Source organism: Armigeres subalbatus, chromosome 1 (assembly GCF_024139115.2).
Source record: "Armigeres subalbatus isolate Guangzhou_Male chromosome 1, GZ_Asu_2, whole genome shotgun sequence".
NCBI lineage: Eukaryota > Metazoa > Arthropoda > Insecta > Diptera > Culicidae > Armigeres > Armigeres subalbatus.
In genome coordinates, this window is record NC_085139.1 from 4,474,684 (window position 1) to 4,546,772 (window position 72,089).

A 72,089-nucleotide genomic window follows, 5' to 3' on the forward strand; every position below is an offset into this window, starting at 1 on the left:
AGGTGCTAGGTGATGAGTGATAAGAGATAAGAGATAAGTGATGAGTGATGAGAGATAAGTGATAAATGATGAGTAAGTGTTGATGAGTGATGAATGATGTGTGATAAGTGATAAGTGATGGAATGAGTGATGATTATGTTGATGATGAGTAATCAGTAATGATTGAGTGATGAGTGATGAGTGATGAGTGATGAGTGATGAGTGATGAGTGATGAGTGATGAGTGATGAGTGATGAGTGATGAGTGATGATAAGTGATGAGTGATGATCAGCGATAAGCGATAAGTGATGAGCGATAAGTGATAAGTGATGAGTGATAAGATATAAGTGATAAGTGATACGAAATAAATGATGAGTGATGAGTGATGAGTGATGAGTGATGAGTGATGTGAGATGAGTAATGTGATGAGTGATGATAAGCGATAAGCGATAAGTGATGAGCGATAAGTGATAAGTTGGGATAAGTTGAGTGATGGGTATCGAGTGATGAGTGATGAGTGATAAATGATAAGTGATGAAATGAGTGATGATTAGTGATGAGCTATGATAGGTGATAGGTGATGAGTGATGAGTGATGTGTGATAAGTGATGAGTGATGAGTGATAAGAGATAAGTGATAAGTGATGAGTGATGAGTGATGAGTGATAAGAGATAAGTGATACGAAATAAGTGATGAGTGTGATTTATGATGAGTGACGAGTGATGGGTGAAGGGTGATGAGTGAATAGTAATGAGTGAATAGTGATGAGTGAATAGTGATGAGTGATAAGTGATGAGTGATGAATGTTGTGTGATAAGTGATTAATGGTAATTGATAAGTAATGAGTGATAAGTGATAAGTGATGAGTAATGAGTGTTGATTAGTGATGAGTGATAAGTGATAAGTGATAAGTGATAAATGATAAGTGATAAGTGATGAGTGATGAGTAATGAGTGTTGATTAGTGATGTGATTAGATTAGTATTAGATTAGATTAGATTAGTGATTAGATAGAAGTGAGAAGAGAAAGTAAAAAGTGAGTAGTGAAGTGAAAGTTTAAAGATTGAAGGACTGAAAGACAGGAGAACTTAAAGATGTAAAGACTCATAGATTGACTCATAGAAGACTGTGAGACTGAAAGATTAAATGATTGAAAGACTGGAAAACTAAAAGGCTGAAAGACTAAAAGGCTGAACGACTGAAAGACTGGAAGATTGAAAGAAAATCTGAAATATTGAAAGACTGAAAGGCAGAAAAATTGAAAGGCTAAAAGATTGGAAGGCTGAAAGAAAGATAGGCTGTACGATTAAAAGACTGACAGACTGAAAAATACTGAAGACGTGATAAGTGATGAGTTATCGGTGACGAGTGATGAGTGATGGGTGATGAGTGGTGAGTGATGAGTGATGAGTGATAAATGATAAGTGTTAAGTAATTAGTGAGAATAGTAATAGTGATGAATGATGAGTGGTGAGTGATGAGTGATTAGTGATGAGTGATTAGTGAGAAGTGATTAGAAAGAAGTGAGAAGTAAAAAGTAAAACGTGAGAAGTGAGAAGTGATAAGTGATAAGTGGTAAGTGGTAAGTGGATAGTAATGAATGATGAGTGATGAGTTATAAGTTATGAGTGATAAGTTATAAGTGATGAGTGATTAGTGAGAAGTTAGAAGTGAAAAGTTAAACGTGAGAAATGAGAAGCGAGAAGTGAAATGTGAAAATTGAAAAGTGAAAAATGAAAAGTGAAAAGTGAAAAGTGAGAAGTGAGAAGAGATGAGTGATTAGTGAAAAGTTAATAGTGATGAGTGATAAGCAATAAGCAGTAAGTGATAAGTGAGTAGGATAAGTGTTGAGATAGAAGTGAGAAGTGAAAAATGATAAATGAAGTGAGGAATGAGTAGTGAGAGATGAAAAGTGAGAAGAAAGAAGTGAAAAATAATGATAAATGAGTAATAAGAAGTGGATAGTGAGTAGTGTCAAATGAGCAGTAAGTAGTGAAAAGCAATATCTGAGAAGGAATCAGTGAGATGTAAGAAGTGAGAAATGAGAAGTGAGAAGTGTTGAGTCAGAAGCGAAAAATAAAAAGTAAAAGAACTGACAACTTAGAAGTGAAAAATAATAAATGAAAAGCAGTGAGTAGTTAGAAGTGAAAAGTTAGAAGTGAAAAATGATAAATGTCAAATGAGAAGTGAGAAATAAGTAGTGAAAAAATAGTGGTAAGAATTGAGAAATCAGTAGTGAGAAATGAGGATCAATAAGTGAGAAGTAATAAGTGAAAAGTGGGAAAGATAAAAGAGCGAAATGAGAAGGAAGAAGAAAAAAAAAGAACGAAGAATGGGGAAGGAAAAAGAAAGAAGGAATGAGGACGAAGGAAGAGAAAGTAAGTAGGAAGAACGAAGAACCAAAAATGAAGAACGAAGAAGTACAGTATGTCCCATTAAAAATGCGAAAGTTTTCAATACTTATTTTTGGGTACCTTTAAACAATATTTTTCCTGTTTCAATTCGTGTATGGAGTCATCTGACTATATGCTCTGAGACGAAGTTAACAAAACAGTGGGTCGCGAGCAAAAAGTTAAGAAAAATGTACGTAAAGGAGGTTGTGGCCAGTTTGCTGCTTGCCCAAAAGCCCGTAAAACAAGTTGCAATGATTGTGAGATGCCATCTGGCTACCGTTTACCGTATCCAACGTTCACTCCTTGATGGACCACGTCCACGGAAGCCGGGAAGTGTCCGTCCACGATCCGCTCGCACACCGAAGGTCATCAGATCAGTAAGAGACAAAGTGAGGCGAAATCCTATCAGATCGATCCGGAAATTGGCTAAGGAAGCCAATATTTCAAAAACTACCATGCAACGGTTGGTCCAAGATGACTTAAAATGTTCGTCCTGGGCAAGAGTATAGCGCCACCTTATAACGGACCGAATCAACCAACTACGGCTGGAGCGATCGAAACGTTTGGTGTCAGCATTAAAAAAGAAGCATACCATCATCGCATTCTCCGATGAGAAAATGTTCACCATCGATCCCGTATCTAACACACGTACAGACAGGTTTATTTTGCCGAAGAAGATTGAGGATGTTCCAGAAAACGTGAAATTCAAGTTCACAACCAAACATCCGGCCGGAGTCATGGTTTTCGGGGCAGTTGCGTCCAATGGCTTGAAAATGCCTCCAGTATTTATCAAAACTGGATTAAAAGCTAATACCGAGGTTTACATGAACATTTTGAAGGACCTTGTTCTACCATGGATGAAAGCCAACTTCGGAGCACACCAACACGTCATTTTCCAACAAGATGGAGCATCGTGTCATACCTCAAAAAGGACTCAAGCGTGGCTGTCGGAAAACATGGAATTTTGGCCAAAAGACATTTGGCCTCCTAGCAGCCCGGACTTGAATCCTTTGGATTACTCAATATGGGCATATGTTCATGCTAAGGCCTGTGAACGTTCTCACCCCGTTGGCGCCCTGAAAGCTTCCATCACCAAGGCATGGAACTCGATGTCTGACTCATACATTCGGAAGGTATGCTCTCGATTCCGTCCCCGTTTGGAGAAGTGATCAAGAAAAATGGTGGACATATTGAGTAATGTAATCAGGGAAGGCCTAATAAACGATTTCCTAAATAAAATTATGATTTTTTTATTTTCTATGAAAAAAGAAGACAAAATAAAGAAACGGCAAAGCAGGAAGAGAGAAAGATGAAGGAGGAAAAAACTTCTCACTACTCATTTCCACTTATCACATCTTACTTCTCAATCACCATCCTAATGACCATTTGGCCCAATGACCTTCGGTCTAATGGCCTGACACCGGACTGAAACACTGAAAGACCGAAAGACTGGAAAAAAAATAAAAGCTGAAAGATTTGACGACTGCAAGACTTGAGAACTGAACGACTGTATAACTGAAAGCCTAACAGTTTGAAAGACAGGATGACTTAAAGTCTAGAAGACTAAAAAACAGGAAGCCTGAAAGTCTGAAAGATTGAAAAACTTAAAGGTTGAAGACTAGAAGACTGAAAGATTTAAAGACTAATAGACTGGAAAGCTGAAATATCAAAAGACTGAATGTCTGGAAGATTGAAAAAAACTAAGGGACTGCTAGGTTGAACGACTGGAACTCTGAAAGATTGGAAGACTGAAAGATTTTGGAGACTGATAGAATGAAGAAATGAGAGATTCGAAAAAAAGAAGAAAAACTCAAACACTGGGAGGAAGACTGAAAGATTCAAAGCCTAAAAAGACTGGTACGTTGAATAAGTTTTCAAAAGGAATAAAAAAGGAAAGACTGTAAGACTGAAAAACTGAAAGGCTGAAGGACTGAAAAACTGATAGATTGGAAGACTGGAAAACTTAAAGATTAAAAGACTGTAAGACTAGGCTGAAAATTTGAAATACTGAAAGACTGAAAGTATGAAAGAGTGAAAGACTGATAGATTGGAACTCATCGATTGGAAGATTCAAAATTAAGGTATTAGAAGACTGGAAGATTTAAAGACTGAAAAATTGAAAGACTGACAGATTTAAAAAAATGTATATGACGGAAAACTGAAAATCTGAAAGACTGTAAGAATAAAAAACTGAAATTACGAAAAGCACGCTATCCACCACTGATCGAACGTGGTTTACAATAATTTACGATAGACGATAGACTATACTGCCCATTATCGCATATTTGTAACACTGGTATTTTTGTTCATTTTGTAAAAAGCCTGTGAATCGTTCAGAAAGCTCAACTTACTGACTCTAATCCAACAACAGTAAAATAGGCTTTACTCTCTTGCTTATCCATGGTAAGCTGGAAATGATGGAATTTGTGGGGAGTATTGACAAACGATTTACAAAATCAACCAAAATGCAAATGTTACAAACATGCGATCCTGGGCAGTATACGACCCTTGAAAAAGGCCACAACCCATCGGTCGAAACGTCGGTTTTAAATAAACCATCGTTTTGATACTTCAGACTGAGAAAGTCAACTTCCGAACAGTACATCTTATCTAGTCGAAAAACAACCCGACCTTATACTTAAAGACTGAAAGTCTGAATTACTGATACACTGAAGCACTTGAAAACCGGAAAAGGTATGAAGAACTTGTTCGAGAAAATTCTACTAAGATACTGTAATATGAAGAGTCGTTAGATGCTTTCATACCTTCCTATATGTGTAACTCTCAAAGAATTGTTCATCCATAACACGAATCCCCATCAAAGGAATTCTTTCTTCTTGATCCTCACGCAAATTGTTGGTTCAATTCAAAGCCCCTTTCTCTGTTCACAGCCGAACACATCGGAACGAAATCACAAAATATCTACACGCTGTCACCCAACTGTCAAGGACTACACACATATCCAGTGCCTACTTCATTCACTTCATCAACATCATCACCTCACCTCACTCATAAAACGCAGTCAGCCATGAAGCTATTACCGTCGCAATTTGATGTACGTTCGGTTCACGCACTGCCGGGCCCTAACATCATTTGGCCAACCTGCGGACTCCTGGTTCCCCGCCAGAGGATTTTCCCCAAAGTCAATGCTTAATTAGTGAACGTGTCCTTTCGCTCTTGATTCTCTCACCCTTGCGAGAAGAGCATTCCGGAAAATATGGAAGCAATAGCAACGTTGCCATTGGCTACCCCAGAGCTCAAAGCGTCTGCTAATTTGGTCTCGGCCTAGACGTTGATGTTGATGATGGAAAACAATGCGGGCATTAATTGATATTACATTTTTCAATCAACGTGAACCGCCGCTGGCAGACGGATCGACCCCGAGTTATGAATTTGAAACAAAATGTGTGAAATTTGTAGCAATTATGAAGTGCCGCTCAGTGGAGTTGATAATTTTATTAGCAATGGATTGAGGGATGCTGTACATTTTTATTAAGAAAGTGAGGGGAAAGTGATCTAATGGAACGAATGGATTAAATTTATCCACTTCATTTGATGAAAGAAGCTTACTACAGCTTCAGCGTCGTCGTTGATAATTTCATTTCTACACATCAATCTGACTGCGAGTGCATCCCATGTTCACAGCATTGAACGTTGTTAGTGATCGAGAGGGAGGATAAATCTTTTCATTTCTCATCCTTTTGTAAAAAAAACTGCGTTCGCTTTCATCTTTCCGTCGACAATCGCTCCAAGATTCACCATCCGATGCCATCGTCGTCGAACTGTCTCCGGCAACGTCAATAGACGAAGATTGAGAATCGGCCCGGATAATCCGATCAGTGTTCCCATTTTAAAGGATCAATTTCCCCTTCCCTCGTTAGCAACCAACCATCCGTGGCCTACTGCTGCTCGCACATGTGCAGACATGTGACTGATGAAATTTCACTCTTCTAATATGCGGAAATTAGATTTCCGATCAGTTTTCCACACCTTGGCACTTTTTTCTGTCGCTGTCGGTCGGTAGCAAACGAGCCGTTCAAATCTAATTTAGTGAATATATCCAAATAATTCCTCAAACCACTCAACGTCACGCGAATCTGCGTTGTGAACTGTTCGCCCCTTTGTCCGCTTTTCCGAACGGAAATCCCGTCGTCATCGATTGACACAATGCCGACCTGGGGCGTTCGAATGACAAAGATTTTCGCGCGCTGCAACTCTCTGTGCCGGTATACGGCTTCCATTTGTCCCGTTGTTGGTCGCTGGATGCAATTGCACTGTGAAACACACAATCGGATTACGGAGAGTCAATGCAACAATTACAGGGACCAACCGCACCACCGACCGACCGACAGCCTTAATCCGCGATGCGTTTGTAACCATCTTTGTTGGGCGGATGTGTTTGTGCATGTGGCAACCATATCGGCAGATTAAATTGTCATTTTTGATTGCGTTCACCATCGGATTAGCGTACACTTAACACTCTTCGCTGCTATTGTGAGATACATAATGCGATTTTCTTTAGCAGGACAATATTATATTCAGGCCGTTACAAATATTTAATGAAAAAAATATGTCGTAGTACACTTCGAGAGTTCAAAGAGGCAGAAAAAAAAGTATATCAATAAATAAAACCATAACTCATCGGATTTGTTGGAGAATGAACTATTTGGAAATTCATAGGATTTTTCTAAAATATTATAAAATATAAACCTGGCTCATGGTAGGGTAGAATCCTCATAGAAATATAAGAAGTCAACAAAATTCTTACAAAGGCAACAGGTTAAAGCATTAACAGCATTTGCTAACTGAAACGCAAAAATATTTGGATACCAGTACCGATGCAAAGTCAAAATTAGTATTATCTCACAATTTGGTTGATGTCACAACTGGCACCATACCGGACCGCGTCGATGGGGACTTGCGGCATGACGCGAGCCACGACAATGCGAGTCATGCAATAAAAAGTGTGCGTCATGCTCGCAGTAATGCTTTATCATGCGCACTGATTATAACAATTTGCGATCGACAACGGCTGATACTTCAATTCCATATGGATTCATTATTTCCTATTTTTCCATAGGCATAAACAAACGATTAACTGTTCGGATTCGTAAACTGATATACCATATTACCTTACCTCATTAGTCCACTTCATAAATAAGGTTACTAAATGTGGAAACAGTATGGATGAAACTGAATAATAATAAAGCGCCAGTTTCTTCAACTCCGCTTAACTCATAGCCATAACCCATACGCTTAAACGTGCTACCTTAGCTACCTTCTGGATACTGGTTTCGCCGTAGAGCTGGGCGAGCTCGTGGTTCATTCTTCGCCGCCACACACCGTCTTCTTGCACGCCGCCAAAGATGGTCCTGAGCACCCGTCTTTAAAATACTACGAGTGCTTGCAAGTCCTCCTCGAGCATTGTCCATGTTTCATGTCCGTAGAGGACAACCGGTCTTATCAGCGTTTTGGTGCGGTGGTTAATCTTTTTTGACCGCAGTTACTTCTGGAGCCCGTAGTAAGTCCGACTTCCACAGATGATGCCCCTTCGTGTTTCTCGACTTACATTATTGTCAGCCGTTAGCAAGGATCCATGGTAGACGAATTCCTCGACCACCTCGAAGGTATCCCCGTCTATCGTAACACTGCTTCCCATGCGGGCCCTGTCGCGCTCGGTTCCGCCCACAAGCATGTACTTTGTCTTCGAAGCATTCACCACCAGTCCAACTTTTGTTGCTTCACGTTTCAGGCGTACAGTTCTGCCATCTTTGCAAATGTTCGACAATGTCCATGTCTTCCGCGAATCAAATAAATTGACTGCCTTTGTTGAAAATCGTACCCCGGCTGTTACACCCGGCATGACACCTTCTAGCGCAATGTTGAACAACAGGCACGAAAGTCCACCACCTTGTCTTAGTCCTCGGCGTGATTCGAACGAAATCTTCACACAGTTTTGCACACCATCCACCGTTGCTTTGATCAGTCTGGTAAGCTTCCCAGGGAAGCTGTTCTCGCCCATAATTTTCCATAGCTCTACGCGGTCTATACTGTCGTAAGCCGCCTTGAAATCAATTACCAGATGGTGCGTTGGGACCTGGTATTCACGGCATTTTTGAAGGATTTGCCGTACCCTAAAGATTTGGTCCGTTGTTGAGCGGCTGTCGACGAAGCCGGCTTGATAACTTCCCACGAACTCAGTCACTAATGGTAACAGACGTCGGAAGATGATCTGGGATATCACTTTGTAGGCGGCATTAAGGATGGTGATCGCTCGAAAGCTCTCACATTCCAGCTTGTCGTCTTTCTTGTACATGGGGCATATAACCCCATCCTTCCACTCCGCTGTTCAGTTTCCCAAATTCTGACTATCAGGTTGTGCAAGCAAGTGGCTAACTGTTCCGGGCCCATCTTGATGAGCTCAGCTCCTATACCATCCTTACCAGCTACTTTATTGATCTTTAACTGTTGGATGCCATCCTTAACTTCCCTCAAGGTGGGGGCTGGTTGGCTTCCATCGTTGCTTCCACCGCTGCCTTGACTTTCACTGCCTATACTCTCAGCGCCATTCAAATGTTCCTCGTAGTGCTGCTTCCATCTTTTGATCACCACACGTTCATCCATCAAGATGCTCCCATCCTTATCCCTGCATATTTCGGCTCGCGGCACGAAGAAATTGCGGGATGCATTGAGCTTCTGATAGAACTTGCGTGTTTCTTAAGAACGGCACAGCTGTCCCATCTCCTCGCACTCTGCTTCTTCCAGGCGTCGTTTCTTCTCCTGAAACAGGCGGGTCTGTTGTCTTCGCTTCCGTCTATAATGTTCCACGTTATGCCGGGTACCTTGCTGCAGCGCGACCGCCCACGCGGCGTCCTTTTCCTCCAGAATCTGACTGCACTCTTCGTCGAACCAATCGTTCCGTCGACTTCGACCCATATACCCGACGTTGTTCTCCGCTGCGTCGTTAATTGCTGCTTTGACTGTATTCCAGCAGTGCTCAAGAGGGGCCCCTTTCGAGCTCACCCTCCTCCGGCAACGCTGCCTCGAGATGCTGCACGTATACAGTGGCGACATCAGGTTACTTCAGTCGCTCTAGATCGTGCCGCGGCGGTCGTCGGTACCGAACATTGTTGATGACGGATAGTTTTGGGCGCAGTTTAACCATTATCAGATAGTGGTCAGAGTCGATGTTAGCGCCACGATATGTCTTGACGTCGATAATGTCGGAGAAGTGCCGTCCATCAATCAGAACGTGGTCGATTTGTGATTCTGTCTGCAGTGGTGATCTCCAGGTGTACCGATATGGAAGGCTGTGTTGAAAGTAGGTGCTGCGAATGGCCATATTCTTGGAGGCGGCGAAATCAATTAGTCGTAGGCCGTTTTCGTTCGTCAGCCGGTGTGCGCTGAACTTCCCAATAGTCGGTCTAAACTCCTCCTCTTGGCCAACCTGAGCGTTCAAATCTCCTATTATGATTTTGACGTCGTGGCTTGGGCAGCTATCGTACTCACGTTCCAGCTGCGCGTAGAATGCGTCCTTATCATCATCAGTGCTTCCGGAGTGTGGGCTATGGACGTTGATTATGCTGAAGTTGAAGAACCAGCCTTTGATCCTCAACCTGCACATTCTCTCGTTGATTGGCCACCACCCGATCACGCGCCTTTGCATATCGCCCATCACTATGAAAGCTGTTCCCAGCTCGTGTGTGTTGCCGCAGCTCTAAACGTTCGCACCATTGATCCCTTCCAACAAACCTCCTGCAGCGCTACGATGCCGAATCCACGGTCCTTGAGCACATCGGCGAGTATTTATGCGTGTGCTTCCGATAAAGTTGAGAGATTTGCAGTTCCACGAACCGAGTTTCCAATCGCTAGTCCTTTTTCGTCGCAGTGGTCTTCGCCGATGGTTCCGGTCCGTACTCTCTTGTTGATTATTCGTTGCGTGAGTTTTTTTTTGGCTGGCTTGCAGGACCTGACACCAAACCCCCTAAATTTCCGGAGGACCATTCCTCCTTATTTCCGGTGAACCATGGTGCACAGTTTCACTTAGAGTCCCTCGCTGGCACTCGGACGATGATCAGCCGCCCATGGAGAACAGACGCTGTGGTGAGCCGGTCCTGACATGGAGGACAGACGCTCAATATGATGTGTACCTCCGGAGAGCAAACCCCCTTCCCTGTCAGCATACGACCATAGTTCCCACCGGGGTTGGTTACCCGATCTTCCCTAAGGTTGCTCGTATCCCGTACAGCACCACGGGGAGGTAGGGATAGGAGTTGCTGGGTAAGAGGCTAAGGACCGCGAGATGGGGTCTATTTTATTCCTTCAGGTACGCGAAGTACCAATGGTACGCTTTACCCAGCATTTTCCGTGCCTTATTGTTAGAAGTATTGAATTTTCCTAAATATAATTTAACGAAAATTAATTGAATTCAATTATTAATAATATTTACGCACATTGTAAACTAGCATTTCAAATATTAGGCTAATTGTTTAAAGCGACTCACATCTCATAACTTACTTCGGACTCAGACTCGTTAAGTGACAAATATATTGTGTTAATGTCATCGGAGTAGAATGATGGGGATGAGAGGAAAAGAAAAGAGTACAGATGTTTGAGAGGAGATGGTGGTGGAGAAGGGATAGTAGTGGACAACAAAAAAACGGGAGTGGAAGCAGAACAGGATGGGGATCTAGAAGAAAGGACGACGTCAAGTCGCAGCTCCGGAGTGTTCCTGGAAGACCTTTTGCCATAGAAGTTCGGCGAGTCCCGTACTGGTGGACGTTGAGCCTACCGCAATTGCCACGCCACACGCTACGGACCGCAATGACCAAAGTTTAGGAGGTGAGGGTTTTGGCTAGGTCTGATGGGTTAGTCCCCGCTTGTCAAAACCTGATATCCGATGCGTCATTGCCCCGGCAGTGAGTACGCGGAACGTCGGACAAAATTTCCACAATTGCCAAATTTGGACCCCGTTTCCCGCCACACCTTTATCACTCCGAGTAGCCGATACCGAGGTAAACCATCTGCACGCCATCTTTCTTCTCCTGCATGTTACGTCATGAGCTCCAACAAGCTACAACGGCCGCAACGAACCCCCCCTCTTTGATTGATGTATCGCTTACTAGATTATATGTATGTTAAAAGTATTTGAGCGTTTTTCCTAATTAGTCTTGGAAGAAGTTCTTGGTCATCATGTGTTGGTCCACTTTGTGCAAATTTGTTGGTTTTAGAGAGAGAGTGTGTCTTCCCGACTACGCCGACCCTGAACCCCTGAGCTAGTTGCTCGTTACAAATCATACCCTAGTAACATTTGGTTTTATACTGGTTTTATCACACTCTTGTAGAGTAAATTATGGTCTAACAGGCTTCCAAAAATCTCACGCATACACGAATGAGACCGTGAGCGGTGCGACAGCTCGGCTCATTTATTTTTTGTTTCTGAGAGACGCAACAACAGAGCATACACAATTTTAGTTGCACAAGTGTGCTTTGTCGCATGCACTTCGTTTTCCGATGTGCCCCATGAAGTAAAGTCTCATCGCATCTCCAGCTCACCGTACTAAGTTTTGAGATAGCTGTGAGACAAGCACATGTGCAATAGCGCATTGGGGCAACTCATGTGCTTGTCTATTTTGCTTCGTTATTTTCGTTTCCGCGTGGATACTACATCGATGAATGGGAGAATGTTGGTGTAGTATCAAGCGTACAGCACAAAATACGGTATGAGATCCGAGAGAACGCTGTTTTCAGAGGAAAAGTAGAAACACAGATTTAACACGGTCAGGTGCTCTTAAATTAATAATAGTCCCATCCGAAAAATATTTTAAGCTCTTTTAGTGGAATGTATTCAACCGTCTAAGACGAGTTAAGTACTCTCCATTTAATTCCACCAATTATTTTCGATATCTTTGCAGATTCGTATTTCGACCACACAGTTGTGGTCGTCTTAGACTCGTCTTAGACGGTTGAATAGTCCCATGTTTGCATGATTTCTTATTTAAATGGGACTGTTATGAATGTATGGACAATATAAACGAATACAAGTAAAGTTAAGAAAAAGACAACCAATGGTATTAACTTTTACAGATCCCACGGTACACATAGGAGGATAATTTTAAAATGCTTATGATAAATTTTAGACAAAATGTAATTAAAATCTGATAAAATCTGAAGTACGTATTTACAAGTTTATTTCACTTTTTGTGTTTTTTCGGAAATGTATTTATAATATAGTTCTTACATTTGTCCTTATCGTACATCAATCAGATTTTAATTACATTTGGTCTAGAATTTCAATCGGAAATTCAATATGATGTTCCTTTGTTGTAATATTGAATTCGACAAGACATCCCTCCGGAGTTTGCCTTTGGTTGCTGCATTCGTTAGCGCATTTGATATGAAGGAAACATGGGGTTTGATGTTAACATGATTTGCAAAAATGGCAGTTGCCATGTTAAAGAACAATTCCACAGAACATTGTAATACGATTAAATGAACTTTTATTTAGCTTTCGGCAGATTTATTCAGGGCTGGGTTGTGTACTTTGGAATTCATTGATTTCCTTAACGGTTGAACCGCGTTGAACTATAACAAATTTTCAATAGATCTTTTTACAAGTGGCTAAAATTATAGTATAAATTTCAATAGTGGTTAAGTAATGTTCAGAACTGAAGAATGCTGTCACAAAAACATGGACAATATGGATAATAGGTTTTATATGAAGATCTTCCATTAAAACATATTTATTGAAGATTAGTAATACCCAGGGTTCGGATTTCTCACTCACTCACGCGACAACTGATCACTCCACCATGCATTTTATCCGGATAAATTACAGTGCGATAAACTCCGGCACAAGCGATGGTGCGAAAAATTGTTATCCTTCTTTCCATGTTTCGCGAAAATCAAATGCCGCTTGCTTTGCCACTCCAAGCTGATTGAATCTAACGATGCGCCACGATAAGCAAAAGGTTTAATACAGGAGTTTTTCCGTTCGCTTTTAATCAATTCATGTGGTGGTGTGGTTTTAGTGGGCGCTCTGAACATTTTAAAATTGTTTTGGGTTCGAATCCCGTTGCGGTCCTAAATTTTTGTAAATATGCTTGTAAAATTTATCTGATGAGGCGACGAGAAGGAAAATTTGTGGATTAAAATTAAATTATCCGGCGATCTGGCGCTCACGAATTTATCACCCGCCATTCTATCCGGATAAAAATGTTGTGTGAGAATACTTCCTCACAGGGGGACCATGAAAAATCACACTCCGCTAAATGGATTAATCGCAGGTTTTTATTCATATGAGTGAGAATTCCGAAGCCTGGTAATACCTCAAAGTACATTGGACCAGCTCAAACCAAAGATTATTTGACGAGTTTGTGATATCTAGGTATTTACACTTCTCTCAATCAACGAAAACACTACCGTATGTTTGGGTCCGTCTCTCGTATACGCTTCTAGTAGGATACCACAGAGTTCATCCCCGAAACGCGAAAACATGCCGCCACATTCTAACGCTTACTTTTACCAATCTATTCCAAAGGAGTAATGCTTGCTGAATTGGTAGGCTAGATTTATAGACAGACAAATCCGACCATAAGTTTCTACGTGAAGCAATGTATCTCTGCTGCCTATACGGAAAGGGTTCTTTCACAAATTACGTAACGCTGCTGGGGGAGGGAGGGGGTCAAATCGAGTGTTACGATCCATACAAAAAAAAAATAAACCTTTCATACAAAAAGTGTTACGAGGGGGAGGGTGGGGGTCCAAAATCACCAAATTTAGCGTTACGTAATTTTAGAAAGAACCCAAAGGATTTACGGAAAACTTGATCAAATTAAATACCAAAGTAAATTGGGTAGCTGATCCAGTAGGGGAAATTGGACACACATGATCCCCACTTTTTGTTTCAAATATTTCTTGATGTAACATGCATAATTGTATGCGCTTTTATATGGACATGATAAGCAATTTTATAGCAATTTTAATTTTTGAATAGCTAAAAAACATCATTGAAAGCATTTCAAGAAAGTTGTCAAAATATCGATTTTTCAGAAAGATGGAAAATTTGGCATTTTCAAAACTTGCGGGAGACTTGATCCCCCTATAGGGAAATATCTTGATAAGAAAATTATGTTAAGCTTTCAAAGAAATGTATTTACTTGTCACAAGACGTTTGTTTGTACTATTCCATTTTATTCCACTACTTTAAGTAAAGATTATATTTATTGAACGGCTACTCAGTCTTGCAATTATTACAACGAGTTTTTTATTTACCCGACGTTTCGACACGAGGATTGTGTCTTTTTCAAGGGGAAAATATTTGTGTTGTTTTGTAAAGTAAAGAAACAGGGTGGCGACTACCTGAAAAAAAAACCTGGAATTATCAGGGAATTATTGTCAACCTGGAGAAATCAGAAAATTATCAGGGAAATCGATGAGCAATCAGGCAAGAGAGAAGATGAACGTGTTGTATTCATATCGTTTCTTCTTAATTTCAAATAAAGAGTCAAATATACTCGTCTTAATGCAAGAATAAATAGGGCCTGTGCCATAGAGCAATGAGCTACACGCCTTATAACTGAAGAAGAAGCATCCCATAAATTTTTCTATCGTTTAATATACCTTCTCTTTCAAGCGCAGTAGAAGGATAGAATTTGTTTCTGGTGGGCTTGGGCGAAGTTAAACTGGGGCTCTATGAGGCATGAGGTCCAACAAATTAAATATTTTTCTTAAATAATAATAATACGCAAGATTTTTGGATAACTTTTCAAATAAATTCCTGCAAGATTTCCCGTAGGGATTTCAATGGGAATTGTTTAGAGAATTCCCTAGAATTTATTTTAAAAATTTCCTCAGATTATTCTTTGAAAATTCCTCCAGAAATGTTTTCTGCAAGCCTACTTTATGGAATATCTCGATGAATTTCGAAAAAAAAATCGTCTAGGAATAATTCAGTAAGTTTCTCCAGCGATTTCTTGATAAATTTCTCCAGAAATTTCTACAGAAATTCTTTTGGAAATTTCTCCTTCAGATCTTCTTCTTTTATTGGCATCTTACCGCACGGCCAAGGAGGGCCCCTCTCCTTCCGGTATTGTTCTAAAATTTCCTTATGGAATTCTTTTGGATTTTTCTTTTGGAATTCCATCAGATATTTCTACAGAAATACAGTATAAAATTCTTCTAAAATTCCTTCAGGTTACCAAAGTTAATTTAATAATCCCTTTGGAAATTTATTTGTAATTTCCTTTAGAAATTTCTCTAGAAATAATTTTCAACGGAATTAGTCAAATAATTTCTAAACGAATTCTCAAAGACAATATTAAAAACAATTCCAAAGCAATGCCTGTTGGAAATTTTGCTGGAATTTCCAAAGGAATGCCTAAAAATATTCCCGTAGGAATTTCTAAAGTAGCCTTTGAAAGAATCCTTAAAAGAATTTCCGAAGGAAATATTTAAAGGAATTCCTGGGAGAATTTCCAATGGAATTTAACTGGAAAAATTAAAAAAAAACAAAATAATTTCTAGAGGGAATTTAAAATAAAATACTACAAAATCGGAAGAATATGATAAGAAAATTATTTTGAGCTTTTTAGTGGAATGTTTTCACCTGTCATAAGACGAGTTTAAACAATCCCATTGAATTCCACCACTTAATTGTATCCTGACAGATACGTATTTCGACCTCAACAGTAAGGCCGTCTTCAGTGTCTTGTACTTGACTCGACTTACAGTCGAGTCAAGTACAAGACACTGAAGACGGCCTTACTGTTGAGGTCGAAATACGTATCTGTCAGGATACAATTAAGTGGTGGAATTCAATGGGATTGTTTAAACTCGTCTTATGACAGGCGGAAGAATATAATTTCCGAAAGAATTAAAATAGGACTTTCCGGAAGTATTCCAGAACTAATTTCCGAAGGAATTTCTGAAAGAATTTCTAAAGGTATTTCATAAGGGATTCTAAAAGAGAATTCTGAAGTATTTTCTAGGAAAATTTTCAAAGAATTTTGGAAGAGTTTCTGAAAGAGCTTGAAAAAGAAAGAGGAATTCTGAAAGAATTCCTAACATAACCCCTAAAGAATTCGTTGGAATATTTACAAAAGAAATGTCTTAAGAGCATTTTCCGTTGGAATTTCTGGATGAATTTCTAAGATAACACCTTGATGAGTGTTTTAGGAAATTTCCCAAGGAATTTAAATATGTTTTTCCTAAAGGCTTTCCCAGTAAACCATTTAACAATTTCCAGGCGGTAGAATACAATTAAAATTAAGTTATGCCTTAAGGGGTCCAAGAAAGTATTAAAGCATTCAATGCTATCAAATCGTCATAGTTTCAGAATTATTGTAACACTCGCCTTTAAGGAAAACAATATTTTGAATAATTATTCGGTTAACTGAAAATAGCTGAAAATTGAAGTGATCAGTCAACCCAGGAGCAGATCAGCCCTGCGTGCCACTTGTTGTCTCTTTCGCTGTCACGTGCCAGTTTTCCGCAACCGATTTAAAATCGTGTTCATAATTAATTTGCTATTATAATGACAATCACTTCTGTAATTATCAATTTCCTATTTTCCTTTAAAAATTATTTATGCCTTTTATTTGAAAAAAAAAATATCTTCGGCTCCGACTTTAACGAGATTTTCGACCCTTGGCCGGCTCATCCCGTATCTTGATGAAGATGACAACTTTCTAAATTCCACAGTTTGTGACATATCTAACCTAACAAGTAATTCCTCGTCATACACTAGCGCCAAGCGGATGAATTCCAAATTAAACGTACCTCATGATGGCTCTTATCACCTTTGTAGAACTTTCAGAATTGTCCCGTGGTCACCCAATTATGTCCAAAAATAACCGGAAATCATTTTGTTGGCTACATGGTTGGTTTCATGTCGATATTTGGATTAGAAAAAAAACTAATCCACATGTGTTGTACAAAATACAACAGCGCGCGTGCTCGATTATTAAGAGATCTGTAGCTCTAGGCTACTCCCTCTCTAAGTGGTTTGAATTAAAATATACCGTGGTTTAAACTAGTTAATGGAGACAAGTATCTAGTATCTATCTAGTATTATATCTCATATATTATTATATGAGCATTGCAAGCGCATGGCAATAGTATTTTGTTTATATGTTGATTCAATTTTAAAAATGAAAAAAAAATCCAATTTTGATTTCGACAATTTAGAAGATTTCCCCACATTTCACGTTACTAAACCAACGCAAGATGGCCAAAAGGTTTTCAAATTTGCATCCTTATAGATTTCCACGGCATTTCATATTTGAACTTAGTATTAAATGATGCTATCAATATGATACACCGCGCAGCTTCTGTAATGTTTCTAAAAGAGCGATGAAACCACTAGGTTCATCCAAATACATAACCTATGATTAGTCTTGTGTCTCCATTGCCCAATTTTTGAGTAAATTACGTTTACTAGGTGTAAACTGTGATATACTGAAACATTTTCTTTTTGGACATCAAATATACAATTTCGACATGGAAAATGCATATATTTTGGACAGAGACATTTTCTCCTAATTTTAAAATGGCCACCTACAGATCTCAATGGTATGACTTACCTACACGTATCCACATTAATTTAAATGCATTTATTTGCTTAACTGACATAGATTAAACCAGAAATTAACATTGTTTCGCAATCTTATCAATATCATTGAAAACAGCCTGAAAGTTGGCATTTAATGGTTCATCCATGTACTGTATATGGGGTGACCAATAAATGTCTGATGCATAAAAACATAGCTTCATTTTGGTCACTCCTTTTTCATCCGTCTCTAGTTCATGTTAAGCAATTGGAATATAAGAAAATTATTTTGAGCTTTTTAGTGGAATGTTTTCACTTGTCATAAGACGAGTTTATACAATCCCATTGAATTCCACCACTTAATTGTATCTTGACAGATACGTATTTCGACCTCAAAAGTAAGGCCGTCTTCAGTGTCTCGTACTTGACTCGACTCAAGTCGAGTTTTTAACCTATCTGTCAAGATACAATTAAGTGGTGGAATTCAATGGGATTGTATAAACTCGTCTTATGACAGGTGAATTGGAATATGTTAGTATCTCAATTACAACCAAATGTAGGAGATACTGTCGGTAATTCAAACCATGCAATGGTGCGAATTACAGTTATAAAATTAAGGTTTAAGAGTACCATTCAGAGTAAATCTATTAGTATTTTCATGAACTAAGTGTTCACGTAAAGTAAAGTGTGCTGTAGTAAAATGTTTCTATGCACTAAATTAAATGATTGGATACACGACATCCACACACTAACGCTCTCGTTCGGTTCTCTTCCTAGTACTACAAAGCGAATTGACAAAGCTCATCAAAACAATACAAAGCTGGTACAGACGTATAGCTCAAGGCAGTACATGTGACCACCTCATGAGCTGTGTTTCATGATATGTCGCGTGTGAAACAGTAGCATGATGCATACTCTTGGAAGAAAGCGATGCGTAAAGAATACGCATAGCGCCCGGATTTGTCGTGTACGTGAGATGCGACGGAGAGAAATATAGAGAGACCGTAAATGTCTCATCTCACCCACACGAACTAATTGTGATCGTGCGACAAATTTTGATGTGGCTCACGATGCGTAATGTGCGCTCTGGAAGCCTGGGTCTAATTATGGTCTATGGCGTTATAAAACTTAAAATGTTACTTGGGATACCTCGATGTAAGACAACTCTATTTTTTTTTCGTTACGTTATATCGAAGAAAGAAAACAAAATTTCATCTTTTTGCAACTAGTTGCACAAACTACTATTTCATCGAAGTAACCTAAACGACAAAGGGTTCTTTCTAAAATTACGTAACGCAAAATTAGGTGATTTCGGAGCCCACCCTCCCCCTCGTAACACTTTTTGTACGGAAGGTTTAATTTTTTTGTTTAGATCGTAACGCTCGGCTTGACCCCCTCCCTCCCCTTCAGCGTTACGTAATTTATAAAAGGTCCCAAATCGTTGGAGCTCCAACGGAATTTTAAATGATTCCTAAATCATCCGTAATCTGGGTACCAGGCCACCACTCGTTGTGGAATCAAAACTAGAAGCAAAACTGGACCTTGTCCCAAAATTGTACATTGATTAGGGTGGGTGTACCAATTGTCGCCATACATAAGAACAACTATTTTTTTTAAATAAGTAAAAGGCATGTGGGTGGACTTTATATATCAAGCGAAAGGTTTTGTTTCCTGCTCCTAAGAACAGCTGGGAAAACCACAATAAAATTTGTTGTAATCATCAAAATTGATTAATCCATAATAGGAACGCATGCACCAATTGTGGCACTATTCTTAATTTTGGTTCCAAATCCCATTGTTTTCTTATGGGATTGGCCAAATAGGGACTACTAGTGCGACAAATGGTGCAAAGGAAGTTAAAAATGAGGCTAAATCAATTTGTACAGTCAGGCTTTGCTTGTTTTGGAGGAGATCAAAGGTGTTATCGTATCATATGAATATGCTTTATCGATATGAACTTGGTTTGCGGTGATTTGATTGGCCATTTGGCATATAAAGCACTAGTGCGACAAGTGGTGCTATAGCCACAACTGGTACATCTAGCCTACCTGCGCAGATAAGACATTTAAGGGTAAGGAAAAGAAAGCTCATGTTCTTGAAAGTTGAAAGTTCTATAGGTTGTTTTTCTACAGCTGTTTTGGGTTTACGACAGTTGGGGATACACCGCAACCACATTGGTATATGACGCATGTGTTATGACTATATTTGAGCTAATCGATCATTACGTCAAAGCAAAACATTGGCTGATTTGCAAATTTACTCCCAGCTGACTTGATAACGTATCAAAATTATCTGTGATAAAATTTTCCATCATGGGTACAAACGAATTAAACTATGACTTTTTTTTATACAAAACAACATTTATTCCCGGTCAAACTTACTGGATTCTAGCATCGAAGAGGACACAAGCCAATGCGACACCACCATCACCGGTCAGACCGACTTCGATTTCGACTGGGATATCGCGGGCCGGTACATCCAGGCTATCGTCGAGCAGAACGTAGTCGAAGGCGGTTCCGGCAACAACTGGGCATCCACCGACCAATCCAGCCAAGCAGGCGTTCTCCAGCTCAGCGGGCAGTTCGAGTCCAACATCCAGACCGGCGACACGGGCGACGATGTGAGCGGTGGCAGTGGCGCTTCCAACTGGGCTGACAATTCCGTTGGCACGAGCATTCACGGGCTGTCCGGCCACCAGGATGCACTCACTTCCGGAGCATGCGTTCACGGTAAGAGAGGTTGGGGTGGGGGCTCCGTTCGGGCCTGTCGAGATAAAAAGAAAATTTAGTTAGCATGGTTGAAAGCAAAGGTGACAGCGAGTGAACTTACAAGCCCGGAAGTTGACGTTGGCCATGACCAGGGCTGGCACCAGAGCGGCAACGAAGAAGAACTTCAGCATTTTGACTGGATTGTTTTGATCGACTACTGGCAAGTGAATACTGTATGGGGGGCTTTGGTTTGTATTTATATCATCAAAAGAAAGATCACCAGCAGAGCTAATCAGTTGCAGTAACTTGGCGAAGATTAGATAAATTGAGGTAGGAGTCATTTTCGGCAAACGACAATGGAAGCCATGTTTTACGGCTTCTTATCGATGGCAATCGATAGAAAACTGCTCACCAGCTTGTTTACTGCATTTGATAAGCAAAATTACCGATAAATTGAGCGGAACGTGTCGTGTCAAGTGCGCGAGATGGAGCAAAGTTGAGATCGTTTCCATCCTGCTACATTTGCGCACCTTGTTTCGAAATAGTCCATATCACAAGTTGCATAACGCACGTTGTTCACATTGAAAGGCATCGCAGGTGCAAGGGGCATTTTTTTACACAATTATCGATCATTGTACAATCGTGTCGGTTTCTCCATAGAAAGCCAAAAGTGTAAACGTGAACAATGACAGCTCTTCAAGGTGCCTTCCAATTCCATTTGGAAATGGACTTGAATGCAACATTTTGACACTGAGCTGCCTTTTTACGCTTTTTGTTGTTGCTTGTTTTTAACCTTTGGATTAAATAAAACAATCGGTAGACCCCACGAAAATATGCTCAAATAATCAAGGAAAAATCATCTTGTATTAAAAAAGTTGTGGGGATTGAGGTAGGCCAAGAAATTGACCAAATTCATCCGCGCAAAAAGGGATTTTAGATAGAATACAAAAAAAGTTTTCATAATACGTGTTTCAATGTCTTCCATCGGCGGTATGGTTACTCTCAAACCAAACTTTTGATCGACGAACTCATCTAGACGAACTGAGGTGATGTCTTTATGTGTGAATACACAGAAAAAAAATTGTGGACGGTAAACAGCGCGGAAATTTACGCTATTTTACGCTGGAACGGATCTCTTCCTAACAAGTTTGTGTACAACTTGCAAGCAATATTGACGATTCACGTTAAATATTGCACATTTAAGCTATATCACGCATGGAATTACGCTAATAATGGCGTGTCATTTATGTGTATGACTTTGAGTGTAAATTTCAGTGAATTTTTCTATCTGTGTACAGAATTTTTGCAGATTCACAAAAAAATTTCACCGAAAATTCAGAATAATTTCCATTATTTGAGTTTCATTGAATCATTTCACAAATCATTTGAGAAGGAATTCCATGAAAATTAAGCATAGTTGAATTCGTAGTGAAGATTATAATAAATCCCTATAGGAAAACATTGAAGAGCTACACAGAAAAATCCACTGAAATTTACGCTAAAGATGATGCACATAATTATTTTATTTAATCAGACTAAGGCCGAAGTGGCCTGTGCGGTATATAAGAGTCTTCTCCATTCGGCTCGGTCCATGGCTACACGTCGCCAACCACGCAGTCTACGGAGGGTCCGCAAGTCAGTCTGATCGATCCACCTTGCCCGCTGCGCACCTCGCCTTCTTGTGCCCGTCGGATCGTTGTCGAGAACCATTTTCACCGGGTTACTGTCCGACATTCTGGCTACGTGCCCGGCCCATCGCAGTCGTCCGATTTTCGCGGTGTGAACGATGGATGGTTCTCCCAACAGCTGATGCAATTCGTGGTTCATTCGCCTCCTCCACGTACCGTCCGCCATCTGCACCCCACCATAGATGGTACGCAGCACTTTCCTTTCGAAAACTCAAGTGCGCGTTGGTCCTCCACGAGCATCGTCCAGGTCTCGTGTCCGTAGAGGACTACCGGTCTAATTAGCGTTTTGTAGATTGTCAGTTTGGTACGGCGGCGAACTCTATTCGATCGGAGCGTCTTGCGGAGTCAAAGTACGTACGATTTCCAGCCACTATGCGTCTCCGAATTTCTCTGCTGGTGTCATTTTCGGCAGTCACCAGTGAGCCCAAGTACACAAATTCTTCTACCACCTCGATTTCGTCACCACCGATGCAAACTCGCGGTGGGTGGCTCACATTGTCTTCTCTTGAACCTCTTCCTATCATGTACTTCGTCTTCGACGTGTTGATGACTAGTCCGATCCGCTTAGCTTCCCTCTTCAGTCTGATGTAGGCTTCCTCCATCTTCTCAAAGTTACGTGCCATAATATCTATGTCGTCGGCGAAACCAAATAGCTGGACGGACTTATTGAAAATTGTACCACTCGTGTTAATCCCTGCTCTTCGTATTACCCTTCCAAAGCGATGTTGAATAGCAAACACGAAAGACCATCACCTTGCCGTAACCCTCTGCGGGTTTCGAAGGAACTCGAGAATGCCCCTGAAACTCGAACTACGCACATCACCCGATCCATCGTCGCTTTGATCAACCGTGTCAGTTTATCCGGAAAACCGTGTTCGTGCATTAGCTGCCATAGCTGGTCCCGATCGATTGTATCATATGCGGCTTTGAAGTCGATGAATAGATGATGTGTGGGCACGTTGTATTCGCGGCATTTCTGCAGTACTTGGCGAATGACGAACACCTGGTCCGTGGTGGAGCGTTCGCCCATAAAACCCGCCTGGTACTGCCCCACGAACTCCCTTGCAGTTGGTGCTAGTCGACGGCATAAAATTTGGGAGAGTACCTTGTAGGCGGCGTTCAGCAATGTGATTGCGCGGTTGTTGCTACAATCCAGCTTATCGCCCTTTTTGTAGATGGGACACACGACACCTTCCATCCACTCCTGCGGCAAAACTTCCTCCTCCCAAATCTTGGTAATGACCCAGTGCAGCGCTCTAGCCAGTGCCTCACCACCGTGTTTAAATAGCTCTCCTGGTAGTTGGTCAACCCCAGGGCTTTGTTGTTCTTCAGCCGGCCAATCTCCTCCTGGATTTCCTGGAGATCCGGAGCCGGTAGAATTATGTCCTGCGCGCGTTCTCCCAGGTCCATCACCATACCGCCATCTTCGTCTGCCACATCGCCATTCAGGTGTTCTTCGTAGTGCTGCCGCCACCTTTGGATCACCTCACGCTCGTTCGTAAGAAGGTTCCCGTTTATGTCCTTACACATATCAGGCTGTGGCACGTGGCCCTTACGTGAACGGTTTAACTTCTCATAGAACTTTCGTGTGATATTAGCGCGGTACAGTTGCTCCGTCCCTTCACGGTCTTGATCTTCCTGCTGGCGCTTTTTCCTCCGGAAAATCGAGTTTTGTCTGTTCCGCGCCTGTTTATATCGTGCCTCGTTCGCCCTCGTGCGGTGATGCACATAAATGGAACGCCATTATTAGCTTAATTCCACGCGTAATTTAGCCTAAATGTATACAATATTTGACGTGAATAGTCAATATTGTTTGCAAGTTGTAAGCAAACTTGTTAGGAAGAGGTCCATTTCCTCGTAGAATAGTATAAATTTCCGCATCTTAAGTTTTACGTGCTGTTTACTTTTCATTATTTATTTCTGTGTAACTATCGTAGAATCTGAAGAAAGCTTTCCATGAAAATTCAGAACAATTGACGTGAAAGTGAAATTTGAAAAAAAAAATCCTGATAATTTGTGATATTTCTTCGGGCAGATCAAATATCCAGCCCAACGAAGGATCCTGGATATGTCAAGGTTTGCTTCCATCCATTCGTGGCAACCTGCCATTATAGGGACGTTACATTTCCTGTGACGTACCACTAATTGTTTTTGTTTTGACGGCACATGTTGCTCCCGATCTCCCTATCTTGCTATTAATAACTTCGTTAAAATCATCACATAATACAGCAATCAGCACTTTCAATCTGTTTCGATAAGATTATTTGTCGATGGTTGGCAACGAAAATTGCAACTTTATCGTTGGGAAAAAACAGTAATCGACAACCACAAGTGACCAAGATAAAAAAGATCGCAACCTGCGTCATCCACGAAGGGTACAAATAGATTGCAAGCCCCCTACCTCGACACTGAATAGGCCATTGGTGGGCTGACCCGGTGAACAGTGTCTTTGGGCCAAAAATTGATCAATTTTATGATACATTTTTTTGCGTTCATAATTTATTTAGAAAACAAATCGGTTCTTCGGAATGATTTTCCATTTTTTTTACAGTTTAACCATTTAACCATAACATTTTTCTATTAATTAAGTAGGGTAAAACGACCTATTATGGAGGGGTTACGCACCGTGTCAAAACAAAATTGATCTAATTTTTTTTTTTAAATTACCTGTTGGTCTTTTTCCACATAACAGTAGTCGAATAGGTTAACTATAGATTAACTATAGATTCGTAAATATTACGTCAATTGGACTAAACTTATGCAATAATAGGACGCAGTTGCCTATCGTTGCGACATTTTTTCAAGGTCAGTCCAATAAGGGACCGACTGTTTACTTTGATGACATTTACTTCCAGGGTGCAGCAGCCGTAAAAAGTGTAGACAACAACCTTCCATCATGTTTACGGTACTCGTCACTGAGTGGCGATACCGGCGTTTCTATCTGTGTTGTTAAGCCTGCTACTCTATGTTCTGAGATTTTCACATTTTCCACCATGAGCTCATGGAAGAATGGTAGTTGGAAATCGATAAAATGTATGGGAAAATCAAGTATTTTGCAAATTTATGGAAAATGGAAGTGTTTTAGAAGAAAGTAGTGATAAGGAATGAAGTATGAGGTGAAAAGATTATCTCCTGCACTTAGTTTGCACTGATTAGTAGTTTTATAGTGATGAAATTTCGATTTTACTACCACTGAAAAAACGCCATCTCCTGCATTAATCGTTTTGACTGGTACCTTATTGTTGCGGTATTGCATGCAATTCTTATGTAAATCGATACCACAACAATAGGACCTTAGCACATAGCACCGCAATAATAGGCTCAAAGGATTCAAATTTTCAATGAAAAATGTCGATTTTTCATTATTTTGAACGAAATTTTGTCAAACAAAAGCTTTTCTAGTCGTTAATTCGATGAGCTTTAGCGTATCCACAATAAGGCAAAGACAAAGGTGCTGTTTGAACGAGATGGCGCCACAACATTTAAAGTAAAATAAATTTCCTTGTATGGACAAATCATCCGTTCTCATTAACTACGCATCGCATCAATATGAAACCTAGGTCAAAAAGCAACAAATAATTTTTAGATTTTTTGTTCCCACGACTTGTTTTACAGTTCTAAACACTAAAAGAGATTTCATTGTACCTCCATACTAAATTCTAGCTGTATACTTTCAATTTTTTCAAGACTGTTCTCCACCTCGTGTGTGTGGAAGGAACATTGAAAGCTTACAATATCGAACAGCAGATGTCACTAGTGTATATGCAATATTACATTGATACAAACACACAGCAACACTTCCTGTCGTCTGATAATTGAAATATTGCCATTGGCGTAACTACAGGGGGGCTAGGGGGGGCTATAGCCCCACCTAGGATCTGGCTAGCCCCCCCTAGAAAAATTGTTACTTTGTATAAGTATTACGCATATCTAGTCCACTGATTATATACGGGGGTAAATGCAGAGTAAGGATTGTCTTCATTATCCAATTACTCTCTTCGAAACACTACACACGCTTAAAATCAATAACACAAACGGACCTAATGCGGAACATCCCCTAGATGAGCGATAGTTACACAGCCACAAAAATAGCTCGTGTGGTTTTATTGAAGCTTGGATTCCAATATTTTCAATAAGGGACCGACTGTTTACTTCGATGACATTTACTTCCAGGGTGCAGCAGCCGTAAAAAGTGTAGACAACAACCTTCCGTGCACCATGTTTACGGTACTCGTCACTGAGTGGCGATACCGGCGTTTCTATCTATGTTGTTAAGCCTGCTACTCTATGTTCTGAGATTTTCACAATTTTCACCATGAGCTCATGGAAGAATGGTAGTTGGAAATCGATAAAATGTATGGGAAAATCAAGTATTTTGCAAATTTATGGAAAATGGTGGTGTTTTAGAAGAAAGTAGTGATAAGGAATGAAGTATGAGGTGAAAAGATTATCTCCTGCACTTAGTTTGCACTGATTAGTAGTCTTATAGTGATGAAATTTCGATTTTACTACCATTGAAAAAACGCCATCTCTTGCATTAATCGTTTTGACTGGTACCTTATTGGTTCCTCATGAAACAAGGAATCTGTACAAACGTTTACGTGCTGAAAAGGACCGTTATCACGGCCGTACGAGGCATTTTTGTGCCTGTGTAACTGTCGCTCATCTAGGGGATGTTCCACATTAGGTCCGTTTTGTGTGATGCAAACACATCTCTGTGTTATTGATTTTAAGCGTGCAGCAATCTATTCGCTTAAGTTTTTGAACTTCGAGCAATTGTTATAAGGCTTGCTCACGACAAAATTTAGATCCCTCAAAACACGTTGTAACTTATGAAATACCAAAGGAAATACCTCATCAACAAATAAATTTAAAAATATATTATTTATTAGTATTACAAGTACTTAATGGATAATGGACAATTCCTTGAGATTTTCAAGTTTTTCCAGGGTTTTGTGAGTAATTGTTATCTAAATCGAGCGTATGATCTTAACCTTCCCAACTAATACCAATCCTAAAAGATGCAGCGCATTTTGATTATCACTGTAGGCTTCATGAGAAAGGTTCGGTAGAACTATTAGATTTCAAGTAGAGGTAACTAAAAGTTGAATAAGAAAGAACTTTGTATTCTTTCGGATGGATTTTAGAAACTCAGCTTACTATTTAATTCTCTAAACTCCTATAGGGCACTGCACGGACTGCTTTGTCTCTTTTTCGCTGCAAAGAAATTTGAAAACAACAAGGCCAGTAAACGTCAAAATTAATGAGGAACGAAAGAGATAGAGATGTTTCCGTGCAGTGCCCTATTGTCGCTGCAGCAATGAAACAGTTAAAATGTCTCAGTAGGCGTGAAACAGACCTACTGAGAGAAAAGATTTGTTTTTTTTTACTAAATTGAAAATTAACGACCAATAAGTTGTACCTATTGGGATGTAAACCTGATTTTTTTTAAATCATCCTAGAAGTTATTCTAACAGAAAAGAAACGTTGGTTTGTTGTGGTTAGATCGCCGTTTTAAAGCTCGTAGGAATTGTCAGGCCACTGAATTCAAAGCTGGCGAAAAGAGTTTAACTAACTAATTTATTCAATATTTAATTAATAATGTATTCTAGGTTCGAAGCAAATCAAAAAATCCTTTAAAAATCAGGATCGTGCTTCACATTCTATTTACGGTTAGCCTATGGTTTTCTGTACCTATCAAGGATTTTAGAAATCCTACGAGATTTCTAGATTTTTGTAACAGGGCTGAGCGTCGATGAACATCATTTGAAATATTTAAGTCGTCCATTACATTGATATCTGGTAGACCAACAATATACATCAGTTGAATCGAGCGAAAATGGTAAACTTTCTGTGTTATGAGTGTTAAAATAGAAAAGTTTGAAAAAAGTTAGCCCCCCTAGAATTTTGCATTAGTTACGCCAATGATTATACCATCAGGTGTAGCGGCTGTTGTTAAAATATTTAGGAAGGGCCTCAAGCGGATTTTTTGCTAGAATGCAACTGACGATCTCCTATTGGTTTTTAATGGTAAATATTATATCCAGAATGGACTATTTTAACACTACCGAAATATTAGGACACACCACAACGATAGGACGTTTTACCCTAAACAAACAAATGTTAGTACGAATCGATCTTTCCATTATCATTGATTTCAGTTTTTTCCATACTCTTTGTAAATAGAAGATGGAAACGAATAAAAATTTGCAAACATTTGATTACATATATAATAGAAAAGGTAGTAGCGAGCCACGAAAAGGGTCACGTCATGACAAAGTTGCATTTTGCAACTCTACAATCAGTATAGATTGCATTATGTAAATATTTCCCAGCTAGTTTCTGTTCCAGTTCTCGTCTTCGCAATATTAACATGCTCTATTTTTTGTCATTTATTCGTTAAATTGGTTGGTTCATCTACTTATAAGCGTTTTATTTTTAATTTTTATAGGACCGGAGTGGCCTATGCAGTAAATAAAAGTCTTCCCTATTCAACTCGGTCCATGCTTGCACGTCACCAGCCACGCAGTTTGCGGAGGGTCCGCAAATCGTTTTCGACCTGATCGATCCACCTTGCTCGCTGCGCATATCGCTTTCTTATACCAGTTTATTCAGGGTTATTGTCCGACATTCTGGCTATACGCCCGCCCCAGTAACATGAAAGCTTTATGGTAGCTTTATAAAAGTCTTATAGAGCAAATAACTCTATTCAATCGAAGCGTTTTGTCCTCCCATGATGCGTCTCCGAATTTATCTACAGGCATCATTATCGGAGGTCACCAGTGAGCCCAAGTAAGCGAAATCTTCAACCACCTCGATTTTATCACCACCGATACAAACTCGTGGTGAGTGGCTTACATTGTCCTCACTTGAGCTGCTTCCTACCACGAACGTAGTCTTCGACGATCGATAAATGGATGATGTGTGACACATTAGTTTCGCTGTCGTAGAGAAATTCCGAATCATGAAACCAGCGGCTGTCAACATTACATGATGGACCTTTTCCCCATTTTGATACTTCATCTGCAACGTTGATCTTCGTAGAAATCCACTGCCATTCCTCGATCTTTGTGAGGCCCAGTATTTCGTCAACTCAGGAGGCGAAAAACTTCCGACATCGACGGGTATCCAACGTTATCCGGGAATACAACACTGATGAGTCGCTCCAGAAGTACGTCCTCTGAATCTTCAAAGTGTGGTTTCCTCTATCGTTCTTCGTAAGCGAGTTCCTAGCAATGCCGCCATCAGTTCTAATCGTAAAATAGAGACGATGCGAAGTGATGCCACCTTCGTTTTCGACGAAACAAGAGCTACTCTGACCTGCCCTCTGTCCAAGATGTGGAAATATGCCACCGCTGCGAATGCCTGAGCGCTTGCATCGACAAACACATGTAGCTCCAGTGTCTTGAAGCTCTGTGGATCGTATCCCGGAAAGTGCGATGTATACGCAATTCACACATGTTTTTTAAAACTATTATCCAATCGTTCCAGTGCTCGCATATGTCCTCCGGAATCTCGTTGTCCCATTCTGTTTTGCTTCGCCACACATCTTGTATAAGGATTTTTCCATGAATTACAATCGCCACTATCATGCCTAGAGGATCGTAAATGTTCATGACCAACCGAAGCATTCCCCTTTTCGTAGGAAACGCCGAAATTTCTAGTTAATCACGTACTTTCTCGTCGAACTGCAATGAAATCGTGAACTCATCCTCCTTTTGAATCCACGCCATCCCCAACACTCGATCGAATCCAATCTCTTTATCCGACAGCATGGCTTTCGTCGACTCTGGATTAACTTCACTTAGATTTGTGTTGAACTTAATGTAAAATTAAAAAAAAAAACACACAAATAAATAAAGACATAAAAAAAAACTTCACCTAGATTATCTATGACTTTTCCGTCAATCGACATCCAGTTGCTAATCCTTCGCTACTTCAACCGTATCGAAACTGTCTACGTCGTCGTCCACATTGGGTCTCTTCCTGACTGCTTCAGCTCCGCGTGGAAGCTCAGCTTCTTGTTCAGCTGCATTTAAATTCTTGATGTACTGCGAGTGTGCCGGAGAGCATGCCGCTCCAAATATTGCCACGTCGAACGTTTGGATGCTCCGGAGAATCTCTATAGGAAAATAATAGTGCGCTGTGATCTTCTTGACGAATCGAAAGAAACATTTATTTGATGCCTGCTGATACGGCAAGTTGACGCTCTCGATAGGGAACATTACAGACAATAACGGTGTCAGCAGATCAGGACCCTTGAGCAGCATGCTGTTCAATGATACGCCATCAATCTTCGCCACTGCGTCCCAGATTACTCGAACTTTCCCTGGCTTTTTTTTTCATTCACAACGACTCCAATCGGCAAGAACCATGTGCGCCGCAGGTCGAATCCTTCGACTTTCTTAACTGTAGCCTCATGTATGTAACCCTTGGTCTGGAAATCCGCTATTTGCCGTCGTATACTGTCGTAAAGCACTGAGTCCTTAGCTAAACGCTTTTCCAGGCACTTTAAGCGTCGTTCTGCCATCGGCCGGCTATTTGGAAGCTCTACGTAATCATGTTTTAAGAGCAGGCCCGTCTCGAACTTCTCAACGTTCACCCGATGTGTGGATGCTTTCAGGATATTGATGACTCGTTGTTCTCCCACACCTTTCACGTTTGGCACAACAGCTACACCAAGACTCTCGATATCTAAAAAGCGACGAACGTACTCATGGAGTTCATCTTCAGGCGTCACGGCACAGATATGGAGTTGCGTATGCATCGTATTCGCCAAGGTTATCGACGGTATACACCTCGGATAATTTGTACCGTTTGTTTCCACCAGTGGCGCCGGGAGTGGGTGGGACAGGTAGGACATGTCCTACGCATGATTTTTTCTGGGTGGGACAATCAAAACATTGTCCTACCCATGATAATGGTAAGAACATACATAATTCATCGTAGATCAGCCTGTCATACCCTACCCGTAAGCCTAACGACTTGCAGCTCCATGTTCCAAGTTTCCAATCGTGATCTTTTATTCGTCACCTAGGTCGTTGCCGATTGCATCGAGTCGTATTATCTTCTATGTCGTTCTTAATGGTTGTTTGGCTTATTGGGCCTGCGCAAACCTCCTGTCTCGTCGGAGGACCGTCGTGTCAGGGCTGTTTAGCGTCGCACCAAACACCAGGACTTGGACTTGTGCGCTTTGAGCAGCACACGATCGCTTTGGTGGGGCCTACTTGCGCATACATGCAGCTTTTTATAGGAATTTAACAGAGCCTACTGTCAAACCCCACCACATCCTAATGATAACAAATTATTATCAAACTCACTGGTTCAAGGTTTTCCAGATTCAAGCGATCAGATGATTTTCTCGGTAAAGCTTAGTATGCAGTTCTTAAGGAAAATGCTCAAGGAAAATTTGATCAAATTACCAAAGTAATTTTGACAATTTGTAAATGAAATCATAAAAGTAGGCGAATGAATAATATTTGCATTCATTCGTCAGTCGATTTGGCAAAAATGTCATCATGCAGGTAAGTAATTTAAAATACTAGCACTTTTATTTGTTTTAAATACCTATTCTATTGTAGGAATATTAGATCAAAATCAACATAAGGTTTTGTAGCCTGGCCTGGCGAGGCTTTTTAATAGTTATGTGTGCCAATGAACCATCTCCGTGGAGGAACACTTGTTTTCAGTGTTATGAAAGCTCAGGGGAATTTTAGTTAATCTGTTTTGGTTCTACTGTAGATACCAAATATTTTCCAGGTACACCAGCTGGCCAAATATGGACTTGGAAATGTGGTTCTACTGATAGCACGTGGACGACCAATATCATCACATGTCAAGTTCTTGCCAACCGAAAATCCCGACACACTTCAGGACAGTAATGGACGGAGATTCCCAAGTAGTTCGACTTGGAGTAACAAGCCATGCAACGAAACTTCAGGGAAAATATCGAATGAAACTTGAAAACCCTCACACAACTCATTTACGGCACTTACCTGTCTTCTGGAGTGCGGTAAGATGACGGCTTTTAGGAGCCCTTTGAAGCTGGCACGTGGGGTCAGGAGCGTGGCAAAGACGGAATGGGCACCGACACACCATGCGGAAACAAAAAAAAAACTGCCAAATAAAAAGCCGGCTTATAGAATTGTGTGAGTTTGATATGGGGTAGCGATCTAAATTATTATATTTTTTTTAAATTTCGTATCACACACCGCGCAGGACTGCAAAGACGGCTAATTAGTTACAATTTCCCCAGCTGCCTATCAGGAGGGAAAATTCTGAAAACTAGTACTGTAACACTGGTTCTAAACAATTCCCACATATTTATATCTCGCCAAACACACAGCGAAACTAACCGTAAATGCCAACGCATGATTTGTAATAAAAATACCGAACCGTAAAGTACCAAGGTTTGACCATCCACATCTCATCCATTTTTTTAAACAGAAGAATCTGTGGTTATATATCAAAAATCGGCTACTGAAGGCAAATCCATTGCATAAGTCTTTTTGTCTTTTTGTGGTCATCCAGCATGTGGCATTCCAGTCGTACCACACTGCATGTATGCAACATGATATGGAGTAGAAGAAATTTTTGGATGAGTATCATACATTATAGTCATGCAAATCTAATGATTATTTTGTGATTTTCAGACCGCATCGTGCTTTCGTGCTGTGCGGTTCTTTCTCTCTTTGCGGAAGGAAGTTTTTAATACTACCCGAAGCTATTTTAATTTCAACGGTGCTTCTTAGCGCTATTTGTACCCACTGATCCCGTTACGATCTTTGCAAGGACCCGTGCCTTCGTTTTACGTTGGACCCGTTTGCGGAAGTAAAATTCCGACAAGCGGTGGTAATCCTGCAGGGACACCGTTCTGGGAAAAAACCTCTTAGAAGGTCACGTCTCCACGCTCAGCAATGAGTATTAACAAAAACAAGAGGAAGGGGGAGTCTCTGAATTCTCCACTTCCTTCAAAGAAACAAGGTTTCAAGACCGTCCTGCCAAAGCGCGGAAAAAATAGAAGGAAGCTGGAGAATTCAGATATTCCTTCTAACTCTAATATCGGAAATAATTCTTCTCCAATCGAACTGAGCAATCAGTTCGATTTGATTAATGATGAAATTGAGCAAATCGAATCTACCTCTAGCCCAGGTGATTCGATTCATGCGAAAAGCAAAGAGATTCCGCCAATTGTGGTATCTGTTGCCGAGTTTTCTGGCTTCCGGAATGAGATTTTGAGTAACCTTCAGGGGATCAAGGTTTCATTTCAGATTGCTAGGAAGGGTGACTGCCGCGTTTTGCCGGGATCCTTTGACGATCGCAAACGTCTTCTTCAGTATTTAACTGAGAAGCGCCATAAATTCTTCACATACGACGACAAAACTGAGCGATTGTTCAAAGTCGTCTTGAAAGGTCTCCCCAGTGATGACAAATCACTGGATGAGATTAAAATTGAAATTTCTCAATTACTTGGATTTTCACCAGTCCAAGTAATTAAGATGAAAAAGAAATCCCATTCTGGTACTTCCCAGAGGGGCATTTCTCAAGAATTTTATTTAGTTCATTTTAAAAAAAGTGAACTAAATAATATGAAAAGTTTAGAAAAGGCCTGTATTATGTCCCATGTCCGTGTTACATGGGAACATTTCCGCAGGCCTGGGGGAAATTCAAAACCCTACCCAGTGCCGTAAGTGCCAAAAGTGGGGTCACGGAACCAAACATTGTCACATGGATGCTAAATGCATGATTTGTGGTGGAACCTCTCACGCCAAGGACGCATGTCCTGTGAGAGAAGATTCAAGTACATTTAAGTGCGCAAACTGTGGGGGCAATCATAAATCCAATTTCTGGGAATGCCCTTCACGCAAAAAAGTTTTGAATTCCCGTGCAAAATTGATGACGGGAAATTCCAATCGGATCCCAGATTCGACGGGTAGAAATTTTTCAAACGCTCAAATTTCTAAACCGGTTACCGGTCGAGCAATTCATACCCACCACAATTCACAAACAAATTTTGCCGCTCGTCAACGGGTAGCAAGCACTTCAGTAAATTCAAATTTTTCCAATGTACCTACGTATGCAAACATCGCTGCTGGTAGACCAAATTTCTCTTCTCAAAATGAGGTTTATACCCATGTCCCAACGGAAAATAACGGTCATGTTGCCGATTCAGGTAGCATGACTACTTCCGATTTTGATTTTTTAACTGAACAATTGCATCACATGATTGATGCAATGTTCAAAGCAAATACCATTCCTGAAGCTGTTCAGGTTGGTATAAAGTACACACAAAAAATTGTTATCGGACTCCGTTTCAATGGATCCAAATAATTGTGTGAAAGTTCTAAATTGGAATGCCCGCTCTCTAAAGGGTAAGGAAGATGAATTATTCAACTTCCTTTCAGTTCATAATGTGCATATTGCCATTATAACTGAAACGTATTTAAAACCAGGACTCTCCATTAAAAGAGATCCAAACTATTTTATCTACAGAAATGATCGTCTTGACAGCGCCTGTGGTGGGGTCGCCATTGTCATCAATAGACGTATCAAACATAAATTATTTTCTTCGTTTGAAACCAAAGTTTTTGAAACCTTTGGAGTTTCTGTTGAAACAAATTTTGGACAATTTTCCTTTATTGCAGCCTATTTGCCTTTTCAATGCAATGGGCAGCAAAAGAATTTGTTGAAAGCTGATCTTCAAATTCTGACTCGAAACAAATCAAAATTCTTCGTAATTGGTGACTTCAATGCCAAACACCGTTCATGGAATAATGCTCAAAGCAATTCCAACGGCAAAATTTTATTTGAAGATTGTTCTGCGGGATATTATACTATTCAATATCCCAATGGCCCTACTTGTTTTTCTTCCAGTCGAAATCCTTCTACAATTGATTTGGTTTTAACGGATTCAAATCAGCTGTGTGGCCAATTGGTAACTCATGCTGACTTTGACTCTGATCATCTTCCTGTGACATTTGAAATCTCACAAGAAGCCATTTATAATCCAATCAGCTCTACTTTCAATTATCATAGGGCTGATTGGGATTTATATAAAACGTATATCGATAGGAATTTTGATGTTGATATTCCTCTCGATACCAAAAGTGATATTGATAATGCTCTCGTATCTTTGACAAATTTAATTGTCGAAGCCAGAGGCATTGCAATTCCGAAATGTGAAGTTAAATTCAACTCCATTATTATTGACGACGATCTTCAGCTACTGATCCGTCTTAAAATGTGAGAAGAAGGCAATACCAAAGAACTCGCGATCCCGCGTTGAAAGTTATTTGGCGAGATTTGCAAAATGAAATTAAAAAACGTTTCGCTATTCTGAGAAATACCAACTTTGAGAATAATGTCTCGAAGTTGGATCCCAGTTCGAAACCCTTTTGGAAATTAACAAAATTCTTAAAAAACCTCAAAAGCCAATTCCAGCGCTTAAAGAAAGAAATAAAATGTTATTAACAAATGGCGAAAAGGCTCAAAAACTTGCTCAGCAGTTCGAGAGTGCCCATAATTTTAGTCTAGGTCTCACTAGTCCAATGAGTCCAGTGAGGATCAGGTTACACGAAGCTTCGAAGACATTCTCAACCAAGATAATGGTTTTGACCCTTCGTTGGGAACTAATTTGGGTGAAGTGAGATCTATTACTAGAAAATTTAAAAATATGAAAGCCCCGGGTGATGATGGTATTTTCTACATACTTATCAAAAAACTTCCTGAGAGCTCTTTATCCTTTTTGGTTAATTTATTTAACAAATGTTTTCAATTGGCATACTTCCCAGATAAATGGAAAAACGCCAAAGTTGTTCCAATTTTGAAGCCGGACAAAATCCAGCTGAGGCTTCTAGTTATCGCCTAATCAGTTTGCTTTCTTCAATAAGCAAACTGTTTGAAAAGATTATTTTAAATAGAATGATGGTTCATATTAATGACAATTCTATTTTTGCTGATGAGCAATTTGGTTTTCGCCATGGGAATTCAACCACTCATCAGTTATTAAGAGTTACGAACTTAATTCGGCTCAACAAATCTGAAGGATATTCGACTGGAGTTGCTCTTCTTGATATAGAGAAAGCATTTGACAGTGTTTGGCATGAAGGTTTGATTGTAAAATTGTTGAATTTTAATTTTCCTCTGTACATTATAAAACTGATCCAAAATTATTTATCAGATCGCTCACTGCAGGTAAACTATCAGAATTCTAAATCTGATAGATTACCTGTAAGAGCTGGTGTTCCCAAAGGCAGCATACTGGGGCCCATTTTGTATAACATTTTTACTTCTGACTTACCTGATTTACCACCAGGGTGTCAAAAATCTTTGTTTGCAGATGACACAGGTCTCTCAGCCAAAGGGCGTAGCCTTCGTGTCATTTGTAGTAGATTGCAAAAAAGTTTGGATATTTTCTCCACTTACTTGCAAAAATGGAAAATTTCCTTGAATTCTTCCAAAACTCAGCTTATAATTTTCCCACATAAGCCGAGAGCTTCTTATTTGAAACCTTCTAGCAGACATATTGTTACTATGAATGGGGTTCCAATTAATTGGTCTAGCGAAGCTAAATATTTAGGACTTCTGCTAGATCAAAAATTAACTTTTAAAAATCACATTGAAGGCCTTCAAGCCAAATGTAACAAATATATTAAGTGTCTATATCCACTTATAAACAGAAAATCAAAACTTTGTCTTAAGAACAAACTTTTGATTTACCAACAAATTTTTAGACCTGCCATGTTGTATGCTGTGCCAATATGGACTAGTTGCTGCAATAACAGAAAGAAGGCACTCCAGAGGATTCAAAATAAAATTTTGAAAATGATTCTGAAGTTGCCTTCGTGGTATAGTACCAATGAACTTCATAGAATTTCTAATATTGAGAAATTGCAACAAATGTCCAACAAAATAATTTCCAATTTTAGACAAAAATCGTTGCAGTCTTCTATTGCAACGATTAACTCCTTGTACCCTTAGTATAAAATAGGTTAAGTTTAGTTTAAGTTGAAAACATTGTAATTCCTACATGGTTCAATTCAACCAGAGGAAAAAATTCTAACTGCCAGAGGCAATTGAAATGTATTAATAATAACTAAAAGCGTAACATAGCAAATAAGGATGATAGTGTTAAGAAAACACGGAACACCTAGTCTAAGAGATGAATGCATGTATTAGATAATTAGCAAATAAAATTAGTTAAAAAAAAAAAAAAAAAAAAAAAAAAAAAAATTTTGTGATTTTAAAGAATATTGGAGAAATTCGGAAAAGTTACCCCGGTATGTCAATTTTCGAAGTTCAATGTGAAGATCGTGATGAAGAGAGGCGATGCGATGGTTTGAATATCGCACATTTTCGCGTGAATTACTCTATGATTTCTCTTTTAGCTGAACAGAACAATTATTGAAAAATAAACAAAATAATAGCAAACATCCGCCAAAAAGTATAAAACAAACTTTTATGGTGTTTGATATTATGGAACAGTAATATAAAAGTGGTCATCATATTGTTAGTTACAGAATCAGTAATCTTATAAATATTTAAAAATATTAGTCTATTACGTTGAAAAATCTAAAGCAATTTTCAAATACTGAGGATAACCAATCAGGTTCCAGGAGCCATGATAGCGTCAGTTGATCCAGGAGTTTATCCTAAAGATGTTCCTCTTGTAATTGCTCCGGGTAATCGTCCTAAAGTTCTTCCAAGAATTTCTCTTGGAATTAGGCCAGAAATCTCTCAAGAAATTCCACCAGAAGTTCCTCCTGAAACTTCCACAGGACTTCCTCCAGGGACTAGACCTGAACTCCTCTGGGATTTTTTTCGTCAGGAATTCCTCATGAAGTTTCTCCAGGAATTACTCGATAAATTTCTCCTGTAGTTCCTCCAAATGTTTCTCTTGGGGTTCCTCCCCAGGATTTTCTTCTGGATATTCTCCAAAAATTTCACCTAGAATTAGCCCTGAAGATTCTACCGAAGCACCTCCAAAAATTTCCTTATATGTTATAGAGATGTTCAGCCCTATGCTGACTCATCTTTCATGTATGTATGTATGTAGTTATCCACCATCCTGGCTTGAGTCCTGCTCTGCATACGGTTCCACTCAATAGTACAGTGTAATTCAATGATCATTCTGCTATCAATGCACTGCTATATGAAGGGCCAAAAATAGATAGTCCGTCAGCAGAGACACTAACGCGAAACCCGCGGGATAGAGAGAATCTCCTTCCAACAGTGAAATCCAACCGACTAATAACTAGATTTGCAATACTTTTTGAGCTTTCCGAGGGATGGCTTCTTTGAAGAAGGGCTGACTCATCTTTCATCTACAAAAATTCTTCCTGAAGTTTATCCTGGAGTTTTTCCAGAAATACATGCTGGAGTTTCTCCAGGAATTCCTTTTAGAGTTTCTCTAGGCATTGTTCCTCCAGAAATTCATCGCGAAGTTTCTTCTGAAATTTCACTGAGTTCCTCCAGGAATTCCTCCTGGAGTTCCTCCAAGAATTCATCCTGGGGTTCCTTCTGAAATCCCTTTTATAGTTATTTCGGAAATTTATTCTGGAGTTCCTGCAAATATTTCTCTTATGATTCCTTCATGCGTTTCTATTGGAGTGTTCCAGTCAAGGATGTTATCGATCATTTAGTAATCTGCGTTCGATCATTTAGTAGTATCAGAATGTCGGCTCAGGGGGCACGTTTCCCTCAATTTAGGCGAATTATGTCATCCCCTTCACTGTATTTTTCATCATTAAGGGTAGTAGCACTATATTTCGCCACCCTGCAGGTGATTATACAACAAAGCCACAAATCGGTTATCTTGGTGGTGCCTTTCTCGCGCGTAATTAAAATGAGAAAAACACATGAGAGAGGTTAAATTAGCCTTTTAGGGGGATAGATTTTACTTTTTCATCAATCTATATCTATATGCTTTCATTTGAATGCATTGCACCAATTTCTGAATATTTTTTTATTTCGATTTTACAAAAAATCCAGGTCGGACCCTTGGCAAAGTATAGGTACAAAGTATACGTGAAGCACTGTGAAGGATGTAGAATCACTCCAAAACCGAACTTTTGATAGAATGCTCGGAGACCCACAGTATTATATACCAATCGACTCAAAGCTGATGACTGAATGTGTGTATATGTGTACAAAAATGTGAGACACACTTATCGGATTTACACGTATCAAGTTTCAATCGACACGGATTGCTGCCTAGTTGTATCCTATTAAAAATTGGCTCCATCGGCCATTGCGTTCCAGGGTTATTAAAAAATCAGAAACTGCTGCAATGCATTCAAATGATTAATTTGGGTTTTTTCATTATACCATTTAAACTATGAGCAAAACAATCAGATTCAACACCCCATGTGTATTCTGTACATTATCTAATTAAGTGGGATGTCCAAATTAAAATCCCCGGTTTATAATTGATAGCCCTGTCTGTCGCATTTGTAATCGATGACTCAGTTAGTATCTACTATGCAAATAGCTTCCGTAAACCTAACCGGTTGACGACGATTCAGTCCCAATGTCTAGACCGAGCTGATAACGCATAGTGATTATTATTTCGGAGTTGCGTATCATTGTGCAGCGGAAATTCGCACTGATCAATTGTTCACAAAGGGGAGGGGGGAACACTGACGACTGGAAAAGATCTTTTGTGTAAAAATTGTTTCATTCAAAATGATAACTCTACGAGCTTGATCCAGACATTCTAGTGCGAGCTAGCGAATAGGATCGATATTGGTGAAGTTCTGCGAATCGTTCGCTGTTGTACAAAGTCACCCATCTACAAAGTGCTTATCAGACCTGTAGTCCTTTACAGACAGGAAATCGGAACAGTGGAGGATCATAAATATATGAATAGCTAAAATCTTAAGTGGTGCTTTTCCGCACGCCTCAACCTGGTTCAACGCCTAAGCAGAGTTGGAGAAACTAAAATTAAGTTTAGAAAGCTCATTCCGTGCCGATAGTTCGAACGAGCCAGACGTGTGTGCTGTGTCTCATCGCGGATTGTGTTCGGTAGTGAAAAGGCTATTGTGTGGTGCTCCTACCTACGGATCCAAGGCGATCGCTGTCGGCGAGTGAAGTAGCTGCTTCTGGCGACGCCAGTGAAGCAGGCTATTGTTACTGCTGCTACCTACAGCAGCAGGGGCAGATAAGTGGCAAAACTTTTTATTGTTCTCCCTTCTGTTTGATACAGAGTGGGACTGCTTAGAATTAATCGAATTAGTTTTTTTAAGTTTTTTTTCTAATTTGCTATTAGTTCTAAGTTAGTATAAGCAAAATTATCCTTCCACCTTGCGGGGTGAGAATGGAGGAGGAGACTGGAGAAGGCAATGTGCCTGCTAAAGATGGAGGGCGCACTCGATTGTACCATGCGGCTTCGCCTGGGCCTTGGGTTGTTTACTTTCGGCAGAAAGTAAAAAGCCTAGATTTTCTCGGCATTAAACGAGATTTGACGCGTCGTTTTCCGAAGCTTGATTTTAGCCAGATCAACAGGAACAAACTGCGCATCACCGCACCTACATACCAGGTGGCGAATGAAATTGCTGGCGACAGGGCGTACAATGTTGAATATATGGTTTATGTCCCCTCGCGAGAGGTCGAAATTGAAGGTGTGATCAACGCAGCGAGCCTGACTTGCAAGGATGTACTTGCGGGAAAAGGCCGCCTAAAGAATGCAATGGAGTCTACCGTGGATATTCTGGACTGCAAGGAATTGCATTCAGCAGCCACGGTAGATGGAAAGAAGGTATATTCCAAGTCAGGTTCGCTTCGGGTGACGTTCGCCGGTTCGATGCTCCCAAAATATGTTGATATTGAAAACATGCTATTTCCGGTGCGTCTTTTGTGCCAAGGGTATTTAATTGTACCAATTGCAAACAACTTGGTCACACTGCCGAGTTTTGTGACAACAAACCACGTTGTGGCAAATGTTCTGAAAGGCATAGGGAGGAGTCCTGCCAGCAACAGGCAACAAAATGTGCTTATTGTGGTTTGAATCCTCCCCATGGTTTGCAGGAATGCCCGGTGTACAAAAGCGCACCCAAAAAGTGAAGCGCTCGTTGGTACAGCGCTCCAAGCAGTCGTATGCGGAAATGGTTAAGTCGCAAGACACATCCGCCACAGCCACTGCATCGACTGCTATTTCAGCCACCGTTCGTGTAAGTGATTATTATGATTCCATATCCATTGATGAATTGGACTCTGACGCTGCCGATATGGATGATCCTGCGGAGGTACACGTGCCCGAAAAGAGGAAGCAACCGTCTTCCCGGGATCGCGCCGCAAGAGAACAAAAATCATCCATAAAAGCTTGGCAAAATCTGAAGGTAATGGGGTTCATTTAAAATCCCGAAGCAACCTGTCCCTACTGCTTCTTTTGATCCTAGTTGCAGTAAGGCATTCGCCATTGCCAAAATCCGATGTTTCGAAGAAACATCCGGCTAGAGAATCAACGAAAGAAAAAAGTAATTCGCACTTCTAGTAAAAAGTATTCCGTCCAAGCGAAGATTGATCTCCTTTAAGGACCTTGTGGACCGTTTTTGAATTTATTCAATATTCCGAATTCATTGAGGCCTATCATTGACCTTTTCATACCAACAGTGGAAAGTTATCTGAAGCAATTGACTGTTTCATGGCTCTTCTTGCAGGAATTGTATCTTTCGATGGATAATACGGCCTATACCCAAGATACAATCACTGTGCTGCAGTGGAACTGTCATAGTCTGAAAAATAAATTAGACGTGTTCAAGTTTTTGATTCGCAATTCCGATTGCGATATATTTGCACTCTGTGAAACATGGCTTTCTTCTGAAGATGAAATCAACTTCCACGATTTTAATATTATTCGCCAAGATCGGGATGATCATTATGGTGGCGTTCTTTTGGGGATCAAAAAATGCTACTCCTTCTACAAAATTCCCATTCCGACTGTTAATGGCCTAGAGATCGTCGCTTGCCAAATAAATGTAAAGAATAAAGATCTTTGCATAGCTTCAGTGTACATTCCTCCAAATGCCTCTATTAATCGTCGACATTTTTGGAGCGCAGTCTCCCTCCTATCATCTCCAGTATTGATATTGGGTGATATGAACGCACATGGTATTGGATGGGACGAAACGTATGACGATTATAGAGCGCCTATTTTCTATGATTTGTGTGACGATTTCAATTTGAATATTTTGAACACTGGTGAAGTAACTCGTATAGGACCAAATGGTCAACAAAGCCGTATTGATCTGTCTTTATGTTCAAATTCACTATCATTAGATTGCACGTGGAAGGTAATTCAAGATCCCCATGGTAGTGACCATATGCCGATAGTCACCACAATTAAGGGTGGCTATCAACAATCTGATCCAGTTAATGTTCCTTTCGATCTCACGAAGAACATTGACTGGCAAAATTTGCATCGGCGGTAAAAATTGGTATTGAATCAACTGATACTCTTCCACCTTTGGATGAATATCGATTCCTTACTGAGTTGATTCAAAAAGCGCACTAGAAGCTCAGAAACGACGCGTTCCAAGTACATCTGTCATCAGAAGACCAGCCACTCCTGGATGGGATGATGAATGTACTAAGTTGTATTCTGAGAAATCTGATGCCTTCAAGGCCTTCCGTAAACACGGAAGGTCCGAGCTTTGAAGAGTATTTGAGGCTCGAAAGAAAACTCAAAAATCTTCTCAAGGCAAAAAACGTGGCTACGGGCGACGTTGTGCCGAGGGACTATCACGAGAAACCTCAATGACAACACTTTGGAAAACGGCTCGCAACATGCGGAACCGCATTTCCACCAATGCGAGTGAAGAATACTCCAATCGATGGATATTCAACTTCGCAAAGAAGGTCTGCCCAGATTCCGTACCAGCAGAACCGCTATTTCGAGAATCAGTCACTGATCCCGGTTCTTTGGGTGGACCATTCACAATGCTGGAACTTTCTATGTCTCTTCTTTCATCGAATAACTCTGCTCCGGGATGCGATAACATCAAATTCAATCTTCTTAAAAACCTCCCAGATATCACAAAAAGACGATTACTTGACCTGTACAACTGTTTCATGGAGTACAACATTGTGCCACCTGAATGGCGACAGGTCAAAGTAATAGCTATTCAAAAGCCTGGGAAACCAGCGTCTAATCACAATTCATACCGACCGATTGCCATGCTATCATGCATGAGAAAGTTATTAGAGAAAATGATCCTTTCAAGAGTCAACCATTGGGTCGAACAAAATGCATTACTCTCAAATACTCAGTTTGGATTTCGAAAAGGGAAAGGAACAAACGATTGTCTAGCGTTGCTCTCTTCAGATATTCAGCTGGCCTTTGCGCACAAGGAGCAATTGGCTTCAGTATTCTTGGATATTAAGGGCGCTTTTGATTCAGTTTCCATAGAAGTACTGTCAGACAATCTGCACAGTAGTGGATTACCCGTTATTTTGAACAATTTCTTGTATAATTTGTTGTCAGAAAAACAAATGAACTTCACACTCGGCACTCTGACAACTTCCAGAAATAGCTACATGGGCCTTCCCCAAGGATCATGTTTAAGTCCCTTGCTTTATAATTTCTATGTTAAAGATATTGACAATTGTTTGGAAGGACAATGCACGCTCAGACAACTTGCAGATGATGCCGTGGTCTCTCTAAGAGGTCCATGTGCAGCTGTCTTGCAAGGACCATTGCAAAGTACCCTGGATAATCTGACTGTTTGGGCCAGACATTTAGGGATCGAGTTTTCACCGCAAAAAACTCAGTTGGTTGTGTTTACTAAGAAGCGGTATCCTGCTCAACTGAAACTCAAGCTGTTGAATGATGACATCAACCAATCTTTATCTTCAAAATACCTTGGGGTCGTGTTTGATTCCAAATGTACCTGGAAACTCCACATTGAGTATTTGATACAAAAATGTCGGAAAAGGATCAATTTTCTACGTTCTATCTCCGGAACATGGTGGGTGCTCACCCGGAAGACCTCATCAAACTCTATAGAACGACTATTCTCTCTGTTTTAGAGTATGGCTCCTTCTGCTTCCTCTCAGCAGCTGATTGCCACCTGATCAAATTGGAACGAATTCAGTATCGTTGTTTGCGTATTGCCCTTGGCTGCATGCATTCAACGCATAACATGAGCCTGGAGGTGCTTGCTGGAGTCACTCCTTTAAAGCACCGTTACTGGGAGCTCTCACTTAGAATACTCATCAAATGTGGAACAAGTAACACACTTGTTCTAGATAACTTCGATAATATGCTTGAACTAACTTGTCGTTCAAGATTCCTTAGAGTCTATCTCAACTACATTTCTTCAGATCTTTGTCTTCCGTGTTATAATCCACCTCGAGTTCACTTCACCAACGACAGTTCCTCAATTGTATACGATCTGTCCATGAAACATGCTATTCAAGGAATACCAGATCATCTTCGACAAATATCTATTCCCTCACTTTTTCTGAAAAATATGAACATGTCAATTGCAACAACAGATATTTCACTGATGGTTCTCGCATCAACGGATCCACTGGCTTCGGTGTTTTCAATGTAACTTCAACCACCTTCCGAAAACTTCAGGAACCGTGTTCGGTTTATGTTGCTGAGCTGGCAGCAATTAACTTCGCTTTGGGGATAATTTCCAATCAGCCCGTAGACCATTATTTCATCTTCTCGGATAGTCTTAGTTCTATCGAGGCACTCCGGTCGATGAAACCTGTTAAGCACGCATCTTACTTTCTTACAAACATAAGAGAGCAGATGCGTGTTTTGGTCGAAAGATCATTCAAGATTACCTTTGCTTGGGTCCCTTCTCACTGCTCAATCTACGGCAATGAGAAGGCAGACTCGCTGGCAAAGGTGGGCGCACAGGAAGGTGAAGTTTATGATAGACAATACTCGAGCAACGAGTTTTTCCCATTAGTCCGTCAGAGTACTCTTCAAAGTTGGCAAAGAAATTGGACACACAACGAACTTGGACGGTGGCTATTTTCCATAGTTCCAAAAGTTTCTGGGCGAGCGTGGTTCAGAGGTGAGGACTTAAGTCAAGGCTTCATTCGCGTGATGTCGAGACTTATGTCTAATCACTATTCACTAAACGCACATCTGTACAGAATAAACCTTGTCGATAGCAACTTATGTAGGTGCGGAGCCGGTTATGATGACATCGATCACGTAGTTTGGTCCTGCTCGGAAAATGACGCCTCCAGAGAGCAATTATTGGATACCCTTGTGGCCCGAGGTAAACAACCCTTCAGGGAAGTTCGAGGTGTTTTGGGAGATCGTGATGTTGTCTATATGCAGGCCATTTATAGTTTTCTTTGTGCTTCTGACATCAAAATCTAACATTTTGTTTTTTTTTTCTTTAAAGTTTTTTTTTTGTTCTGTCTCTGCCTTTTTGTTCCGTAGAGCCCCATAGCTCTTGCCATCCGGAAGATGCTCCCAGTCGAACCATTCCTCGAGTACGACGACACGCCACATCGTCACTGACGCCAAATGCCCGGATGAGAAACTGAAATTTCCTGATCCCAAATCCTAAGCCCCGTCCATCCTTAAACATTGTTAACTAACCTCGAGTCACCACGAGTACGCTGGCTTCTACCCCCCTCTTACTAACCGTATAATAAAATGATATTGATTGTATATATCACAAAGAACAATGGCTCCGTAAAGTGTTATACACGCCTGAGCCTACCAAATAAACGAAATTGGAAAAAAAAAAAAAAAAAAAAAAAAAAAAAAAAAGTTTAGAAAGCAGTTAAATCAAATTGAAAGGATAATATTGTGGGACAAACAGTGGATGTATTTTCATAACAAAGTGTAAATCGAACATAAAAGATAAAAATGAACCTGAAAATAGTCTACTACGCATGCAGAGATAGTACAGTGGTGACCCAACGCACGAGGGCCACCCACGAAGCATTAAGTTGACGTTTTGCACACACGACATAGAACGAAAACCACAGGCATCGAACAGGCTAGTGATAAATTAAACTCAAGTAAACAAAACAATAATCAAAAATGGTTTCATCGTTCGTCAAATCATGTAACATTTTTCATGTCGGTTTGATAGTCATGCATAAACATTACATTGGTGCTTCTTGACCTTGGTTTAAATTCAGTTCTAACCGGTCAATCTCCTAGTACTTTTTTGTCTATCTTTCTCAATATCTGTTACGTATTTGACCGTTTATGATGAAAATTTCCAGTTCTGTCGATGAAAGTTCAATCGATGTTTTTATTATTGTTTTTATTTTATGACGACCACCAGCTTCGAATATCTTCAAATCTTTATGCTTCTTACTTGTGTACTTGTCAACGCTTGAATAAGCAGCTCGGTTATCTTATCGAACTTGTCTTACCACACGTCTATTTTTCACCGATATTTGATTGGCAGCCCCATCGGCTTTGTATAAAAGAAAAGGCGGTTACTCATTGAACCGTATTCTTGCGCCAGTTTCGATAACAGCAGCACAACTCAACCAAAATGTTCAAGTACCTCCTGATCGCCGCCCTGGTCCCAGCCATTCTGGCTCAGACCCCCGTTCGGCAGTGTAAGTGGTTTTGAGATAACTTCCTTACGGGTCTTTAACGTCCCCCACCCCCTAATTTCGATCTGTTCGCAGGTGCCAATGGCGCTGGTATGCCCCAAACGGTGGACATCAACGGATGCACGACCTCGCCCTGCCCGATCCAGAATGGAGCCCCCATCCAAGCCTTCGCCCAGGGAATCACTAGCCCAGTCGCCACCAACGGACTAGAATCCTACATTGTGATCCGATTGGCCGGTCTGCAGATTCCGTTCCCAATGCCCGATGGTCTGGAGGATGCTTGCGCTGTCGGAACGGCGCCAGGTACTTGCCCGGTCTCGGCCGGACAGGTGTTCGACTACACTCTGAACCACGAAGGCCAACCTCTGAGCTTGACTGGTGTTACCGTCGTGGTAGAGGTCGGTCTGCTGGCCGATGATGGCACCGTGGTTGGTTGTCTGCAGTTCGATGCTCAAATCGTTGGTTAAATAAACAGATCAATCTCTCTATGTATAAATGAGTTTGTATTTCCTTTGAGGCACGAACTCACGAACGGGTTTACCAGGTTGTAAGATTTTCTTACCGATCGATTCGTCTTGGTCTCTGCTGTGTTTATGGGAAAAACACCCCTGTTTGATTTCAAGAAAACTATAACTAACTAAGGGTAAAAATCAGTAGGTAGCTTTAAATATTTATAAAACCATCATACTATGTGAATGTGGAAGTATTTTTTAATTACATAATGAAAATGATAGCAAAATACAATTTGATGTAACTTTCGATGTTTGTTTGCTCAACATTCTGGAGCGACGCTGGAACACTCAGTTGGACAACAAATTAACTTTTCTCAGCGGTTAATATGATAAAAATCCAGATTAATCCACCTAGCGTTGGTGGTGCCTTTCTCGCATTTAGTGAAGACACCAACCTTATATAAGTTTATATGGTCCAATGTACCATTTTCTTAATAACTTTTAAACGCAATGGCCGATCAATGGTGATCAACAAGGCTTTGTCCCCTGTCGAATGAAACTTGTTGCGAGAAAATCGGTTAAGGATTACTATAAGAAAAGTTGTCTAATGTTTTTTATAGCTTTTGTGCACAAACATACACACGAACAGACAGACATGTGCTCAGTTTGTCGAGCTGAGTCGATTGGTATATAACACTATGGGTCTAAGAGACTTCTATAAAAAGTTCGTTTTCGGAGTGAAATGATAGCCTTTCGGTACAACTTCATTGTACGAGAAAGGCAAAAACGTAACGTTTTTCGAAAATATATTTCACTGGTCAAAACGCCCCAGTGTAGGCAGGACGCTATGCCCTTACCAACTGGACACAAGCGCAGGGATGCCAGATTGTATTTTCAAATGCCTTCACAGTCGTTTAAAAATGTCTTAAAATGTCTTCAATATTAAAATTATGATTATTATCAGCAAGAAACTTCGGGCGAGAGGTGAGCCAGCCAAGGGCTAAAAACCTCTTTAATAATGACGATAATAATAATAACAAACTTCCAAATCCAATTGGTTTGTTAATTTAATAATCTCCTTGTTTATGTATATGTGTATAACGAGTTTCCCCTAAATTTTGTACTGAGTATTTGGTTAAAATTCCACCGGATTTTTTAACTGAATTTCCACGTGGGATACTTCGAAATTTATTTTTATATAATATCCTATAGAGATTCAAAACTTATTGTGAAATACTTGAAGAAACATCCAGAGAATTTTCTGAATTAACTTCCGGATAAAATTGTGGAGCGATTTCCGGATAAATTCCTGATGGAGCTTCTTTCTACTTTTACTAATTTCTTCTTGATGGTGCTCAATGAAGAAATTTCCCGATGAATTCCTGTTGTAACATCCAGAGGACTTACTGTAGCAACTTCCGGAGAAATTGGAGGATTTGAAAAGGAGTTCCTGTAGAAAGTTCAGGATGAGGAGTTTTTTTGGACTTTATTAGAGTGCTTTTCTTAATAGTTAGAGTCCATCACTGAAAAATTCCGGAGGGATTTTTGGAGAAATTCCTGAAGGATTTTCCTGATGAATTTCTGAAGGATATTACTGAAAGAATTTCCGGTGGTATTCCTGAAGAAACTTCCGGAAGAATTCTTGGAGGTAGTTCTGGATGAATCTTTGAAGAAGTTTCTTGAGGTATTACTGTATAAGTTTCCGAAAACAATTCTGGAGAAAATACCAGATAAATTCCATAACATACTTAAGGAGTCATTCTTGGATAATCTTTCGGCAACATTCTTGGAGAATCTTCCAAAGGAATTCCTGGAGAAACTTCCCAAGGGAATCCTTGGAGGGATCCGCAGGAATTCCTGAGGTCGGAAGAATTTCTAGAATACCGGAGGAGTTCTGGAGGATTTTTCGAAGAAATTCTTGGATGTACTTTCGCAGGAATTTCTGGACAATCTTACGGAGGAGCTCCTAGAGGAAACTATAAAGGAATTCCTGGGGATTTCTCAGAGAAATCCCTGAAACTTTCGGATAAATTCCTGGAGGAACTACAGAAGGAATTCCAGAAAGAATAGAAAAACGATTTTTTTTGGAGAAATTCATAGAGGAATTCTCAGAGAAAATACTGGAAGAATGTCCAAAGATATTTCTAGAAGAATTGCCAAGCAATTTGAGGAAGAATTTAACGAGAGAGTGTAACAAGTTTCTTATGAATTGTCTACTGAGTCCACAGAGAACAGACATGGATGCTCGAACAAAATTTTGTAAAAAACGTGTGTAAAGATTTAAACCGTACCTCAGCGCCGCCAACGCAGGCTGCCCGACATAAAAACTCAATCTCACTAAGTGATGGCGTTGGCATATACTACATAAACAATGTAGTGCTGCCACCTAGGAGCGAGCCTAGGAGCAATTCGGAATGAACACTAGAACTAAAAAGTGAAACACGACAAATTTTAACCATATTTATCGGAACACTAGCACCGCGGGGGCATAACGACATACTTCAAAATAACCAGTACAAACTTCTACACAAGCACGCGAATGAAGATGAACGTCTGTTCTCTGTGCTGAGTCTTTTATTAAAATTCCACCGATTTTTTTTTGTGGAATTTCTCTGAATTTCTTTTAGGAAGATTTTTATGTCGAAATTTTCCATGGAAATTCGGAGAAATTCTCCTTATTTTGCAAGAAAAAATCTTTTTAATTTTCATTGAAAATTCTCTTAAAAATCCACGGAAAATTCTAGAACTTGTCCGACGGATATTCAGAGGAATGTCACATGGAAATGCCGAAAAGATCAGATGAATTCAGAAGGAATTTAGAAAACAAAATCTGGTTCTCCACAGAAATAAATAATGAAAAGTAAACAGCGCGTAAAATTTGAGATGCGGAAATTTACACTATTCTACGCGGAAATGGACCTCTTCCTAACAAGTTTGTTTACAACTTGCAAGCAATATTGAGAATTCACGTCAAATATTCTATACATTTAGACTATATCACGCGTAGAATTAAGCTAATAATGGCGTTCCATTTATGTGCATCATCTTTAGCGTAAATTTCAGTGGATTTTTCTATCTGTGTAGCTCAACGGTTGAATTAATTAAAACCGTTTTTGCCGTAAATTAGATCGTTGATTACGTTCCGATATAATGATCTAAATACCTTTCTACAGACACATCAAAAACGCTGCCACCGCTAAAGAAAATTCAAACAAATGCTGCTATCGAAAGTTTTTTAAGTGCGTATGAAGTCTAAAATGCGTTGCAGCTATCAATCGGCTAGTGTGAATGTTTTTCTATTAGATTTTTTATGTTTTAAAGATTTTAAGCCCGAGACACACACTTTACATTTCATTATAACTTTTGAAATATTTACATAATTTGCATATAGAAGTCACTGAATTTATAGGTAAATAATAAAATTGTATTTTCTATTCGCTGGCTTATTGATTGTCTTCAAGAATCTTCAAAAAAGTGAAAAAGTCTTCAAATATTTTGAAAAGTCTTCAAAATATCTTCACGAAATAAATGTCGTCACAGAGATTCAAATGTCTTCAAATTGAAGACATGTCTTCAAATCTGGCATCCGTGCACAAGCGCGTCGAGCCCAGTAGCAGTTGCTTCCGAATGATATGGAAACAATCGAAAAGTAATTTAAACATCCTTAATCTTCCTAGTACATTGGGGTCCATTTCGACCCAAGCACACCCAAAACACCGCTGTAATGTTGTAACGCAACGAGATAAAAATCTGAAAAATTCTGACTTTTCCTAACTTTCGGAAACTAAGATTCCCTGAGGAGAGTGCATTGGGGTCCATTTGGACCCAAGATTTCATCACGAGCACAAACACTCAAATTTCAACCGATTTTCGATCTTTAGTTACTAAACGAAAGCTGTAGGTTCCAATAACAAGGGTGTTTCATCCAAATTGACCTATCTAGTCCCTGGGGAACCTGTACTAAAGAAGTACTATTTGAGCTTCTCAATTTGGCACCAAATTGTCGAGTTTCGAGTTCGCAATCAATATTAAAAGTCTTCTGTAGTCTACAAATGTCGCAGAAAGATCTGGAACATCCGTAAAAGTGGATAATTCCAAAACTTCAGCACAGCGATTTTTTCGTAACCAAATCAATAGGGAAAGTCTTCTGTGACCTCCAAGTGCTTAAGAGACGGTGCTCCGGGAGATTCGGTTCATTCGTAAAAGTGGTCAATTCCAAAAGTTTATCTCTTGTTTATCAATAATAAAAGTATTTGGTATTGTATGGCAATGGTACTCCGGAAGATCCGGAATATCCGTGAAAGTGGCCAATTCCAAAAAGAATTCACAGAGGAACTTCCGGATTCATATTTCCTTGAGAATTTCTGGAAGAATTCCTGGAGGAACTTCCGGTAGAAGTTCGGTGGAGTTCCCGGAGCAGACGTCGTAGAAAATCCCAACTATTGATTGCACAATCACTTCGCCGCTACGGATGTTTTCGAAATAAAATATGGAGCTCTGGGATAAACCTGTGGAATTTATAATTTTGGCGGATGTCCCAAATTTCCCGGAGAATCAGCCGTTTACAATGTTTTCTAAAAATTCGAATGTGATTAACTTTTGGTAGGCCACAGAGGACTTTCAATATTTACTCCACATATAATATACCGTTACTATGTACATGAATGCTAACAAAAATACTCTGCTCTGGGATCAACTTTTAGGATTAACCTATTTTATGGATGTTTCGGGTTTATTGAGGACCGTTTTGTGGTCATTTCGGGTCACAATAGACTTTCACTATTGATTGCATAATCAATAAGTAATCAATAAGTAATAATCATAAACAAATTTGCTTTGAGATGAACTTTTGGAATTTTGTCACTTTTACGGATGTTTCGGATTTCCCAAAGGCCGTTTGTGGTCATCTCAGAATACTTAAACAATTTATTGCGTACACAATTTGCCCGTATGGAAGTTTATGATTAAAAAAGTAATGCTCTGGAATGATTTTGTGGTATCGGCCCCTTTCTGGAGCATTTGCGGGTCGCAGAAGACTTGCACAATTGATTGCACAGGAAATTCAATTATGAATAAATTGCGAAGCTCTGAGAAGTTTTTCTTTAAATTGGCCACTTTTACGTATGGTCCGGACTTATGGACCTTTTCATTATAGAGTAGATAAAATACTAATAGAGAGCTATGAAACGTCTTTGGTTAAGGTGGCGTTATACCTAGGCACTTGTAGAAATCCATGTTTTCCTTAAAAAAAACTTTATTGCATGTTCGCTGTCATATTTTTATATGATTACTCACAGCAATGCATTTGCGACTTTTTGGACTAACAAATAACACAAAGTTTGCACGAATTGCGTTGAAAAGTAAAAAGTTATTATAGGTTTGCCTTAGCGGGGGAGGGCATATTCATTGGCGTAACTAATAACAAAATATAAGGGGGGCTAACTGTTTTCTGTACCCAATGATGCCCAGCAGTTTTTGGAATTTGCTTTCTTCGGACTGCTCTCATCCCTCCAAACATTCAGAATCCAGAAATTCCTTGGAAAAGCCCTCCACGAATTTCTTTGACATGACCCCAAGGAATATTTTGGAAATTTCTTAGGCAATTCTTCCGGAAATTCTTTCAAAATTCTTCCAAGAACTCTATTGAAAATTTCTCCTGGAATTCCTTGATAAAAGTCTGCAGGAATTCCGATGGAAATTATTTCAGGAATTGCTCCGGATGTTCCTCCTGGTACTCCATTCCCTAAGACATTTCTCCAGTTATTCCTTCTGAATGTCCTTCCGGAATTTATTCCGAAAAATTAGGACGAAAATTCAGAAATCCTTAAACGAATTCTCAGAGGAATTTCGAAAGGACTCCTGAAGGAGTTTCCGAAATTTTTAATTTTCTCGAAGAATTTCTTTGCACATTCGTCTAAATTTTCGTCTAAAACAATTTTCAAGTTTTTCCTTCAATGATTTCTTCGAAAAATTCACCGGAAATTTCTTCAAAGATAAATCCAGAAATTCTTTTGAAAAATTAAAGAATGAATGCAAAGAATCCTTTTAGAATTTTTCTTAGTTTTTTTATTGATTAAAGTTCGTGTCCATTAAAAAACTATTTTAATTTACTTATTTACGCATTTTTAGAAAACATTTAGAAAATTTTCAAATTTAGTTTCACAGGTTTTTTTTTTCTTCGCCCATCTGAATTCTCTGATCGATTTTTTAAAACAGAATTTTGGTGAATATTTAAAGCTAAAATGAATTCACGAATGTTATAAAGTTCATAGTTCTTCGTACAACTAACTTACTTACTTATGGATCCTGTTCACCTCCGGTGGTGCAAAGGGCCGACTTAAAAGATCTCCATCCTGAGCGTTGCCCGGCTATCGCTTTAACTTGTTGCCAGGTTAGATTTCGGTCGACTTCTTTTATTTCTTTATTGAGGCTTCGCCGCCATGAGCCTCTGGGTCTGCCTCTGCTGCGATGTCTTGCTGGGTTCCAGTCTAATGCTTGTTTACAGATTTCGTTTCCGCCCCTACGTAGAGTGTGGCCGACCCAGCCCCACTTCCTATCCCGAATTTCTGTTGCTATCGGCCTCTGGTGACAACGACGATGGAGCTCGTTGTTTGAGATCCAGTTGTGAGGCCACCAGGCCCGAATTATATACCGCAGGCATCTGTTAATGAACACCTGCAGCCGTTGAGTGTTCTCCACTGATACACACCATGTTTCGCTGGCGTATAACAGCACAGATGTCTCGTTAGGGTTGAAAATTCGTAAAAAAACAATAACTTTAAAAACAAATTCCGTAGACTAGAACACCATTTGGGCACGGCAAATGCTAAGTAAAGCGTACCATTGGTACTTCGCGTACCTGAAGGAATAAAATAGATCCCATCTCGCGGTCATTAGCCTCTTACCCAGCAACCCCTATCCCTACCTACTCGTGATGCTGGCCGAGATACGAGCAACATTAGGGAAGATCGGGTAACCAACCCCGGTGGGAACTATGGTCGTATGTTGACAGGGAAGGGGGGGGAGGTTTGCTCCTCTCCGGAGGTGCAAATCTTACTGAGCGTCTGTACTCCATGTCAGGATCGGCTCACAACAGCGTCTGTTCTCCATGTTAGAGGCGACTGATCATCATCCGAGTGCCAGCGAAGTGAAACTGTGCATCATGGTCCACCGGCAATAAGGAGGAATGGTCCTCCGGAAATTTGGGGGGTTTGGTGTCAGGCTTTGAAGTCGGCCTCTAAACATACGCAACGAACAATCAACAAGAGAGTACGGACAGGAACCATCGACGAAGACCACTGCGACGAAAAGGGACTAGCGATTGGAAATTCGGTTCGTGGAACTGCAAACCTCTCAACTTCATCGGGAGCACACGCATACTCGCCGATGTACTCAAGGACCGTGGCAACACACACGAGCTGGGAACAGCTTTCATAGTGATGGGCGATATGCAAAGGCGCGTGATCGGGTGGTGGCCGATCAATGAAAGAATGTGCAGGTTGAGGATCAAAGGCCGGTTCTTCAACTTCAGCATAATCAACGTCCATAGCCCACACTCCGGAAGCAATGATGATGATAAGGACGCATTCTACGCGCAGCTGGAACGTGAGTACGACATGACAGCTGCCCAAGCCACGACGTCAAAATCATCATAGAAGATTTGAACGCTCAGGTTGGTCAAGAGGAGGAGTTTAGACCGACTATTGGGAAGTCTGCAGACAGAATCACAAATCGACCACGTTCTGATTGATGGACGGCACTTCTCCGACATTATCGACGTCAGGACATATCGTGGCGCTAACATCGACTCTGACCACTATCTGGTGATGGTTAAACTGCGCCCAAAACTATCCGTCATCAACAATGTTCGGTACCGACGACCGCCGCGGTACGACCTAGAGCGACTGAAGCAACCTGATGTCGCCACTGCATACGCGCAGCATCTCGAGGCAGCGTTGCCGGAAGAGGGTGAGCTCGATGGGGCCCCTCTTGAGGACTGCTGGAATACAGTCAAAGCAGCCATTAACGACGCAGCGGAGAACAACGTCGGGTATATGGGTCGAAGTCGACGGAACAATTGGTTCGACGAAGAGTGCAGACAGATTCTGGAGGAGAAGGACTCAGGGCGGGTGGTCGCGCTGCAGCAAGGTACCCGGCGGAACGTGGAACGTTATAGACGGAAGCGGAGACACCAGACCCGCCTTTTTCAGGAGAAGAAACGACGCCTGGAAGAAGCGGAGTGCGAGGAGATGGAACAGCTGTGCCGTTCTCAAGATACACGCAAGTTCTATCAGAAGCTCAACGCATTCCGCAAAGGCTTCGTGCCGCGAGCCGAAACGTGCCGGGATAAGGATGGGAGCATCTGGACCATCTGTTCGTTGATTTCAAGGCGGCATACGACAGTATAGACCGCGTAGAGCTATGGAAAATTATGGACGAGAACAGCTTCCCTGGGAAGCTTACCAGACTGATCAAAGCAACGGTGGATGGTGTGCAAAACTGTGTGAAGATTTCGGGCGAACACTCCAGTTCGTTCGAATCGCGCCGGGGACTAAGACAAGGTGATGGACTTTCGTGCCTGTTGTTCAACATTGCGCTAGAAGGTGTCATGCGGAGAGCCGGGTGTAACAGCCGGGGTACGATTTTCAACAGATCCAGTCAATTTATTTGTTTCGCGGATGACATGGACATTGTCGGCCGAACATTTGCAAAGGTGGCAGAACTGTACATCCACCTGAAACGCGAAGCAAGAAAAGATGGACAGGTGGTGAATGCGTTGATGACAAAGTACATGCTTGTGGGCGGAACCGAGCGTGACAGGGGCCACATAAAAAGACAGTGTTACAATAGACGGGGATACCTTCGAGGTGGTCGAGGAATTCGTCTACCTCGGATTCTTGCTAACGGCTGACAACAACGTTAGTCGTGAAATACGAAGGCGCATCATCTGTGGAAGTCGGGCCTACTACGGGCTCCAGAAAAAACTGCGGTCGAAAAAGATTCGCCACCGCACCAAATGTGTCATGTACAAGACGCTTATAAGACCGGTTGTCCTCTACGAACATGAAACATGGACAATGCTCGAGGAGGACTTGCAAGCACTAGATGTTAACTAAATAAATGAAAAAAAAAATGAATTCGAATTGGAATTAAATTTGGAGCAAATTAGGACTGGGACTGGATTGGGATTTGTTTTACATTTTGTTCAGATTTTGGAATTTTATAAGGATTGGATTGAGAATGGAATCGGATTTGATCAGGGTTTGCAGAAATCGCTCTCAATAGATAACGAACAACGATAAAAGAGAGGCAAAAACAGTTTGGAATCATAACAAGCCATGATAACAAATTTATCAAACTTGTATACAACTGCGAAAAAACAGAATGGAATAGGCAGCCCCCACAGAAAAATGGTGATTTTCGCTTTGTTTTTGCTCCTTTCGTGTTGGTTACTGCACTGTGTAGAACAAGTTGAAATGCACCATCAGAGCCAGTGCTCCCCACATTTGGAGCTTTCTAAAAGAAATTTATCATGGGGTATAACATCCAGAATCAGTTCTCTATCACGACAGCTTGCGAAAAAAGTTTCTCTCGGTATGCTACATATCGTATATGTATACAGAGATGATAAGTGAGAGACTTGCTCTTTCTCTTTAGGATTCAATCCCTGGATTTGATTGAGTTTCAACTTGGATTTCATTGCGATTGCATTTTTACAGGAACTGGATTGGGTAGTGTTGAGATTTGACTGGATTAGAAGTGTGATCGGATTGAGATTGAACTGCGTTTGGATGATTATTGGTTTAGAGTTGCATTGGAATGTGGGAGGGTTTGGATAAGAATTGATTTGCCATTGGATTGGTGTTGTCTTGGGAAATTGGGTAGGTGAGATTGAATTTATTTTATTTGTACTGATTTGAGCTTGAGATACGAATTAGATTTGAATAGGATTGAGATTGGATAACGATTGGATTGGAATTAAATTTGTTTTTTTTTTAATTAGATTAGGATAATGGAATGTCAGTGGGAATGGGTTGAGATTGCATTGAATTTGGATTGAATGTGGATTTGAATTGGACTGTGATTGGGTTTGGATTCAATTCCTACTGGATCGCGATTGCATTAGCATCAATCTGGATTTGATTAGGATTTGTTAGGGAAGGTATTGGGATTGGAAGGGGGAAAGAGTGGAATAGGGGCATCTCAACATATATAATATTGCTATACCGTTGTCAGGGGTGACAATGGGTCAAATGAGGGTGAGAATGGGTCACTGTTTCAACTGCTTGGAATGCTTGTAAAATACATTGAATGTATCTGAGAGCAAGCAGACTAAAATATAAGAGACCTTTTTAAACGGTTTTGCTCTACGACCTACGGACTGCTCGTGAGAGCGATGACCCATTCTCACCCCCAGACCCATCACCCCCGATGACGGTATTTTATACACATGTTGCATAATGTCTTAGAATTTTACAAGCTTCTCGTACAATATCTATATAAAGAAGCTTACATTTTTGTATAAGAATCTAGCAAATTAGCATATACATGGTTTTTACACAGATTTTGGTAGTTTATGATAAATAATTGTAAGAAAAACTAACATTCAATAGTTATGTGCTTCCAGTAGTGTTTAAGAATTGCATAATAAGCATGGAAATATAAAGTTTGATTGTTATACTGCACTGCGATAATCTGCTTTTAGTAGTGAAAACTGCCTCGAATGCACATTTCGCGGGTCTATTTACTTACCTACACTGGTTGTGTACTATACATATCACATGTCGACATTTATCGATGTAGTATTTTAGCAGATTTGAAACAAACTCCTTCGACGTCCTCACGTCTGTGGAGCGGACGTCCTAACGTCCCTAACTAGCTCACCTCGTTTCGGGGTTCTCAGGGTCGGCTTGAACCTGCTTAGGGGACGCACAGAGACAAAAGTGGAGCAGCGGACAACAACAATGATCCAAGACCATACCATGCAATTCAGGGCTAGTCGCTTAAAGAAAGGAACCGATTTGTTACATTTTACATACTTTTATTTATTTATGTTGTCATTCTTAAGGGTTAGTTAGGGTTAGAATTATCGTTGCGGCCGTTTTACAATTCTGAGCTCATACCTTTTGTGTATAGCGGGAACCCGCCGGCGAAATAGATGATATCGTTCCTCATGGTCACTCCTGTTTGTTCTTCCCTGGCCCGGAAAGGGGGGGGGGTCGGTTTCGATTTTGGGAAAGCGGGAACTCCTGGTTGCTTGACGCAAGAAAGGGGCAGGGCCGATTTGATACAGGGTTTCCGGGTCGCCTGGCACCCCGTCGATGATGATGCTGAAATTGTCGTGCGGTCCACACCGGGACTGGTTGCCACCGTAGTGACGAGTGTGACCGTCCTATGCCGAACTCCTCTAAACGCACGAGGAAGGGTTTTCTTGGTGGCTTGGCGCCCGGTCGACGATGTTCTTGACGATGGTTCTGGAATTGTCGTGCGGTCCACGCCGGGACGGCTTGTCACCGTTGTGACGGAATATGAGCGTCCTGTGCCCAACTTCTCCAACAGCACGAGGAAGAGTTCTCTTGCCTTCGGCGATTTCACGAGGGGCCAGCCTGCCGCGAGCGTGGAAAAATGGACTTTCCGGTGTTTGTCCTCTATTTGATGCGGGACCGAGATAGGTGTAGCTTGCCAAAATAAAACTGGTACGGACACGTGTGGCCACGAATATCGGAACTGCCTACTTCCGGATTGTCCTTTGCGGGCGTTGAGGGGGCGAAGATCGTTGTGCTCTCCCTACAAAGGTCTGTCCGCCTAGGTACCGCGCTGGGCTAGGAACAGTCACTAGTGGTCCACTACACTATGGTCATGCACTTAAACCGCCGTAGGCACGGCCGCTACAAGGATCGCTTTCGCTCGGCCGAGGAACCCTTCCCGGTATCCCTTTAGCCAGCTTCGATTGGGGGGGAAACGGGTGGTAATATTTCCCGTCCGGAGTATTTGGTGGTCTTCAGGCGTCTACTTCCACCACGTTTTTTAATTTTGCTTGGACACTCGCGAAAACAACTGTCTTCCTCGGCGTTCACTGACCAAATACCCCGTCTCCAGTCTTGCTTTTTTTCTCCTCCTCTCTTCCCTTCTTTTCGCCCCGGATGTACTTCCAATCTTCCACTCGCCTCGAAGGTAGGGGTGGCAGCAGCGTTAGTGCGTACACGATTGAGACGGAATACACCGATAGTTGACAATTTACCCATGTATTCCGCCTTTTGGGTACTCCATGCATAGTCTCACAAATATTGAGTTTTATTAATTAGTTAAGGGTTATATGCATGGGTGTCTCATTGTTGACGCATTCGGTAACAGATTGCAGATGTGCAGATGACTTCAAGTGATTAGAATTAAAAATAACAAACGACGAGCCCCATTTGTGTGGCAAGATTATCTCGGGTTTTTTCCCCAATCAATGAACAATTGACATTAAAAGAATATTGATGGTTTGTGGTGCTTTTTCAGCATTTGATCATCTCGTCATATTGTTTGTACCGTCGAGCACTAATGCCATTTTACTACTAAAAATCATTATTTCGTTTTATTGATCTTGTTTGTGTGAGCTTAAACTGACTTACAAAAAGAAAACATATCACTTATACGAAATAATGGATCAGTTTATTTAAGCAACAATTTGAACATCAAACTGGAGACAGCCAACCACGGTACCATCATCGGCCAGCAGACCGACCTCAGCCGTGACGGTAACGCCAGTCAAGCCCAGTGGTTCGCCATGGTGATTCAGGGTGTAGTCGAACACCTGTCCGGCCGAGACTGGGCAAGTACCTGGCGCCGTTCCGACGGCGCAAGCATCCTCCAAACCATCGGGCATTGGGAACGGAATCTGCAGACCGGCCAAGCGGATCACAATGTAGGATTCGAGTCCATTGGTGGCGACTGGGCTAGTGATTCCCTGCGCGAAGGCTATGATGGGGGCTCCATTCGGAATCGGACAGGGCGATGTCGTGCATCCGTTGATGTCCACCGTTTGGGGCATACCAGCGCCATTGGCACCTGTGAACAGATAGAAATTAAGGATGGAACGTTAAAGACCTGCATGGGAGTTAGTTCGAAACAACTTACACTGGCGAACGGGGGTCTGAGCCAGAATGGCTGGGACCAAGGCGGCGATCAGAAGGAACTTGAACATTTTGTGCTGCTGTTATCAAAACTGGAGCAGGAATACGGTTCAATGCGTAACTGCACTTTCTTTTATGCAAAGCCGGTGGAGCTGCCAGTCAAATATCGGTGAAAAATAGACGTGCGGTAAGACAAGTTCGATAAGATAACCGGGCTGTTTATTTAAATGTTGACCAGTACTAACGAGTTCATCTGAATAAGGCTCACTCCTCTGTTCGCCTTCCAAGAGAGGTGCGTAAGTGATTGCCCAGGAGTGACTATAATTGCTCGTAGATATCTGCTAGTATCCTTGCGGATGTATAACACCCGAGAGTGTTTGTGATTGCTCGTAAGTAGCCATCAGTCTTCTGAGTGGCTATTAGTATACATGAGTGTGTATATGAGCGACAATATGTTACAATGACTGCTCTTAGTGCCAGTGAGTGCCCTCGTATTGTTCTAAGACAATTCAACTTGGCATAAGTCACATTTTTGCCTTTCTCGTACACCAAGGTGCAACGAAAAGGCTATATATTCACTTCCAAGACGATTTTGTGATAGAAGACCTGGAGAACCATAGTGTTATATACCAATCGACTCGGCTCGACGAATTGAGATGATGTCTGTCTTTTTTTTTCCTAAGCAATGGAGGGGGAATCTGCTCTACAGGCATCCTGGGTTGTCCTGGAAGTACGGGGTTAGGGACCAACTCCAACAGCAAACGAGGGAGGCAGGACTACATCCCCGAGCCCCCAAGTAGCACACGCAATATCTTCATAAAAGCACCTTGTTTCTATTCAGTTCATTAAAGGCATTGGAAAAACATCCAAGCACGAAAAAGTTGCATCAAGTTGAATGGTGCAATGGTAGAGAGAAGGACTATCAATCACAAGCTCCATAAATCGAATCCAGTTTTATATTTTTATTTTATTTTTTTCCGCTGTAGTATTTTGCAACATTATTGCAATGATATGGAAATGCTAATATCTAGACCAACATTTGAAAAGGGCGTTGTGGAATAGTATCTTGCAAAGCTATTATGATCGAAATAAATAAATAACAATAGTAATAATCAATACATAAATAATGTCAAAACTATATATATATATATTGTTCCCTTTCATTTGTTACTCCTGAAAATGACACTTCTTCACAGAACGTGCCCCAGCTAAAAATAATATATCAAAATATATGATCTGTTAACGCACTTATGCTACGTTTAGACAAGGCAAGTGAATTGAGCAAGTCGCTTGAATCGAACGCGAACTGAACGTGTAAACACCTTAATTCAATTCACTTGAACGAAAAGAAAGTTGAACATGTTCAACTTTTGGCAAGTCAAATGAATTCAACTGAGTTGTTCAATTCACTTGCCCTGTCAAAACGTAGCATTAAAGTTGTGTAGAGATCTTGAAATAGTTCGTGCAAAAACGAGATGAAAGAGACTATGATCCACTCGAAAATCCTCGGCTGTTTGGAGAGTTTTGAAAAATTCGGTAGCGAACAGGGAGTGAGGACAAAAATCAAATCAGTCTTACAAGTACAGCTGGTAGCAACGGACGCATCATGGAGTTCAATCCAAGCGATCCCGCCGGTGGAGTTTCCGCCGAAATAGTCGGTCATGATTCAGCCGATGCTCTTGAGCATTCGGCTGATCATGGGCCCACACTGGGAATTGTATATTCCGCTGGTGACGATTCATCCGGAGCGCTTCTGCTCTCGGATGAACGTATAGAGGAAGAGCTTGATGAAGGAGAAGAACTGCACAGTTCTCCATCCGTTTACGACAGTGGCACAGCCGGTAGCTCTAACGCTCCGCCCAAAAAGTAAGTTTGCATAAAAGTGTAATGAAAATCGTTCTTTAAAAAAAAAAAAAAAAAGATGGAAAAAAAATCGTAAAACAAGCAAAAAAAAAAAGAAAGAAGAAAGGCAAAAAAAATAGAAAAGGCACACAGGCTCCGGTGGAAATAGACGGAGATCTGAAATAATAATAAAAAAAAGTGACCAGACTCCGGTGGAAATAGACGGAGATCTGAAATATTTAAAAAAAAGCGACCAGACTCCGGTGGAAATAGACGGAAGTCGAAAAAAAAAAAAGAAATTAATTGGCTCCGGTGGAAATGGACAGACGTCAAAAAAAAAAAAAAGCAATGAAAAAAAAAGAATAGAAAAAAAAAGAAAATGAAAGTATAAGTGGAAACGGACGGACGTCAAAAAAAAAAAAAGCAATGAAAAAAAAAAAAGAATAGAAAAAAAAAAGAAAATGAAAGTATAAGAAAAATGTTCTCGGCTAAATTGATTGTTCAAAAATATTGTCAAAGGAAATAAGAACGAATTTTCCTTTTTTTTTCAGGAAAATTTCAGAGAAAAGGCTCATGAAAGAATTAAAGGAAGCTGTCGAACGAAATAATTTTCTTCGAGAGCAGGTAACTCGACTCTCAGCAGATCAAGGCTTAGGTGACACTCTTCGTTATCCACGTACAAGTACGATGCGGGAAGATGTGTCTGACTCAAGGAACGAGTCCCTTTTGCTCTCTACAATGAATAATTGGACTTTAGGTACCTTGAATATACCTGAGTGTGTACCTACAGAAGGAGAATCAGAAATCGACAAGCGAGCCTATGAGTTCTGGAAGGAAACTCTAGTTGCCTCATTACAGCTGGTCAATTCGGCCGATGAGCGAGCAAAATTCGGGGTTTTCAGAATCAAGGCAGGTGCTAAGCTCCGCGAAATCTTCAACACGACTGAATCGACGCCCGGAATGCCCGATGAGCGTTCAGAACCGTTCTCTAACGCTATAGCGCGGTTGGACGATTATTTCGGGTCCAGAGCATATATTTTATCACAGAGAGGAAAGCTCATGAATTTGTGTCAGTCACAAACCGAATCGAGCATCGAATTCGTCCGTCGAGTTGCTAATGCAGCAAAACTCTGCAACTACGGTGTCGACGAGGAAATGGAAGCGGTAGTAAGAGTGATCACAAAGGGTGCTAATGATAGTAGGATTCGAGTGTTAGCACACAGGAACTGGGTCAGACATGGTACTATGAAAGATCTCATCGACCTAGTACGCGATCGGGAGTTGGAGAAGGCGAATGAGGAAGAATTTCAGAGGGCACACAGCAATTCCGACACGGCAACTCTCGCACTGGTTTCCAGGAGCCCTCAGCAGGTGCACGGAAGTACAGGAAATTTCCGCGGAAACTGGCGTGGTATGGGACCACCACGAGGCACTCGTGGTTCTAGAAGAGGAACGAGAGGTTTCAATCAAGGTGTTTTGCGCAGCCAACGTAGTACTACCTGCTGGAGGTGCGGCAGTGTATATCACCAACATTTTTCATGTCCTAATGCCGACAAAGTATGCCATACGTGTGGACGAATTGGGCACATAGCTCGTGTTTGTTCGGCACCTAATGAAAAGGCTCAAAACAGATCGTGGAAGCGACCAGCTGACCTGGAAGATCATGGTGGAAAGAAAATTGCTGCTATTGCAAACCCATCGGAGGAGCAGGAGATTACCAATGAGGTACGGAAATCAGAAGATCCAGAGTAGCAAACGGTTCGCAACAAATCCTAATTTTTTTTTTCTCATTTTGAAAACGGTTAGGCTTGATGTTCTCGAATCAGTCAGTTTTAATAGATTTCCTCATTTGTTTAATTTTGGTACGATGAATTGGAATATATAAAAGAGCATTGCAAATAAAATAATAAAAAAAAAAAAAAAATGAGGTTTGAATTGAATGTAGTACGTTACTGTATACATTATTATTGTTATATGTTTTCACGAAAACCCAAAAATATGATGATTTTAGGGTTTGTGTAATAATATGAAATAACGTTCATTGTAAATTATTATTCTCATTTCATCAATCCTGCTTCTTCATATTTTTTGGTAGTTCATGAATAATAACGTTGCTACAGAATGGTTTATTCGATAAATTCGCCAGAAAATAAAGAAATCGTGTTACTTTCAGGACTCACCACCCAAGTCTCAAAATCTTGAAAGCATTCAGAGAATAGACAACGTACAAAACCACAGCACTCGGACGAGGTCAACTGGCATGTCCCTCATCAACGCAAAGGTGGCGGGAATTAATGTTGAATTTATGATCGATTCAGGGGCCCAAGTGAATACCGTGACCAAGTTCTCTTTCGATAAAATAACTTCCGACAATTTTGCATCTTCGAAAATCGTAACAATGAGCCCCAAAACCGATCGACCACTAAAGGCTATGGCTCCAATGAGCAGATAAAAGTTATTGCTGTATTCTCAGCGGAGTTGTTCATTTCTGAAGATCGACCAGTGATGGTCGAAAAGTTTTATGTTGTGGAGGAAATGCGAGCGCTTTTGGGATTTAATACAGCAATTCGGTACAGCGTGCTAGATATAGGACTAAATGTTCCAGTACGTTTAGAACAACTGCCGGAGACCATGATCGATCCAACAATTTGTCATTTGAAACCTGCAGCTCATTTCTCAGAATTCCCCAAATTCAACATCCCTCCCGTTACCTTGACATACAATACGGAAATGCCACCGTCACGGAATGTGTACACCCACATCCCAACTGCATTCAAGGAATTGACCAAGCAGAAACTTGATGATTTATTGTCCTCGGGAATAATCGAAAAAGTCACACCGGGCATGGATCGCTCGTTTTGTTCGTCATTGCTTGTAGTCCCTAAAGGCAAGGATGACATACGATTAGTAATAGACTTGAGAGGCCCTAACAAGTCAATTCATAGAACACCGTTCAAGATGCCAACTTTCGAGTCTATTTTGATGGAGCTTCATGGTGCCACATGGTTTTCAACCGTGGACATGAAAAGTGCATTCTTTCATATCGAATTGGACCGAAATTCTCGTCATCTAACTAACTTCTTCGCGGGCGATGGTATATACCGGTATAAAAGGCTACCATTTGGACTTTGTAACGCTCCTGATATATTTCAGGAAGTGTTACAAACTGTCATACTCTCCGGATGTGAAAGGGTAGTAAACTATCTGGACGACATCATGATCTTCGGCAAAACCAAGGAAGAACACGATAGAAATCTTGAAAAAGTGATGGAATGTTTGAAAAACCACAACGTACAGATCAACGAGGAAAAATGTAAATTTGGGAAACAGTCGGTCGATTTCCTAGGATTCGTTGTATCTGCGGACGGCTGGAAATTGGCAGAGGAAAAAATCGTTGCACTCAAGAACTTTCGGAGCCCAGAAACCTTGGCGGAAGTTAAGAGTTTCTTGGGGTTGGTGAATTTCATCGAGAAATTTATTCCTCACCGCGCACAACGGACATGGAGATTACGAGAGTTGGCGAAATCGGACAGGTTTTATTGGGACTCGGAACTAGAAGAAGAATTCGAATACCTTAAAAATGATTCATGGAAAGCAATAAGTACACTAGGCTACTACAGCCGATATGACGAGACTGAGTTGTTCGTCGATGCGTCGCCATATGGATTAGGAGCCGTGTTAGTGCAGTTCAACAAGGAGAATAATCCACGTGTTATTGCTTGCGCATCAAAAACCCTCACTATTGCGGAGCAAAAGTATCCCCAAACGCAGAAGGAGGCTTTAGCTGTTGTATGGGGAGTCGAGAAATTTTCAATGTATTTGATGAGCATAACGTTCACAATAAGAACGGATGCCGAAGCCAACGAATTTATATTCGGGGGTCTTCATAGAATTGGCAAACGAGCAGTAACTAGGGCGGAATCATGGGCTATGCGATTGCAGCCTTATACCTTCAATGTGAAAAGAATTCCAGGAAACCTGAATCTGGCCGATGCACTTTCCAGACTTGTTGTACAGAATCCACCGAATGTATCATTTGACGACGAAGCGGAACACAAGCACTTGCTTTACTTTCTCGACGCAGGTGCGATGGAATTGACATGGGAGGAAGTAGAATCATTCTCAGAACACGATGACGAGCTGCATAGCGTTAGGCTGGCGCTTGAAACCGGATTGTGGGACACCGGACTTCGACAATATGAATCGCAAGCTAAAAATCTTCGAACGCTTGGAGATTTGGTGTTCAAAAATGATCGCGTGGTTCTACCACTAGTATTGCGTCAAAGAGCTATTAAGTCAGCCCATCAAGGCCATATGGGCATATCGTCCACAAAGCGGATAATGAGAGAATACTCCTGGTGGCCCGGCATAAGTAGTGAAATTGAAAAATACGTGAAATCTTGCGAAACTTGTTTGTTGTTGTCAAGAAAGAACCCACCGATTCCTCTGACGAGCAGAGAACTACCCAGAGGTCCCTGGGAAATTCTGCAGATTGACTTTTTCACGGAAAAAGAATTTGGATTCGGGGAGTTCCTGGTTGTAGTTGACACATACTCCAGATACCTACATGTCACAGAAATGGAAAAAATTACAGCAGAATCTACTATCGAGGCTTTAAATAAGATCTTTGTTGTTTGGGGGTACCCGTTGGTCATACAAAGTGACAACGGGCCACCTTTCCAAAGCGATAAATTCATCAACACATGGCAAAACAGAGAAATCGCAGTTCAGAAATCAATACCTTTGAGTCCCCAATCCAATGGGGCGATTGAAAGGCAGAACCAAGGTGTGAAAAAAGCACTGGCTGCCTCAAAGTTAGATAACTCTAATTGGAGATTGACACTCGATAATTATGTTTACAATCATAACAAGGTTAGACCTCTCTCACGGCTTGGAGTGACGCCGTTTGAATTATTAGTCGGATGGAAGTTTCGCGGTACGTTCCCCTGTCTGTGGGAATCTAGCTCTATAACGGAACTCGACCTTGAGGAAGTCAGGGAGAAAGACACCTTTTCGAAGCAAGAAAGTAAAAGATATACCGATTGGAGACGAGGAGCCAAGGAATCGGATTTGGGCGTAGGAGACAGGGTGGTGCTTACTCAGCAAAAACGACTGAAATCCGACCCGACATTTGGAACTGAAAAATTCACCATATTAGCAAGAGATGGAGCTAAGATTGTCGTCAGGAGTGATCGGGGAGTAATTTACTCACGGAATGTCGAGGACGCTAAAAGGGCAACTGAGATTTTCATTGAGGATCTTCCAGATGACAACGATAGACATGAATCTACTGAAGATCCTGGAAATATTGTAGCAGAAGACGAAGGAACCAGTAAGAATATTTGACTAAATACCTGTGTTTAATAATGTTTAATATTTTTTATACAGGCTCATCGCAGGGAAAGGATAACCGAAATAAACAGCAGATGGCGAACCAACAAGATCGATCGGAAAACAAGCGTACCATTAAAATGCCATCCAAATTCAAAGATATGGTTTTGTACAGAGTGTATGTAATTAAGAGTGGCGACATGTGCCGCATTTGACAGGTCTCCTGCTCGTTTGGAACACGATTTTGTGTGGGAATGACAGATGAATTTTGTTCCAATTCTGACAGTGTCGCCACTCTTAATTACATACACTCTGGTTTTGTACAATATTTTTGAATAGTAACGAAACTTAACTTCTGTATACATATGTACTGTCATCACAAGAAAATATAATATGAAAATAATCAGATATGTACCTTAATATAATTTCTTAAACCGGAATAGCTCTTGATGTTCACATTTTGCAAATTAACCGATCCCTTTTTGCTTCATGTTCACTTGCCTCGTTCATCCGTATCACCCATATTATCTACTGGATATAAAGGTAGCCTCACACCTCGGGAATTTGGTTCGCGGATTTTTTCCCCATTAGGGTCTCGCCGACATTTCTCATCAACACGAACGCAGGTTCGTGGTTGCAAACAATCCCATTTTATTTTGCCGTGACAGCTGCTCGTGGTTGCAAACAAACCGAGTAAAAGTGTGAGTGAAACGTGCGTGTACGTACACGATCGCTGAAAGCCTAATGCATTTTTGCTATAGACACTATAGGTTCCATAGACGAGCGGAGACACGGTTGAGTCATTTCGATTTAGTGTGTTTTTCCGTTTTTTCACAGTGTACTACGCGGATTTGACGTCACACGCTCTGTTGCTTCGATTGCAATTGTGACGTCATGCTCGTTTGCCCGGATAAAAAATATGATTAAAATATAATAAATTTTACTGTTACATCACCAATTAAAACATAATAATTACCAATGAATGTAATGGAATTTTAACAACTAAATCACATCAGAGACAATGGTTTTCCACGATAAAGTGAATGGTAAATGGGACTTTTACAATAAAAAAGGGGGGTTGTTATGTATCTTTACAATAAAAAAATCGAAAATTTTTCATACAAAATTCAGAGCAAAACAATTGATTTAACGGTTCTTTAATGGGATGATTTCGAAGACCAAAACAATAGAAAATAATGTGTTTCAAATGTTTTTCTCGCATTTTTTCTATTGTTTTACAGTAAAATACAATGGGATTATAATACATTTTAAATACATTTTACTTCAATCTCGACTTCAATATTACAATAAAATGTTGTTCAATTTGTTTTAATGGTACTATTTTATTTAGTTTTAATTAAGTTTTAAAATTTATTTGTAATAAGTCAATTTAAATTTCGTTTCATTTTATATATTAAAATATATTAATTTTTAAGATAAGTCTACTTCAATTTTGATTAAGTTCAATTTAACTTTAATTTTGTTTCAATTTAATTTTAATACAATTGGATTTTTGTTTCAAAATGATTTCAATTTGATTTTAGTTCATTTTTAGTTCAATTTAAATTAGAATCCATTTAATTTAAATTTGAATTATTAGTGGTATTGTTCAGTGTGTTACTGCTATTCAGACCGGGATGCATAAACGTAGATTTCAGTCGCCGACTATGCAACCGGCTATACTCACTGAAGACGCTGTAACTGATGCTGCTCGCATTTGTTTTTCTGTGGAAGACGGAAATTATAAAATCATGTCAGGTTTTTTACAAAAAGTATAAGCCAAGAAGAAAAAGAAAAGTTACCTGTTAAATTTTTTATTGTATCCCGTTGGTGATGTAGCTCGATGATAGTCGCCGAACGATATTGAATCATCAGTGATGGTGGCAAGCTGCAGTGTTTTATCATTAACTCAATTTCTGAAAAGGAACAAGGATACATCACAGACAAACAGACATAACACATTGAACATTTACTCATCAAATTCATCGTCCTACAAACACTAACGACATCTGTTTTTTCCACTAAGTTGGGCAAACCATTAGATGACATAATGAAATGTACCCAAGTAACCGTAAGCATTAAAACGCTGCTTTAATTCAGCTTTATAACTGCACGTAATGCTACTCGTTTAATGCTTATCAGCTTTCAGTGCAGATACAATGCTGATATAATGCCGGAAAAGGCGAATTATCATGCTATTGTAATGCATAGATGAAAGCTCAATTGCTGCATTAGTGATGCTTATATAGGGCTGGAAGAGAAACGTCCGATTTTCTTCACCCGTTTTTTCGGGCGAATTTTTTGGGCACTTTCGAAGAGCTTTTGCGGGCAGCTGATCAGCTGTCTATATTTAATAAACAACTGACAAATCACAACCAAATGATACGGATTAGAAAATTGGGGAAAATTAAAAAAAAACTAATTTACCATTGTTAATTAGTGATTCCAGTTATTTACATTATTTAGAAAGTTATGCTGATGATATGTGTTTTGTAATTTTTTCGTCGTTGATGTCGTAGAATGTTCTCCATATGGGTCTCGAACCTGGAAGCATGACACAGCTTCCACGAAGTAGTCCTCCCTTGCTCTTTCGGCCACGGCTGCTATTTCATGTCTTGCTGCCGAAAGATATACTTAAACCATTATCTTTTTTTGAAGGTAGAAATTGAAGTATTGGTTGTGATGCATTCATCCGAGAAAAAACTCACTACTACATACAGAAGTTCCAACTGATTGTTCTGTCAAAATTTTCGGCTGCATTAAACACTGCTTTTATTACGCATTTAATGCTAATGTAATGCCAATTTAATGTTAATAAACATTTTATCTTGCAGCATTAACGATGCTGATATAATGCTGAATAAGAGCTTGAAACATTTGCAGGGCTGTTATAATGCTTTGAAGCATCATTGATGCTGATTTAAAGCCTAAAACTAATGCTTACGGTTACTTGGGTATTGATATTTATTTTCGAATATGTTGTTGCTTATAAGGTTTTAATTTTTAAGTTTTTTTTCTTTAAGTGTTGAAAGATTTCTCCCACATCAAAGTGGTCCGGTATCATGATAATAACACTATAAATACTCACCACGGTACAGCGGCCAATGATCCGCTGTCGCTTGCTCGCAGAATCAGTATTTAAATAAATAAAAGGAACACTTCGTTTACTTCGTCTTTCCACATATCACAAACAGAATTGTACACGCTCATCTAAATCAAGTCATTCTCCAAGTAAAATTATAAGTGAAAGATTTTGTTCCTTTGAATTTTTTAAATTTAAATTGATCAGAACATGAATATTTCAAGACCTGCAATTAAAATATATATTTGAAAATCGGTAAAACGTTTTTTCATGTAATAATGAAAGTAATTGTTATTTTATTGTTTTCAATTGTTATTTCATCAACATAATGGATCAATGAAATATTCTAAAATTTTATTTTATTTCCTTAAAACGGATTATCTGATCACCGAGATGGAATACCTTTATAGTTTGTTTAATTTTTGGATGAGCAATATAAAACATAAGCGAACAACTAAAATATTATAGAATGTATCGGTCACATTTAAATGTATTGTACTTTTAAAGTAAGTACAATACAAGATTTTTACAACCGTTGAAAATCTACAATAAAAGTACAATTGATTGTATTATTTACCACATAACCAATTGTATTCCAATGGAACACACCGTACAAGGTACTGTAAATTTTTATCCGGGTGGCTACACTAACTGACAGTTCGTTTGGCTACACTCGCCTTCGCCTCAGCTCGTCTATGGAATCTACAGTGTCTATAATTTTTGCATATGCGATGTTTTCGGAATTTGGACACGGAAAATCAAAATCCCGGCCCCATTTAAAATACACGGGGCTCAAAATCCGCTGGAAAATTTTCCCGAGGTGTTTTTAGGCTGTGAACCATTCCACCGATTCGTTTAACTTTTAGTTAAAATTTGACAGTTCGATGGTTATTCCGCCGTGGTTAAAAATAACCCTGCTCCGGAGCATGGTTAGATTTGACAGTTCAATAGTTAAACTTTGTTCGCGAGAAAATTGGCGCCAAATCCATTTCGTTCCGAATAACTATCAATCTGTCAGAACTCAAATGGGGCGGCTTCGGAGTAAAATTTTAACCACGATGGGAAAATAACCATCGAAGTGTCAAATTTTAACTAAAAGTTAAACGAATCGGTGGAATGGTTCACAGCCTTAATCTGGACATCAACGGATGTGTTCTGGGGTTTTCGGCAAATTCTGCTCGTGCACCTGAGCATCGGTGAGGTTTGAAATAATGGACAGAACAGAAGACCGTACAACATTTCGCGTAAGAATTATTCTCGCTTAACTTTTCAAAAGGACCTAAGTAACATTTTTTTCATGAATTAATTTGAGTACTGCAATCAAAAGCTTACGTGTTTTCCTGTTGATTGCGCTATTCAAATTAAATCATGAAAAAAATGTTACTTAGGTTCTTTTGAAAAGTT

At 40.4% G+C, this 72,089-nt stretch overlaps 3 protein-coding genes across 3 annotated transcripts; 1 reads left to right on the plus strand and 2 right to left on the minus strand.

The window, feature by feature from the left end:
* Window positions 1-20,258: 20,258 nt before the first annotated feature.
* Window positions 20,259-20,990, minus strand: LOC134208011 (uncharacterized). Its single transcript, XM_062684113.1, has 2 exons — window positions 20,748-20,990; window positions 20,259-20,681 (listed from the first exon to the last, which is right to left on the minus strand). Exons 1-2 carry the CDS (start codon window positions 20,965-20,967, stop codon window positions 20,296-20,298), a joined length of 606 nt encoding a protein of 201 aa, XP_062540097.1. The 5' UTR covers window positions 20,968-20,990; the 3' UTR covers window positions 20,259-20,295.
* Window positions 20,991-46,607: 25,617 nt separating this feature from the next.
* On the plus strand, window positions 46,608-47,356 carry LOC134208012 (NPC intracellular cholesterol transporter 2-like). The gene is made up of 2 exons (XM_062684114.1): window positions 46,608-46,863; window positions 46,936-47,356. Exons 1-2 carry the CDS (start codon window positions 46,797-46,799, stop codon window positions 47,325-47,327), a joined length of 459 nt encoding a protein of 152 aa, XP_062540098.1. The 5' UTR covers window positions 46,608-46,796; the 3' UTR covers window positions 47,328-47,356.
* Window positions 47,357-59,973: 12,617 nt separating this feature from the next.
* Window positions 59,974-60,541, minus strand: LOC134205924 (NPC intracellular cholesterol transporter 2-like). The gene is made up of 2 exons (XM_062681630.1): window positions 60,435-60,541; window positions 59,974-60,365 (listed from the first exon to the last, which is right to left on the minus strand). The coding sequence occupies exons 1-2, from the start codon at window positions 60,499-60,501 to the stop codon at window positions 59,974-59,976; spliced, it is 459 nt and encodes a 152-aa protein (XP_062537614.1). The 5' UTR covers window positions 60,502-60,541.
* Window positions 60,542-72,089: the final 11,548 nt, after the last annotated feature.

Bases quoted from the DNA above. Each gene is read 5' to 3' on its own strand.
- LOC134208011 (XM_062684113.1), bottom strand. From the start codon at position 20,967: ATGACTCCTACCTCAATTTATCTAATCTTCGCCAAGTTACTGCAACTG. The intron at 20,682-20,747 runs GTAAGTTCACTC...TTATCTCGACAG, and splicing joins CAACGTCAACTTCCGGGCTT to GCCCGAACGGAGCCCCCACC.
- LOC134208012 (XM_062684114.1), top strand. From the start codon at position 46,797: ATGTTCAAGTACCTCCTGATCGCCGCCCTGGTCCCAGCCATTCTGGCT. The intron at 46,864-46,935 runs GTAAGTGGTTTT...ATCTGTTCGCAG, and splicing joins TCAGACCCCCGTTCGGCAGT to GTGCCAATGGCGCTGGTATG.
- LOC134205924 (XM_062681630.1), bottom strand. From the start codon at position 60,501: ATGTTCAAGTTCCTTCTGATCGCCGCCTTGGTCCCAGCCATTCTGGCT. The intron at 60,366-60,434 runs GTAAGTTGTTTC...ATCTGTTCACAG, and splicing joins TCAGACCCCCGTTCGCCAGT to GTGCCAATGGCGCTGGTATG.